The sequence below is a fragment of the Papio anubis genome, chromosome 1 (genome assembly GCF_008728515.1).
Source record: "Papio anubis isolate 15944 chromosome 1, Panubis1.0, whole genome shotgun sequence".
In the NCBI taxonomy this organism is placed as follows: Eukaryota; Metazoa; Chordata; class Mammalia; order Primates; family Cercopithecidae; genus Papio; species Papio anubis.
In genome coordinates, this window is record NC_044976.1 from 153,184,682 (window position 1) to 153,245,717 (window position 61,036).

General features: G+C 38.3%; 1 long non-coding RNA gene across 1 annotated transcript; it reads left to right on the forward strand.

Moving 5' to 3' along the window:
• The first annotated feature begins 12,036 nt into the window (after positions 1-12,036).
• On the forward strand, positions 12,037-43,435 carry LOC110741417. Its single transcript, XR_002517587.2, has 4 exons — positions 12,037-12,543; positions 38,582-38,637; positions 41,735-41,879; positions 42,382-43,435. It is a non-coding gene; the product is annotated as an uncharacterized LOC110741417 (long non-coding RNA).
• The last annotated feature ends 17,601 nt before the right edge of the window (positions 43,436-61,036 follow it).

The window sequence follows — 61,036 nt, forward strand, 5'->3', positions numbered from 1 at the left end:
TATCTTTTTTTCCCTCTACCAGCGCTGGTCATGTAGAGTTCATAAACCGTAATTAGCATCTCGGACAGGAAGAGATCGAAAGACAAAGGAGAGACACAGGAAATAAGCAGAAATGGATTGTATCCTTTTCACCCTTCAGAATTCTCACTTGCAGAGGTTCAAAACCCATTTAGGATTCTCCCTGAAAAGAATCTAAAATTTAAAATTTTACTCTAGTGTATTTCCAGTGGTATTTAAGTCATCAGTGATGTGCTAACCTTTGTAATAGATCAATGCCTTATGCATTCCTTTAGCTGGCCCTCCTCTTAATCCTTCCATGTTGTCTGATCTCAGGTCTTGAGTCCTGGACCTCACTATTTCCATCCTATCATTTAGCCCCATTTTGTATCTTTTTAGCTTCTTATTCAGTTTAGATTCCATTGTTCATCTCTTCATCCTGTCTTTTGATCCATCATTTCAGCAGCTCACTAGCAACATATTCCATATGTGCTTTTGAGTATCATGAAGAAAATCATGCAATGATACAGATGCCACTATAAATTTATGTTCTGCATCACCAGTAGGACCCTCAGGACTGCCCAGCAATCCTTCTGTTTCCCTAGCTAGAATTTGTTCCCTACTATTCTCAAATCTTTGAACACCACCTCTCCTTTCAACTCATTCTCAGATATTCTCTTTCCAATTCATGCAGAAAATAAAAGCCATCATCTTTTATGCCACAAAATTTCCCACTTGCATCTGGGTTATTGCAATAGCCTCCTAACTACTTCTAGTTTTGTCACATTCCAATCCATTTCCCACATTGCCGCTAATCTGATCATTTCACTACCCTGCCTAAAATCTTTCAAACTCATAGGATGGAACACAGACCCCCTAACAGGATATGTACTCTCTTATTAGACCAACTCCTGCCTATCTCCATCAGTCTCATTTCTTCCTGTACTCAAATGCGATGCTCCCAACATATTGAACCTCAGTTTTTAAGCTGCTGCTTGGCTCTCTCTGCCTTTCATACCCTTCTTCACATTTTAATACCCACCTAGAACAGTTTTCTACTCTCTCTTTCTCTGACCAATTATTATCTACCCTTTATGTCTCAGCTTAGACGTATGTCCTCCTTTGAAATGTTTTCTGACCACCCCAAACCTGTGTCTGATGCCCCTTCTAGAATCTTCCTAGTGCTCTGCACAGCCATATCATACTATGTAATACAGCATGTTGCAATTTCCTTGTCTGTCTTTCCTGCTCTAAGAGGGCTAAAACTGTGTCTCTGTTATTTACAAATTTATTTCCAGATCTAAACAGAGTTCCTAGAAACAGAAATCACTCAATAAATGCCTGCTGAATGAATAAATGTGAATAGTCACTCTAAAATGCTATTGTCACTTAGAAGGAAAACAAAAACATAACAAGTAACTTTATGGAACAGCTTATAATTAGGGAATCTTGGCTATGGATCCCTCAAATAAGTTATTTAGAAACATACAGGCATAATCTGAACAGTGTATGGGTATTTATACATGTGATGAAAATGTGAACTCAGACCAAAGCACCCACCAAATCAGCAGATAATTTTGCACCTTATACCATAAAGAAACCTACTACTGTAGTTGGCTGACATTCATAATTAATATCTTGTAATAACCCAAATGCCTTTATTTCTATCTGAATCTTTATGATAAAATTACTAATAAACCTCTTTCTCAACATGAATAACAATTACATTTCCTCTGGTAAAAGATATGCAAGTGCATTTCCCTTCATAAATGAGAGTTAGAGTCAATGAATGCAACAACTTTTTTTATCCCCACAACTCTGTTGCAGTAAAATGGTCATATAGAATTCTAGCAAAATGCCATACATTATCCTCCTTAAAAATTAGCATCTTTAGTGCCACAATGAATACTGATTTATAGACTTCTTAAATATCCTCTTATAACATTTTTTTAGCATAAGATAGCTAACATCTCTGAGTTAGAATGTATTAGAATAACATTACCCAAAGCAACCGCTGTAACTCAGTAGCTTCCCAGTTGAAAGACACCTTTTCCTGCTGGGCTGAAAGTGAAGGCAGTGTTAGGAAAGCCCTTGCTTTCAACTTTTATTAGGTGGTAACTACAACCTAACAGGGCTAATTGAGTAGGGGAACTGTTACACAAATCATTTTAATCCTGAGCATCTTCACATACTGTGAATACTGCCTGTTGCTTGGTTTAAAGATTTTAACCTTTAAATTAATTACAAATTGTGCTTGTTTGTGATATCAGGCTTAATAGTCAGGAAGGAAAATAGCCCACCCAAGAATGAGTAATGCTTCAGGAAGTTGGGGAGGGGACCCCTATAGTAACTGTCCACTGTGCCCCGGGGGAGAAAAACCTCCTGTAGCATTGGTGTGAGAGCTGGAGGCTGTGGGCTAGGAACAGGGAAATAGAAGAAGGCAGGGTCTCTCTTAAATACTGAGACTCTTATCTCCTCTTGAGTTCTGATATTAGAAGAGACAAAGAAAAGCCTGAATCCATGCCCTGACCCTAAGCTGGGTTATACACCAGCGAGACCCTGCTTTCTATTTCAAAAACAGCAACAACAATTCACACAGAAACTCTATAATTTAAACAGCACTGAACTAGTATATTAGTACAAAAATATGGTTAGATAGGATGAATCAAATCTAGTATTTGATAACACAACAGGGTGATTAAAATCAACAATAATTTATTATACATTTGAAAATAACTAAAAGAATATAATTTGAATGTTTGTAACACAAAGAAATGATAAATGCTTGAGGTGATGGATACCTGATTTACCTTGATGTGATTATTACACATTGTATGCCTGTAGCAAAATATCTTACATATCCCATAATGCAACACTATATACCTGTAAAAACTAAATTTTTAAAAAACATAGCACTAAACTGTTTTCCAAGCACTGCTGGGATATTATTTTTGTCTCTGAAACCACCTTGGGCATGATGTAGATCCCTTTCTTCCCATCACATGTTTTACAGGAAAGCAAACAGAGCTATTACTTTTCCTGTTTTATGGATTGGAAACTGAGACTTAGAGGGGTGTAGTGATTGGTCCAACATTATACAATTAATAATGGTGAAGTTAATGCTGGAACTCAAATATGTGACTCCTGGTTCAATTCTGATTGAAATGCTTTTTTATCTGTATTGTCCTGTATTGTTCATATATTACAGAGTCTCACAGCTTTGATAGTACATTCTTTCTGTTGCTCAGCCACAATTCTTAAAAAGTAAAAGACTTCTTCATTCTTATACTAGTCTCGGTGGAAAAAAAGAGAACTGATACACATAGCAAACAAGCTATATAAACTTACCTCTCTCTAGAATAAATGGTCATATTTAGCAAATGTTTTCTGGCATGGGTTAGGCTAAAATGATAGCAAATAACAGTATAAGATTTATACTAGATAAACTGAAAGAGAATGAAAATACCTGAATCAAGATCTGGAAGTGCAGAAAAATATTGAGATGTGCTTCAGAGAATACCAGATCTATTTGCGGTAATGAAAGGAACAATTAGAAATTAGTTATACGCATTCACTTCTACTGAGGTTTGGAATTATAAAGGCCCATCAGAGTATTAACTTTTTCCCTCATAAGGGTTGAACTCTCTCTTAGCCAGGCAGCAGTGCAGGCCTATTCACCCTTAATTTTCCTTGAACATGGTCTTCTGGTGGAGTAGGACTTGGGTTTAATAGGAGGGCACTGATGCTGGAAAGCTGTTGCAAGCAAGAAACATTGATGTAGGAAGTTGGATCTTCATTTATGTGCAAACGTTATTATTTCTGGAGTCCATTGGGTAGCAGGACCTGGCTTTGGATCATGGGCAAAAGTATGATACAGGTATTTACATAGCTTTGAAGTATCTCCACATGATACTTATAACTACAAATGGAAAAATAAGTGTAGAGAAACCTGGCAATCACCCCTTTGCATGTATGTGTATTAGTTTGCTAGGACTACCATAACAAAGTCCACAAACTGGATGACTTAAACAACATAATTTTTTTTCTAAGAATCCTTGAAGCTAGAAGTCCAAGATCAAGGTATCAGCAGGGTTGGTTTCTTCTGAGGACTCTCCTTGGCTTGTAGCTGTCTGTCTTTTTCCTGTCCCTTCACATGTTTTTTTCTCTGTTGTCTGTGTCCTAATTTGCTTTTCTCATAAGGATGCCAGTCATATTGAATTAGGGTTCACCTTTATAAAGTCCTGTGTTGACAATTTTTCTTTTTTTTTTTTCCCCAGCATTTTAAAGATATCACTTGACTTGTGTAACTTCTGTTGAAAAAAATCTAATGTGTTCTTATGTTTGTCCCCTGTATGTTATATGCCTTTTTTTCCCCTCTGGCTGCCTTCCAGATTTTCTCTTTAGTTTTCAGCAGTTTGACTATAATACATTTAGGCTTTTTGTTTGTTTTTGATAATGTTAGTATTCTCTGAACTTGAAACTGTGGTATGATGTATGTCATTAATTTTGAAAAATTACGAGCCATTGTCTTTTAAATTTTTCTTCTATTTTCAGTGGTCTCTCTCCTTTGTTTCTGGGAGCCCAATTGCATGCATATCAGACAATTTGATACTTTCTCACTGCTCCTAAATGTTCTGTCTCTCACACACTTTCTTTTCTTTTTTTTATTTTTATGTTTCAGTTTAGGTAATTCCTATTAAGCTATTTGATTTTTTTCTCCAGCCTAGTAGACATGCTGGAGAAAAAAAATCAAATGGCTTGTAAGTACTGATAAGTATAGAAGGCATTCTTTATTCTCACCATTTTTATTAATATTATTTTACTGTTTTTATTTGATTCCTTGTTATATTTTCATCTTGCTGCTGAAATTTTTCCATCTGTTTATGCATGTTGTCCTCCTTTTCCACTATTTTCTTTAACATATTAATTAGAATTATTTTAAATTATTTCTCTAATAGTTCCATTATATGAATCATATATCTCTGTGTGTGGTTCTGTTGAATTGCTGTGCCTCTTGACAGTGTTTTTGTTGTCGTTGTTTTGCTTTGTTTTGTTTTGCTCTTCTTTGTGTTGTAAATCTGGGTTAAAAGCCAGACATTGAGTACAGAACACTTGAGACTGAAGCCAGTGGTATTTGTGTCTGGAAATGCAACACTTCTGCTAGACTTTTAGTGTGCAGAGTTGAGTCAATTTAATCATGTGTTGAGCTAGTCAAGATTTCAGTTTCGTGGTAAAAGTTATCCTCAATATAACACTGGCTTCACATTCCTCTAACATTTCCTTGTACTTAGTGTGAGGTCTGGGCTGCTGGTGGATTTTTTTTTCAATATTCCTGTATGGCCTTCAGCTTTAGGTTTTCTCTATGAATCTATACCTCAAAGAGGGTCTTTTTCTATGATCTTGTCCCTTCACATAGCAAATTGTTGTTACTTGTTCTTATTTGATGCTTAATCGCCTGGGTGTGGTGGGGGCTGGAAGGGTATTCTCTATAACCTCTGTTCAGCCTCAGTTTGGGGCAAGCCCAGCATTCCTGGCTTCCAGGGGTGGACTTTCTCAGTGATCCCTTTCCCACCCTAGTAATAGATCTCCAGTGATCTGGGCCCAGGATGGTTTCCTGTCTTTCCTCTGAGGGTAGGCAGTTTTTCTGTTTTCTTCTCCTAGCCTCAATAGGTCTTTACTTGAGAATGATAGTATTTGCCAGCCATCCCCTAGTGACACAAGCTTGTTTTTCCATGGGGGAGAAGGACCTGGGCAGAGCTCTGTTGTCTTTCCTCTTTCCTGCAGCAATGGCTGCTCCCCTTCCCCAAGCCTACAATACAGTAGCTTTTTTTTGAGATCTGATGCCCTGTTCCCAATCTTTCTAATGAACCCCCCATGAGGTTAATAAAGAGACTTCATGTAATCCCAGTACTTTGGGAGGCCAAGGAGGGTGGATCATGAGGTCAGGAGTTCCAGACCAGCCTGACCAACATGGTGAAACCCTGTCTTTACTAAAAATACAAAAATTAGCCAGGCATGGTGGCACACGCCTGTAATCCCAACTACCCGGGAGGCTGAGGCAACAGAATTGCTTGAACCCGGGAGGTGGAGGTTGCAGTGAGCCGAGATCGCACTACTGAACTCCAGCCTGGGCGACAGGGCAAGACTCCATCTCAAAAAAATAAAATTAAAACAAGGAAACTTCAAATAGTTAGAAACTCCCTCATATCTATGGCTCTATGCTCTCACACTAGCTCACACTCTGATTTTAGCTATTTGTTAAAAGTTTAGCTGAAATCTTATTTGTTTCCATGGCTGTACCACATACTTTCAGTCCTCTGTCTTCTGACCCAAATAAGCCAGAGCTTGTATCCTGCACCTGCTAAAAGGTGCCTCTTTTTCTTTAGACTTCAGACTAACTGGTTTCCCTGCCACGTCAACTCTCTGATGGGTTCAAGAAAAGTTGTGATTTTATATATTGTCCATTTCTTCTTCTTGTTAGGTTGGAAGCAACTTTCTTTACAACTTTCTACATTCTGAGTGGATATTCTGATGTATTCTTCTTAACAAAATTGTGTCCATACTCAAAGCTTCTCAAGCCATAAATGTTGGGAATCATAGCAGGTATAGAAAGGGGGCAAGATATGACCTTTGAGTTTCAGAAGACCATCAGTGGGTGTGATTTTACTTGGATATGAGTTACTAAGGCTGACAGGAGAAAATAAATGCTGAAAGAACATTTGGTATAAGTCCTTTGGAATTTATTGGCATTCTTTTTAAAGTAGTGTATGACCAACTTTTGTAAATGTTGCATGAACACTTGGAAAGGGGTACTAATTTGTGATTAGTGATTAAGTTAAAGTGACTAATTTTATAGATTAAAGTCTGATTGATAGTGATTGAAGTCCTTATTAATTTTTATTCATTATATTATTTAAAATTTGTATCAATTTTTATATTCTTGAGTGGTCAAACATGTTTTTATCACTTTGTTCTCATAATTCTAATAGTTTTGATAAAAGCTAGCCTATAATAATGTGAAATAAGGAATTTAGTACAATTTTACTTCTTTCTGCTCACCGTTACAGTCTTTATAACATAATATAAAGTTATAAAACTAGATATTATTTTTGTTGTATATCACTTTCCAGATTGTTTTTACTTTAGCACTTTAAAAAAACAATAATTAAATAAATATTTCAACAGAACTATGTATGTGAACTGATATAATTGTACTTGCAATCCTTTTCTACTCCAACTTCATCTTTCTTGAGTTCCCACACTTGCTTCACATTATCTGTCAGTTAGGTTGTACCTTAGAATAACCTTTTCAGGAAGAATACATGGGTGGGATATTTTTTGGGCTCTTACCTACGTAGAAATGTACTTCACTGCTACAATTCATAAGCTCCTCTTTCAGCTATAGTAGTTTTATATTGCTGAAAGTTAGAAGTTGGAAACACAATAATTACTGATGAGAGGAGCTTCAGTGGAAGTAGTGTCTTTATGTGTCTTAAAAATCGGTTCTCTTCTAGCAGGAGGAAGAATGATCAGGCTGTCTGGTTGTAGCCTGGGCTCCATATCCCAAGTGTAGGTGTAATGCAGTTGTTTCGTTTCATGTGTCTGAATGATTGTTCTATCTTGTTCAGACACTCTCCCTCCCAGAATATTTCCTTCATGAAACTCACTTTAGTTTGAATGCTATCATTGAATGATTTCATTAGTTTCTGGTGTCATTCAGACTGTGTTTTCTGCCTTTTCATGGCTATTTCAATGGGAGACTGAAAAGGAATAAATCAGGCATGAATAGCTGACCTCTTTTACAACCTTTAGTGTTATTCCTTCATTAAAGAAATATTTATGCAGTACCTATTTAAAGGTTACATTATATTTCAAAAAGTTTACTTAACCATGCTCAAAAGTTTAATCATGTTTAGACACTTGTGTTATTTTAGATTATGTGTTAGTAAAATAGTTACTTATTATGAAACAATGTATTAAGATGCAGTCTTAAATGTAGAAGTCTTAGGCCAAAGGTTGTGATAATTTTAATAAAACTCTGTATGTAATCCCAAATTCCTTTCCGAAAAGGTCATCACCTTTTAACTTCTACCAACAAATGGTTATGAGCGAAGGTTTAGCTTTTTGCTATCAGAGATTACTCTAACCAACATATGCCTGACTACCAGGAAGGAACTAATATCAAAGAAATGGCTGAGCACAGAAGCCCCTTACCCTATGGGCAATGTGATAGAGTTGCATGGAGTGGTTGGAACTTAGTCCCTGGCCAAAAGGTGAGAAAGAAATTCAAAGCGAGTCAAGTCATAGGTGAAACTAGAATGAACAGGAGAAGCAAAGAAGAGGAAATGAATAGGTTAAATTGCTAGGAAATTTAGCAGATGGGCTAAAGAAGGAATGGGAGATGGAGAGTCCAGACCAGATGCTGAAATCATAAGGACAGGGTATAGATAATACCAGGACAATTTTCTACTGTGAACAAAAAAGTATCAGCATAGCCAGAGAAGCAGAGGCCTAAAGCCATAACTTCCCAAAAGGAACTCCGGAAGAATCCATCCAGAACCTTCAGTGAATCCTCTCTACTCTTAAAGATCCCTTATTACTTACTATGAAAGCCATGGCACCTTCTTGGGTGTCTCCACTAATGCAACAATACAGTGCTGGGGTCATAGGGGTTCTCAGTAAGTGCTTGCAGTATGGTCATTGAGCCCAGTTTCTGTATCTGATAACTAGATTTTTTCCCAATTCAGTGCAGAGGGGAGACTCTCACTAAAATCCAAACCAGCTAAACTCACCACCTTTCACCTACTAGGCTGTAAGTGTCAAAGGAAAGGAAGAAGTTTCAAAACCAGACATGGACAAAGGTCCAGTAGCTCCAGGGTGTGTGTCTAAGTCCTTGAAGAATATAAAGAACAGCTCCCAGGCTGGGTTGAAAGCTCCAATTTTATTTTAAAATGTGATTAGGAGCTGGGGAAGCTGATGCTTTTTGAAACACTCTTGACTCCAGCATCTGTAGCAGCTCTGAATTATTTGGCGGCTTAATTTGCAGCAGGCAAGTTGAACAGTGAGGATTTTTCAGTAGCAGTGGCTGAACTAACATTTCCCCCCCACATTTTTTAAAGCCCACAGAATGGTAACTGAATAGCTCATTATTTCCTTTGAAAAGGCTGGACTCTGCAGGTTGTCTCCACCTTTGCTGTTCCCTCGGTGGTGCTGGCTTTAAATAGTTCAGCCCTAAGTGCTCAGGTTGCTTTGGAAGTCAAAAAATCTCTGACTTTGATCTCTCCATTCGTATCAGAAAAGCACCAAACGCTGATCCAAACTACTCCAGGGGTTTCTAGAGCAAGCTAATATCTCAGTAATAAAGTACCTTAAAATCGTATTCTACTATCCCATTTTCAAAGAATTTTGCATACAAAATCTTATTTTAAAATGTAAAATTAATATCTCACTCTGTGTGATGGTTAATTTTATGTGTCAACTTAATGGGGACATAGGATCCCCTGATAGTTGGTTGAACATTATTTCTGGGTGTGTCTGTGAGGGTGTCTGGGAAAAAACTGGCACTTGACATTTGAATTGGCGAACTGAGTTAAGCAGATGCCCACCTCCCCTCTTCTATGTTGGTGGGCATCATCCAATCTATTCACGGCCAGAACAGAACAAAAGGGAGGCAGAGGGAAGGTTGAACTTGGACTTTGCTTGACTACTTGAGCTGGGACTTTCATCTCTTGCCCCCAGTATTCCTGGTCTCAGGTCCTCAGACTTGGCCTTGAGTCTGTCCCTCCAGCCTCTAGCTCTCAGGCCTTCAGCCCACACCACTAGCTTTCCTGCATCTCCAGCTTGCAGATGACAGCCTGTGGGACTTTACAGCCTTCATCATCTTGTGAGCCAATACAAATATACCTCTTTATATACATATATATTTATTTATAACATATTATAAATGCCAATAAGAGATTGTATATGTTCAATAGGTATATAATCTCTGTTGGTTCTACTTCTCTGGAGAACTCTGACTGATACACTCTTTGAGAAAGGCAGTCCCATTTAACAGAGGAAGCCGCTAGACACAGAGAAGTAGGTGACACCTCTTTAAGACAATAAGCTAGCTAGGGAAAAAAACCAAAAACAAAATGAAATGGGTCCTAGGAAAGCATCACTGACCAAGTGTTTCCTCTATAATCTCACACATTTTAGTCACTGAGGGTGGGAATAAATTTGATAAAAATATGCAGGCACTGGAGGGGAGACTTGCGCAACAGGGCTGCATTTCTAAAACCTTCCCATCTCTTTCAGGGCAGGCATGTCCCAGGTCCCAAAAACCTTCCTGTAGGCAGCTTCTTCACCAAGCATTCTCTCCATGAAGGATTCTGTTGTGGAAAGCCAGCCCCTCCTCGGTCTGTTCAGGTGTGCCTGTGGATTATCCTCAGATGATTTTGACATTAGCCTGCTGGCAGAAATGTTTTGTGAGAGTCTATTTCTAGTGGCAAGATTAGAGTTCCTAAAGCTAGAAATTAGATATAGCACGTGGTGCAAAATAAACCTCCACATTCAGGACCTTGCGCAGTCTCACTTTAGCTTGGGAGCCTGGGTAAAAACTGTCACCCACTTCACAAAAGCAGGGTTGGGACCAAATGGGAGAGGTCACAGGGGAACGACAGAGATGGGAATTATTCGGAGAGCATGAAAACCAACCTCCTCATGTGACAGATGCATACACGGAGGCCTTGAATTAGCAGTAGGTTCAAGAGTAGAAACGAAACCTCCTGATTGCTCATTTGATGTTTCCCTTAACCCACGCAACTACCAAAATCATTCTGCTGATCCAGGTAGGAAGAGGCACTTATGAGATCTGATCTCTTGGATGCTGTCTACATAATTGGCATCTGGAAGTTTGCTTAGCCTTTCTTGGAATGATCGTTTTCATGCCTACTGCCTCTATTCTGACTGGGGCCAACTTTTGTGCTCAAGAATCATGCCACAGTACTAGTGCCAAGGGATGCCTGTTCCTGTCCAGTGGTGATGGGAGTACTAACACTGTAGTTATCACTATGAAAATGTAAAAAAGACAGCCTTATTGACCTGGTCTGTCAAATGGGAAGTTGGCTCTTTTAGGGAGCTTTGGAGCAGGGAGAAAACGAGTTCTCTCTGCATTTTATCCTGTCTATCATCCTGATATCCAAGCTTGCATTACATTTCAGAGCATGATAAGTCCATTTCCTCATCCCTTGACAGAGGCCAGAATAACATTAATCAGATTGATTCTTATTCTCTCCTCTCTGTGTAGCCATTAGACATGTGTTCTGCTGGAGTCAGCCCAGTGTGGACTTAATTAATCCCCACCAGTTATTGTATATTGCTTAACTTCTTACTGATATTTAGTTCTTGAAAAACTGACCATGGGCAGGGAGCAGAATGCAGATGCATGCCAATGAGTCTGGATGGTGTGGAGCAAGTCACGCTGAAGGCATGGAGCCACATCCCCATCTGGTCTTCATCCATACATACACAGCTTATTTTTCGCTTCTACACTAGCAAGGGCAGGTGTTCAAATGCCCATATTTGTGGTAAAAGAGTTGTGATTCCTTGAGCCATCTCATTTAACATCCCAAGCCTGAACTATCTTTGATTGGTTCAGAGATTTGCCTGGGCCTAACTTCTTTCTTCTGTAAGGGAGATCCAGGGAAATGATATAAAGACAAAAATCAGAGGCATAATATGTACAAATAAAAAGAAATTCAAAGTAAGGAAGCTCCGTTCAGCCCAGGCGACCTGAGTATTAAAAGGTGAACAATTTTATCAAATATATACATATAGATGTTAAATATATATGATAAATATATCTTTCACTTAGCTCATCGATTCGTATGCAACTTTATTGTTCAAGGATAATCTTAATGCATCATTTCTGTAAGGAAAATGAGTTGACTTTTGTGGCAGATTTTAATTATAAAAAATGGCACATAGCTGGGAGTGGTGGCACACACCTTCAGTCCCAGCTACTCAAGAGGCTGAGGCTGAAAGATTGCTTCCACCCAGGAGTTCAAGGCTGTAGTGAGCTATATCATGCTACCGCACACCAGCCTGAGCAACAGAGCAAGACCCTGTGTCTTAAAAAAATTAAATAAATAAAGGCATAGCGATATTTCCATACAACATAATCTCCCCAAACCTCGGCACTCTCCATCAAGAGATAAAGGTTATTTCCTTTCCTTTTACCCTTACCAGGCTTGTGACTGTGTCACATAGAGAATGTGGTGGACGTGATGTCACGTGACTTCTGAAGCTGTCGTAGAACAGATGAGAGAACTTCTTCCCAGTGCACTCTCTATCTCTCTTGCTCATGTGCTTGCCCTTGGAACTAAGTTATCAAGTTGCAAGAAAGCCCAAGCCACGTGGAGAGGTTCCTGTATCTGCTCTGGTTGAAAGTCTTATTTAAGGTTTCAGCTGAGAATCAACATCGACTCCCAATTATGTGAGTGAACAAGCCTTCGGGTAACTTTGATGCTCACTCTGCAAGCTGTTAACAGATGCTATGGGGTGCAGGTGAGCTATTCCTGCTGAGCCTCACTCACCAGATTCCTGAGTATAATAAATGCTGTCATTGTTTTAAGCTACTAAAATTTAGAGTGGCTTGTTGTACAGCCCTGGTAAGTAGAACAGGTTTTATTGTGTGAAGTAGAAAACTATCATAACAAAAACCAAAATATGTGGAAGTGGCTTTGGGAGTAAGGAGAAGGCAGAAGTGAATGAACCCTGAAGAAATTGTTAGCTGAGGCCTGATTGCCCTGAGGAAGTTGTCTGTGAGGGCTTAAAAAGGTGAGGAAAATGTTATTGGGAGCTTGAGGAAAGGGTACCTTTGACATAAAGTGACAGAAAATTTAGCAACACTGTCACCTGTAATGACATAGCAGATAGAAAGTTTACCTAATGAACTGGATGATCTAGCTGAGGAGATTTCCAGGCAGTGTGTTCAAGATGTCTCCTAGCTTCTAGTTGTTCATAGTAAAATGCAAGAGAAAAGCTATAACTGAAGAAGGGATGGTTAAATAGAAAGGAACCAGGATGTACTGGGTTCAAAAATTACAACTCCCTTTTATTACCAGCCTCTCCATATAGCAAATAACGCTAAAATTAAGAAATGGCCGCCGGGTGTGGTGGCTCACACCTGTAATCCCAGCACTTTGGAAGGCTGAGGTGGGTGGATCACCTGAGGTCAGGAGTTCGAGACCAGCCTAGACAACATGACGAAACCCGTCTCTACTAAAAATACAAAAAAAAAAAATTAGCCAGGTGTGGTGGTGTGCACCTATAATCCCAGATATTCAGGAGGCTGAGGCAGGAGAATCACTTGAACCCAGGAGGCAAAGGTTGCAGTGAGCCGAGATCACACCACTGCACTCCAGCCTGGGTGACAGAGCGAGACTCCGTCTCACAAAAAAAAAAAAAAAAAAAAAGGAAATGGCTTCTCGGCAAAAGTCAGATTGAGAGCTATTATCAGGAAGGTCAAATATAGAGCTTTATCTACAGATGAAGACAAGATTGTGACCAGAAAACCCTGTGGTGAGATATCAGAAACATTTAAGACGGTATCTCAAACTGAAAAAAAAAAAAAAAAAATCTTGCTCCAATTATTGTAAGGTTATTTCTCAAGGATAATTTCTATTTTATTAAAAAAAGAGCTTCTAAGAATCTTAAAGGTGTTGTCTCACAATAGCCCTGCGGGAAGCCCAAGACGGAGGAGGCCGTACCTCAAAGGAATTTCAATGGTAATGGCTTTTGTCTGATGCAGTAAACTTTAATAAAATTTAACTAGAAGAAAAAGGATGATATAAAATGGAAAGAGCTCCACAAACTAGGAATAGAAGGGAAGCTCCAACTTGCAAAGGGCATCTACAAAAGTTTACAGCTTTGTCATTCTTAAGGAAAGGCTTTCCTCCCTAAAATCAGGAATCTGTCAAGTAGTCCATTCTCAACACTTCTACTCAACAGTATACTGATATCTCTAGCCAAGGAAAGTAGGAAAGAAGAAGAAAGTAAAGACATTGATATTGAAAATGAATAAATAAAGCTATCTCTATTTTCACAAGTGCCGTACATAGAAAATACTAATGAATACACACACATACTCACCCTCTTAGAACTAATAAATAAAAGCAAAATACAGGATCAATGTACAAAAATTCATTGTATTTCTATACACTAGCAACAAATAATCTGAAAATGAAATTAAGTATAAAATTCCATTAAAATTGCATCTAGGGGATTAACATACTTAGGAATAAATGTAACAGAAAAAGTTCAAAAATTATACTCTTAAAACTGCAAAACAACACTGATTAATTAAAGAAGATCTAAATAAATAGAAATACATCATATGTTCATGGATTTGAAGTCTTAATATTGTAAAGATGGTGATATGCTCTAATTGATCTATAGATCCAATACAATTCCTATCAAAATCATAGGTGTCTTATAGTACTTGACAATATATTTCTGAAATGTATATGCAAATCAATGGACCAAGAATAGTCAAAATAATCTTGAAAAATAAGAATAAATTTGAAAGGTTAACACTTCCCAATTTTATACTTACCACAAATATACAGTAATCAAGACAATGTTGTAGTGGCATAAGGATAGACATATAGATCAATGGAATAGCAGTGATAGCCCAGAAACAAGGCCTTTACATTTGTGATCAATTGATTTGTGACAATGGTATCAGGACAATTCAATGGGGAAATAATAGTCTTTTTGAGAAATGGTATTGGAACAACTGGATATGCATATGCAAAAATACACCATACACAAAATTATCACATAATGGATTGTTGACTTAAATTTAAGGATTGAAAGTAGAAAACTCGTGGAAGAAAACATAGAAGTAAATCTTTGTGATCTTGGTTTGGGTGATGGTTTCTTAGATATGACACCAAAAGCAAAAGTAACAAACTAAAAAATTGGTAAATTGGATTTTATCGAAATTGAATACTTTTATACTATAAACCATGTCATCAACAAAGGGGAAAGAAACCCCAAAGAATTAGAGAAAGTATTTGCAAGTCATAGATCTGTTAAGGGAATTGTATCCAGACTATATAAATAACTTTTAGTACTCAACAATAAAAAGATAACCCAATTTAAAAATGGGCAAAGGATTTGAATAGACATCTCTCCAAAAAAGATTCACAAATGGCCAATAAGGACATAAAAATATGCTCAACATCATTTGCCATTAAAAAAATGTAAATGCAAACCACAATGAGATGCCATATCACACCCATCAGGATAGCTGCAATCAAAAAGACAGATAATAAGTGTAGGAAAGAATGTGCAGAAATTGCAACCTTCATACATTGCTGATGGCATGTAAAATGGTGCAGCTGCTTTGAAGAACAGTTTGGCAGCCCCTCAAAATGTTAAACATAAAGTTACTGTACAGCCCAGCAATTCTACTCCTTGGCGTATACTCCTCCAAAACAGAAACATACTTCCACCAGAAAAAATGTCTACAAAAATGTTCATAGCAGCATTATTCATAATAGCCAAAGGGTGGAAACAGCCCAAAAGTCCATCAACTGACGAATAGATAAGTGAAATGTGATGTCCTGGCCCAATAGAATTTCATTTAGTAATAGAAAAGAAGGAACAGTAGTTCATTCAGTAGGTATCTGCTACAACATGTATAAACGATGAAAACAATACATCGAGTGAAAGAAGCCGGACACAAAAGATCACCTATGCTATCATTTTATTTATACGAAATGTCCAGAAAAACCAAGTCCCGAGAGTTAGAAAGTAGATTAGTAGTTGCCTAGAGCTGGGAGGTTTTTGGGGCAGAGAAATGAGCAGTGAATGCAATTGGGTCTGAGGTTTCTTTTTGGGGTGGCGAAAACGTCTTAAAATCAGATTGTGCAAAGATTGCAAAGCTCTTTGAAATTATTTAAAAATAATTTCATTGTACACTTTAGTGAGTAAACTGTATGGTATGCAAATTATATCTCAATAAAACTTTATTTTCAATTTTAAAAAGTGTCAAGATTGTGAAAGGCTGAAAAACTGTCACAGATTGAAGGAGACTGAAGAGATGTCTAAACGCAATGAGGTATCCTTAATTGGATCCAGAAATTTTAGGGCATTCATGGAAAATTTAGGGAAAAACTTGGAAAATATGAACAAAGTTTGTAGTTTTATGTTAAAAACAAAAAAAAAGAAAGAAAAAGAAAAAGAAAGAGGCCTTTGGACTCTAGAATGACTACAGGCAAGAACCAGCCAAACAGAGGGCACAAGCAGGAGCCCAGAGAACAGAGCCCAGAGAACGGAGCCAAGGGGAACAGTGAATCACTCCCAGGAAGTAGAACAGAGCCCTAATCAAGGATTGGCAAGTATTTCACATTTGCTATCAACCAGTAGTCACTGGGTGCTTCCAGTTTTCCCACTTCACTAATGAGACATCCGTTATGATTATCTCATACTTGTCACACAATTTGGATTATTAGGTGTGTAGGGCACAGATAACTCATCTCTTTAGTTCCCAGTTCTTCGTACTTGGAATTCTTGAAGATCAGACTCAAGGAGCCTTCCCTATTCCTGTATCTGACTTAGATGATAGGATTCTAAATCTTCTCTACATTTAAAATATAATGCTGAAATGGGATGTCTTTTTAAAAAAAATATATCTATACATCTTTTTGGGGTAGGATGAGTTTTGGAAGATTCTAAGAAGAGCGCTGAGTGTTTTGTATGTGAGAGGAAGGGGTATGATGCCAGATGACAGTCTGTGGCAGAATGTATTTTTCAGAATAGTTGCAACAATATTTCTGGTCTCATATATTCTTCTAGCACTTTGGCATTCCCCATGAGGAGCTGAAGTCTATTTCCCCATCTCTTAAACCTGGGCAGGCTTGTGACTGCTCTGACAAGTAGAATGAACTAGGAGGGAAGCAGTATGACTTCCCTGGCTAGGTTAGAAAAGATGATATAGCTTCTGTCTGGTTTCCCTTCTCTTGGATATTCACTCTTAGAACCTGGGCTCAGGTTTGTAAGAAAGCCCAGGCCACATTAAGAGGTCACATGTAAGCCCCAGTATCCACCATCAGATATTTGAGTTAGTGAGAGATGATTCTAATGTCCAGCCTTGGAACTGATGTTGCTAATGTAAGTGGAGCTTACATTAAGGAGAGATGAGTTATCCTTGCCAAACCCTGCACAAAATAAATGATATTTCATTTGATAATAACAATAAATATTTAGCCCTTGAGCAAAATAAATGATGTCATTGCTTCAAGCCATTAAATTTGGGGGTTGTTTGTTATACTGAGATATCCTGGCATGTTACAGTGTTGACCTGAAGACAATTCCAGTGGCAAGTCTTTCTTTTTACCTAGCATATGGCACTTACCACTTTTTAAAAAACTGAAACGCAACTGACATACAAAAATGCACAGATTTCAAATTTCTAATAAATATGATGACTTTTGACAATTTTATATACCCATATAACCACATCCCAGAAGAAGAATTAGAATGTTTCTATTGCCAACGAATATTTCCTCATCTCCTTTCAGTGGCATACTGGAGCCAGCTCTCCGTGACTGTGGGAGTCAACTGTTCGCATGCATTCCTAACTCCTAGTTCAGTCACATCACATTGGCAGCCAGAAATCTTGAAATTGGAAGTATTCACAGCATAAAAATCAACAAATGCTACAAATCAAAACTTTCACCCACCCACCACCCCAGCTAGTTCTAAACATTTAACAGATACTACTGATCCTTCCCCTTTTCTATCAATTCCTCCACCCTCCGGAGGCAAATCCTTTTTATTGCTCTCATTGTAGTGAGTTTTGCCTATTCTTGGATTTCTTATAATGGGATTATCCAGTGTGTATCCTTCTGGATCTGCTTTTTTTCACTTAAAATAATATTTGGAAATTGATCCATACTGTTGCATATGTCAGTATTCACTCCTTTTTAATTGATGAATAGCACTCATTGTCTAAACATACAATGCCATTGTCTTTTTTCTTGTTGATGGACATTTTGAGCTGCTTCCAATATTGAATTATTTTGAATAATGCCTTTGTGATAGTAGTGCTTGTCTTTCAGTAGACATATGTTTTCAATTCTTTTGAGTGATATGGGAGTGGGTTGCTGGGTCATAGAATAGATCTATGCTTAACATTATCAGAAAAAGAGAAAGAGTTAACCAAAGTGCTTTTACCATTTTACTCTGCCATAAGCAATATATGAAAGTTTTCATTGTTCCACATGTTTGCCAAGATTTAGTATTATTGATATTTAAAAAATTTTATTTTGACAAATTGTAGGCACATAATGGTGTTTCATTTTGGTTTTAATTTGTGTGTTCCTGATAACTAATGATGCTGAGCCTCTTTCCAGGTGATCAATCTTGTGATCAACACTGGTAAAGGGTTTTTTTTAAGTACTTTGTCTACCTTTCTCTTGGGTTGTTTTCTTGTTATTCATTCATAACAGATTGAGAATATCCATATGTTCTTTTTGCAAGTCGTTTGTCCTAGCTGTCTATGTATGTATGTATGTATCTATCTATCTATCTATCAATCAATCAATCAATCATCTACCTACCTACCTACCTATCAATATTTTTTCCAGTCTGTGGCTTGCCTTTTTTTTCTACTTAGTGGTTAAAAAACAAAATTATTTAACTATCCCTACGTTACAAAGATATTCTCTTTTGTTTTCTTTTACAAGTTTGGAGTTCTAGCTAATGTTGGAATTTATAATCTATCTTAAAATTAGTATTAGTCACTGGAGTCAGATATGGAGTGAGAATTTTTTTTTTTTTGGTCTTTTTTTGAGATGGAGTCTCACTCTGTTGCCCAGGTTAGAGTGCAGTGGCATGATCTTGGCTCACTGTAACCTCCGCCTCCAGGTTCAAGCGATTCTCATGCCTCAGCCTCCCGAGTAGCTGAGATTACAGGCATGCACCACCATGCCTGGTTAATTTTTGTATTTTTAGTACAGATAGGGTTTTGCCATGTTGGCCAGGCTAGTCTCGAACTCTTGACTTCAAGTGATCTGGCTGCCTCGGCCTCCTGAAGTGTTGGGATTACAGGCATGAGCCACCACGCCCAGCCTGTTTTGTTTTTTATTGCTGATTTTTGCAAGGGGGTTACCAATTTTTTAATTTTTCAGAAGGATAAACTTTTGAATATTTTGATTTTTCTCTATTTGACTTTTATAGAGTTTCGTATAAAGGGAATCATATTATATGTACTCTTGTCTGTATCTTAATAAGACAGAGTGCACTTAATATAATGATAAGATAGATTATAATTATGAGATGCATCCACATTGTCGCTCATATTCATTGTTCGTTTCTTTTTATTGCTTAGTAGTATTCCATTGTATGGATATACTACAGTTGGAGGACATTTGGGCTGTTTCTAGTTTTGGGCTATTATGAATATAGCCACTGTGAATATTTGAGTAGAAATTTTTGTGTAGATACGTGTTTATATTTTTCTTGAGTGTATATCTAAGAATAAGATTGCTGAGTTGTGTGGTATTTATATGTGTGATCATTTTAGAAACTCACAATTTATTTTTTAAGTGATTTTACCACTTTACAATCCCACCAATAATGCATGTGAATTCTTGTTGCTCCACAACCTCATCAACAATTAGATTTGCCAGTCTTTTAAAATTGTAGCCATTCTAACGTGCATGCAATAGTATACCATTGTGAGGGGTTTTTATGGTGTGTGTGTGTGTGACAGCGTCTCACTCCATCACCCAGGCTGGAGTGCAGTGGCGTGATCTTGGCTCACTGCAACCTCCATCTCAGTCAGGTTCAAGCGATTCTTGTGCCTCAGCCTCCGGAGTAGCAGAGACCACACATATGCACCACACCTGGCTAACTTTTGTAGTTTTAGTAGAGACAGGGTTTCCCCCATTGGCAGGATGGTCTCAAACTCCTGACCTCCAGTGATCTGCCCACCTGGCCCTCCCAAAGTGATGGGATTATAGGTGTCAGCCACTGCACCCAGCCCATGATTGTGGTTTTAACTTATATTTTTCAGGTGATGAATGATGCTGAGCATATTTTCATTTGTTAGTTGACCATTTCTTAATGGTGTCTTTGGAAGAGCAGTTAATGATTTTAATGAAGTACAATTTATCCAACTTTTATGCTTTATACTTTTTGAGTAACATGTCACAAAACTTTTTCTCTAATTAGTTTTTTTCTAGAATTTCTAAAATTTTACTTTTACTTCTAGGTCTATCCTTTATTTTGAATTTGTTTTTGGTTACAAGGAGAGGCTAAGGTTGAAATTCTTGTGTTTTCTTAGGAAGGACCAGTTGTTCCAGAATTATTTGCAGAAAAAGTTCTTATTTCTCAATTAAATTATCATGTCCTTTCTTTAAAAAGCATTTTCAGTTTCATGCTCCCTAATGATTAATGATGTGGAATATTTTCACGCCATTTTTACCTCATTTGCCATTTGAATATCTTTTTTGAAAAGTGTCTATTCAAATCTTTCCCCATTTTTAAAATTTAAAATTTTTTTGTCTTCTAATTTTTGAGTTGTAACAGTTCTTAATTCATTCTTGATATAAGCTTTTTCTCAGATGCATATTTTGGAACTATTTTCTCCCAGACTGTGGCTACTAACGGTGCCTTCAAAAGCAATGTTTAACATTTTTATGAATTCCAATTTATTGAAATTTTCTTTTCATGCTTTTTGATTCTTAAATATTTTCTAAACATAAGATAATTAAGATTTCATCCTGATTCTTCTAGAATATTTACATTTTGAGCTCCCACATTTGTTTTCTCATCTATTCTGTGTTTCTTGTTGAGGTAGATAAAGATTGAAATTCTTTTGTAGATGGCTCTCCAATTGTTCCAGCAATGTATCTTGAAGAGGTTGCTTTTACTCTACTGAATTGCTTTGGCAGCTTTGTTGAACATCAATTGACCACATATATGCGTGTCTATTACTTGATTTTCTATTTCATTGCTGAATATATCTTGTTTATCCAAACCATGCAGAATCAATTATTCTAGCTTTATAATGAGTATTAAAATTTTAAATTGGGTTTTCCTTGTTATTTTTAAAGCTGTTTTGGTTATTTTAGAAAGGTGATTTGCTAATGTAATCCCACTACATTTTCATGTAACTTACAGAATCTATTTTTTTTTTATTTGTAAGGGAAAAAAGTCTGCTGTACATTTTGATTGAGATTGTATTGAACCTATACATTAATTTGGGAGAGAATTTGTTATAGGATCAACAGGTTCATATACCTATCACACAGTAACAGACCAATTACACTGAGAGTAGGGTTTACAGCAAAGAAAAAGTCTAATGATCACAGGGCAATGAGTGAGGACATGGGAAAAGACCCTCAAATCAGCTTCCTGAGGATTTCTGGGCTGGAGTTTTTAAAAGGATCATGGAGGGCAAGGGACTAGAAAATTTGGATTATTGATTGATTGGCATAAGGGAGATGAAATACTCTGAATGTGGAAACTGCATTATTTTGTGAGTCACCTCCTGTGGGGTCTTTCAGACCAGCTGACATCAGTAGTTTCATTGGTATGTAGGACCTGAAAGAATGTCTCATATGGAAAAGGTAATGTTTTATAATGTTCACGATATTATCTATAGAGTAGATAAGGGGAACTATAATCTTATAATAGGATCTCCATGATTTTGAGGCAACAGGCACCAAACAACTCTGAGGAAGCAGGTCAGAGAGCACCTGATTTACTTAGTGATTAATGCTAAATGTGCTGAAACTTGTAATAAATCTTACATATTTCCTGTCATATTTACCCTAAGTATTTTTTATATGGGCTTGGTATTCTCCAACGTGGTATATCAATTTATTTCAATCTAAAGGCACTTATTAGTTCTACTAGCATTTTTGTTGATTCTGTAGGATTTTCTACATAGGTGAATGCTGGCTGAGGATAATGTTAGTCTCTTCATTTCTAATTTGCATAAATTTTGTTTCTTTTTTTCATCTTATTCACTGATTAGAACTTTGGTACAATATTGAAAAATATTGATGAGTATGGATATATTTGTCTTTCTCCTGCCATTGAAAGGAATAATTAAGTCTTTCATAATTATGTGATGTTAGCTATGGCTTTTTTCAGGGATGTCTTATACCAGGTTAGGCAAGTTCTTTTATTTTCCAAGTTTTCCAAGAGCTCTTTTGTTTTTTGTTTTCAGAAATAAATGATGGATTATGTCAAATGGTGCTACGGTTTGAATGATCCCTCTAAAATGCATGTTGAAATTTAATCCCCAATACAGTAGTATTGAGAGTTATGGCCTTTAAGAGGTGATTCAATTATGAGAGCTCTGCCCTCATGAAAGTATTAATTTATTTGTGGATTAATGGATTAAAGGGTTTGTGAATTAATGGGTTATCGTGAGAGTGAAACTAGTGATTTTCTTTTTTTTTTCTTTTTTTTTTTTTCTTTTGAGACGGAGTCTCGCTCTGTCGCCCAGGCTGGAGTGCGGTGGCCGGATCTCGGCTCACTGCAAGCTCTGCCTTCCGGGTTTACGCCATTCTCCTGCCTCAGCCTCCTGAGTAGCTGGGACTACAGGTGCCCACCACCTTGCCCGGCTAGTTTTTTTTTGTATTTTTTAGTAGAGACGGGGTTTCACTGTGTTAGCCAGGATGGTCTCGATCTCCTGACCTCGTGATCTGCCCGTCTCGGCCTCCCAAAGTGCTGGGATTATATGCTTGAGCCACCACGCCTGGCCGAAACTAGTGATTTTCTAAGAAGAGAAACAGAAATCTGAGCATAATACATTAGAATGCTCAGCCTCCTTGCCATGTGATGCCCTGCATCAACCTGGGATACTACAGAAAGTTTAACTACAGGAACAAGAAGGCCCTCACCAGATACGGTGCTTTACCTTTGGAAATTTCAACCTGTATACCTGTAAGAAACAAATTTCCTTTTTAAAACAAATTACCCAGTTTTAGGTATTCTGTTATAAGCAAAGTAAGACAAATGGTCTCTTCAACTGCAGAGATGATCATTTGTTTCTACTTTGTTAATATGGTGAATAATATTAATCATATTTTAAAAATTCAACAAATATTTCCTAATAAGATAAAAAGGTAGGCCCCGCCTGGCAATAGTTTATTTTTAAAAATATTGTTAGATTCTATTAGCTAAAAGTTGTTAATAATTTTCACATTTATCATTATTGTTAACATTGGTCTTTTGTTTTCTTACATTTTCTGATTTTTATGTCAGAGAAGTGTTAGCCTTATTCACTGTGTAGGGATGTTTTATTTTTCTTCAGTTTTCTCAAAGAATTTGTATGGAATTTATATTACTCTTTTCTTGAATGTTTGATAGAATTTACTAGTGAATTTATCTGGGCCTGAAGTTTTCTTGATGGTAAGATTTTTAACTACAAATTCAATGTCTTTAATAAGGAGTCGTTTTGTTCACCTAATTTATCTTTAGATAGCATTGTAGTTTGTGTTTTTCAAGTAATTTTTTCATTTTATCTAGGTTGCCAAATTTGTTACCATGAAGTTCTTCTTAATATTTCCCTATTTTCTTCCTAACTGTAGGATCTGTAGTGATGTTCTCTTTCTTCTGGATAATTTGTGTCTTTTTTACAAATTATTCTGACTAAAGGTTTACCAGTATTTTTGATCTCAAAGTAGTAGTCCTTGGATTTTTTTCTGTTTTTAATTTCATAGATTTCTGTTCTTTATTATTTTCTTTTCTCTGCTTGCTTTTGTTTCATTTTGCTCTGATTTTTTATTTTCTAGAAGTAAGAGCTTAGATTATTAATTTGAGACATTTTCTCCTAAAAGCTAACCGTAAGCACTTAGTGGTATAAATCTTACCCGCAGCACTGCTTTACCAGCATCCTTAAACTTGTTTAAAAATTGCATGTAATGGAAGTTTTGCTACCAACTACTTCTTACAGACTTTTTGGCTAAAAAAAAATTTTTACCTTCACATTTGTAAAATATTTACTCTGGGCAGAGGGTCCTAGGTTGACAAATTTTTCTTTTAGTATTTTAAACCTTCTGTTCACTATTTTCTGGCTTACTTTTTACTGATAGGATATGTTATTTTATCCTTACTATAATTCTTCTGTTCATATGTGTCTTTTTCCAACCTGCTTTTAAGATTTTCTTTTTATTGCTGGTTTTAAGTAATGTGATTGCCTTGTTCCTTGGTGTATTCTCTTCATATTTATTGTGCTACATTTTTGTCCAGCTTCTAATGCTGACAGGGATTGAGAGTTGTCGGTTCTTGTTTTCTTAGTTTAAACTAATTTAAATAAGAGACATACTGCAGTAGAGAAATAGTAGAAAGCAGTTTATTGCAAAAGAGAAAGAACACTCTGAAAGCTAAGTGAAAATACACTCCAAAAGATAAGTTAGAGAGGGCTGCTCAAGAGGTAAGTTAGCAAAGACTAGCTCTGAGGAGACTCCCTTTATTGGGGTCTGAAATGGTTATTCACAAGGAGGAGAGAGGAGGTTTTCTAGTAAGTATGTTTGAGGTGGTCCTCTGGGTGCATATGCTCAATTGCTGTACATGCTTGTTCATACATCACATGTCTTACTAGCATTTTAAATCTGCATCCACTGAGTATGTTTTTTACTATTATAATCAGCAAAGGATCAGTCTGAAGACAAGTCTTACTTGGATGAGCTTAACTACAAAGTGAATGCTGGGGCTCTTTGTGTTGATAATGTGGTTGCCACATTTGCCATGTCCCAAGGAAACGGTTACTTGCTTGACTAACTATCCTGCCTCATTTAGATCTGTGGGTTTATAGTTTTTGTCAAATTTGGAAAAATATTGACCATTGTTTCTTCAAATATTCTGTACATCCCTTACTCCCCTTAGGTGATTCCAGTTACACATAAATAGGCCACTTCAGGTTGTCTCCCAGATCCCTAATGCTCTATTCCCCTTTTCAGGCTTTTTTCTTTGTAATTCATTTTGTATAATTTTTATTGCTACGTCTTCAAGTTTACTAATCTTTTCTTCTGCAATTTCTAACTTGCTATTAATCCCATCCAGTGTATTTTTAATTTCAGACTTTAAAAGAATCATTTTAAACTTGTTTTGTTCCTTCTTACATCTTTCTTGTCTCTCCTAACATGTTTAAATAATTTTATATCTTTTTAAACATATAGGTAGTAGTTATAACTTTTAATGCCTTTGTTTATTGATTTTATCATCCATATCATTTCTCTTTGTTTCTATTGATTGCATTCTCTCCTCATTATGAATCACAGTTTCCTATTTCTTTGTATGGCGGGACTTTTTTAATTGGAATTTTAATTTTAACATTTTACCTTTTGAATATCTTGTTGAATTCTTTTAAATATTCTTAAATTTTTCTCTAGGGTACAGTTAAGTTTCTTATAAACTGATTATTTCAAGACTTATTTATAAGTTTGATAGTTGAGATCACAGAACCCTTTAAGCTTAATTTTGCCCTACTATATAGTAATACCCTTTTGAGTATTCTACTGGAGTCCCACAACTTATAAAGATTTTTTTCCTCTCTGGATAATAAGAGCATAATCTTGTGTTGGCTCTGTGGAAGTTCCAGAGATTGATAGCTTTGCCTCTTTCAGATGATCTCAGCCTGTTTCTCTGGCAAACCTTGACAAATACATTTAGGTAATTTTCTCACATACATGTGCTGATTATTACTTAGCTGAACACTAGAGAGGAAGCCTCTGTAGACCCATTTGGCTCTTTTCATGGTCTCTCTCTCTCTGGTGAAATTATCCATCTTTTAGAGTGTATGTCCATCTTTTCTCCTAGATTCATTAAAATATTTGTTTATGTATATATTAATGTCCCTTTCTGTGATTTCAATATCTAAGTACTCTCTGGGTTTACTTCTATTCTTGGTTTCTCTCTTGACTGGGGAATTTCATTTTCCTGCCTCTCTGTGCATTTTAAAATGGTATGCATGAATTATATGTAAAAGAACAGTAGAGACTGGAGTACATATTGTCTCCCCAGTTGGACATTCTATTTTTCTGATAGATTGCAGTTTGTGATGCTTAAGCTAATTTAATCTCTAGCTGGTCTAAGTTTGGCCTTTGTTGCAACTTAGATTTAGTTTACCACTAACTTCGAATGTTTTGAGAGCAGAATCGGGACTACAATTCTGGCAAACTTAGTATCTGACCTCTTAAGAAACTGTATTTCATTGCCAGCTTTCTGAACCTTGAGAAAATTTCCTTTTCGGGAAAGCTGCCAGACTTTTTGCATGACTAGGGAGTTATCTTTGGTTTCCAGTCTTACCCTCAGATCACTGCAACTTGAAAGATCTATTTCCACTCAGCTATCTTTACACTAGCCTTTGAAGAGAAGCTGTCTTACATACTGTATGGGGCCAGATGCCTTGGAGGCATTTTTATCAGGTCACTTTTTCCATCCACATTGTTCTGAAGGTTGCTACAGTATTCCTGAAGATGGTCTTGCGTGCCTAAAATGAAGGACCACTCTCAGCTTTCCTGCCTTGCCCTAATCTTTTAGAGTATTTCCCCTCATATGCAATGAAAGCTCAAGAGAAATTTAAATGTTTGCTAAAAGTTTGACTTATTTCTTTGTATCTCCATTTCTTGTGGATTCTCCCTCATCCTGCTGCTCTACCAGAAATGAAATCAGTTCCTTCCCTCTTAAAAAAAGAGCTTGCCACCTTCTGAAATTTTGTGGGGTTTTTTTCCCTTTTTTGTATTTTTTGCATTCTTGTTTCTCTAATGGACTGGAGAAAACCCACAAATTTTGTGGCTTATCTGGCTTGTTCTCATTATTAAGATGAGAGGAAGACACTCATGATTATCATTCCACCAGGCATGAGAGCCATTGTGGGACCTTTTTGTCACCACTTTCAGGAGGTTTCTTTGCATTCTCAGCTCTACAATGTGTTTAACCACAACCCTCCCACACACACACACAAGCTATGTTTTTGTAGCATATGTAGCTTGTTCTCCTTGTTAAAGTAGGAGTGATAGTCCTTTGTGACTTTTTACATACTAGCCAGAACCAGAACCATTTGCATTGCATATACTCAAATGTATGTTTTCCTTATACCCAAATAAACTATTAGCCCCTTGAAGACAAGCAATGTAATTTTTAATCTTTTAAATTTCCCATAATGCCTAGTAGTTACTTCATACATATTTAAAATGAATACTTCACGTGTTATCAAGTTATTGGTGCCCAAGTAAACCTAGAACTGAAAGACAAATCTCAGAGATTACTAGTAGAACAATAATCAAGGTGTAGATCCCCTGGCTCTCAATAATTTTTCTCTTGTATTGTATTTGATTTGTAATCATAATGATATTGTATGTGGTATATAGCTCCAAGCTGTTATATCATCATCAACAACATAATTATCCTCATCTTGTTGGTTATACCTTTTCAATAATTGGTCATGTGGTCAAGAACTCCAATAAAAATGTCAGATGGCACTAGAGTCATTGAGAGAATAAAGCATGTAAATACAGACATACACAAAATTTTAGCTATAGACTTAATATAGAAATATATGTACGTACATCAACTTGTATCAAATAGAGTTAAACGGTTTAAATAGCTTTAATATGCGTAATTTAAATTCTTGCCTTCATTTTTATAGCAATTTCATTTTTAATGTTTTATATTCCATTTTCCTTCTTTTAATCTTGCTTTTCTGATATGCAATCCTATCTCAAACAAGAAGGCTATAACTGAGCAGGCAAGTAGTTCTTTAATTGAAACACTTATAGGGCACACTAGAAAACTATAAAGACTTTCAAGAAATAGCAAAACTTTAATAGGTTCTTGTGTATTTGTGTTGTAACCTAATTCAGTGCTCTTTCAGTATGCTGGAGGATGCTGCTAATTTATGGCTGTGATGAGCAATAAAGCAATAATAGTAATCGAAAGGTGCAATATTCCTTGTTTAGGGGGCATTTATGGTTATGTATTAAAACTATAAATACTTCAAGAAGCTGTGAAACTGATCTATAGAAAATGAAAGATAAGATCTCACTGCCTTCTAAAAGTGCTTTTCTAGCAGAAATCTGAGCTTGACTTTATGGTTTATAAATATAAACAAAGCAGAAGTGAAATGTTCAACGTGTCTACCCATCCAAAGGGACTACTTAAATAACCACTAGCACTCAAACCTAATAAAGGCTGGAAAGTTCCTTTGTTTCTTGTTTTATTTTTTAACTTTCTTCCCCTTATACCTTTAAAAAAATTGTTTTTCCTCTCTCCTTCATATCTTTTACATACTTAATCCTCTCTCTCTATTTCTGGCTTCTTATTTCTCCCATCTTTCCTCACATTACTTTCTATATCCATATTGGATGAAAGAAGCAAACTGTATTGAGGTGGAAAAAGATCCAGAATGCAGCTCTCCTGCTGAGGGTCCCAGGACAATAGGTAGCATACTTACAGGTACGCTTGAGTCTCTTTCTGAGCCTCTCCTCCTGGCTGGACCAGCCCCCACCCAGTCTTACCTTACAAGCAATCCTCTTATTAGTGCCTGTTCTGCAAAACTATTCAATACCTTTTGTTTCTTTTTTTTTTTTTTTGAGATGGAGAGTCTCACTCTCTGTTGCCCAGGTTGGAGTGTGCAGGGTGATCTCGACTCACTGCAAGCCTCACTCCTGGGTCTACAGCATTCTCCTGCCTCAGCCTCCTAAGCATCTGACTACAGGTGCCCACCACCATGTCTGGCTAAATTTTTTTGTATTTTTTAGTAGAGATGGGGAGTTTCCACCGTTAGCCAGGATGGTCTTGATCTCCTGACCTGGATCTGCCCACTTCGGCCTCCCAAAGTGCTGGGATTACAGGCGTGAGCCACTGTGCCCGGCCTCTTTGCCTCTTTTGTTCTTACCTTCACCACTCTATGTTGTTCTTGTGCCCATCAATCTGGATTTTTGGACTTTCACCTTGTATTTAATATTTGCTTCTGGCACTTACGTTTGGTGGCCCGTCATGTGCCTTTTTAAAAATCTTTCTGGACTTCTGTTATCTAAATACATACTTTATTCTCTATACCTCTCTGGTCCCTTTACTCTCTACTTGTCTCTGTGCCCCGAATTTCTCAAAGAAGGGGTAAAATGCACATAGGTCAACTGATTTCTAACCTAACCCAGAGCTTACTTATTCTTTAAAGTTGGGGTCAGGTGATTCCTCTGGTTAGAAACCATTCTCTGTAGTCCCATGCGATTTTCTACATACACCTCGGCATTGCACTTTTCAGATTATATCTGAGCATGTGTCTGTATAGTAGCTCCTCAGATCTGTGGCCCTTTGTGTTTAGTCCTGAGGAGTCCCTGTTTGATGATGATTCCAGAAGGATTATCTTTATGCAAGACAGAGATATGACCAGAGGAGGCTGAGTAAGAAATCTGTCTGTTCCAACTTTTCCAACACTTCTTTATCATCGGAAGCGCCAGGTTATGAGCTCTGTTTTATTTCTCAGGGTCCGACTACCGTGATCAGTCCATAAATGTAAATGGAATGATTAATACAATGATCAGCTTTATTTAACTAACAAATATTTCTTGATATCTCATTGGTACCAGGCAGTATTTTCAGGTACTGGAAATCTAACAGTAAATAAGACAAGTAAAGTCCCTGCCATTATCAGACTTATATTTCAGTGGGGCATCTATATAATAAACAAATTCACATAAAATAAAATGTTGTAAAGTGATAAGTGCTATAAAGAAGAAATCAGGATAATGGATTGAGAATGACAGGGTACTGGATAATCAAATTCTAAGCATGATGAAACCTATTGGCACTCTACCAGTCTGACTCCCTGACAGAAAATAAGGGAGCCATTGTTTTCTAACTTGGGGCTTTTAATTCCATTTTCTACACCCCTGGCTCTTCCAATGATGAAGTATTAGGAAAACTGGAACAGACATATTCCCCATTCAACCTCTTCCAGTCATCTCTCTCTCTTCCATAAGATCTTCATTGTGTCTGCATCAGTCAACAGGCAGGCCCATGAGTATTTCAGAACATACATACTGGACTGTGTTATGATGAGAAAAACTGGGGGCCAAATTCTGATAATGAAGACGTTTTAACAATTTTTCTCCACCTAGAGTGGAAAAACGAGTCTTCCCCTGGGAAAATGGGGCTTGACTGTATCTCTCTGTAGTGACAGGTTGAGAAAAAAACACCAATGGCTTTATCTCCCACAAAATCATTCTTAGGTGCTTCAACTCTTTTCAAACCATCCAAACTATGAGGGCGTCACCTTACCTATTCAGCATTAACTCTGGACTGCTCAACACACATTCTTTGTATTTCTTGGTGGTTCACTTCATTGTCAAGCAACACAGCATGTTCCTTCTTGTCCCTGGGAAGGCAGCAGGGCTCAGTAAGAAGAACATGAGCCCTAGAGTCAAAGACATTTGTTTTCCTACCATCAGCATTTACCGTGTGACTTTGGTAAACATCTTAACCTCTGTGAAACTATAACAAGGGTAATAATACATCTTCTTCCCGTTCTTCTGAGTACTAAAAGAGGCATTGTATACGTGTAAATCACTGAGCGCCATGTCTAGCACATAGTCTCTTCTTGTCTTAGTGGGACCCGGTGTGCCCCCCTCCTTCATCTTTTAAGACCCAGCTCTAGGCCCAATTCCTATAACCTCCCTAATATAGGTTAATATGTAACCTATATTACATATAGGTTAATATGTACATAATATATATTAACCTATATTACATATAGGTAATAGTTATAACTTTTAATGCCTTTGTCTATTGATTTTATCACCCATATAGTTTCTTTCTGTTTCTATTGATTGCATCCTCTCCTCATTATGAATCACATTTTCCTATTTCTTTGTATGGCTGGTATTTTTAAATTGGAATTTTAATTGTAATATTTTACCTTTTGAATGTCTTATTAATTGGGTAAAGACTGATGTGCTGGACTCTAGTTTCTTCCTCCTTTAAATATCTGCAGCACGTGTGGTTTGTACCAACAAACATACACTTAGCAATTTCCTAGCTTGGGTATTTTACAAATTGTTTCTCTAAGAACAGGAACACCTTACTCTTCTATGTCATGGTAGTGTCCCTAGCACAGATCTTGAGCACAAGCTCATTGATTAAAATAGGACACAAATAATGTCTTTTTTTTTTTCTCAAGGGTGTCTACATTTATTTTGACTCAAGTGAAATGAAGCATTCCTTTGAAACTGTCTAGATAATATAAATCATTGACCCCCAGAGACTTGCTTTCTAAAATAATTAAGGCAAAATGAAACCCCCTGTTTTTTTTCTGGCACATACATTGATTCATCTGATGAACACAACATTACTCTTTCTTAGCTTTACCAAGTATATCTATTTTCTCATAGAGACTCTGAGGGTAAGTAACCAGGCCAAGATTATACAACGAATTAGGTAAAGAGAGGCCATGTTGTATAAGAGTCAAAGCTAGCAACTCTGATCCCAGACCACAAACCATGCCTTTTCCTTTATGCAGCCCTGCCTCTCTTTCAATTTATTAACTTCTTATAGTTAGACATTATCACTGTTTTCTCCCCATACCCAAATCTCCATACTCCAAATGCCTAACTTGTTAGCATTGAAGATATGGCACATTTAATGCTACCTATTGCTTCAGAGTCTTTTTAGATTCATTCTTGGCTTTCCCAGTAGAAGCAAGTACAAAACAAAACAGAAAAGGAAAAACAACCCATGTGTCTACACCAGAGGCCATTTGCATGGTGTTTCTGGACTTCCCGTTCCTGAGAATTCTCCAGATAGTCATTACTTACTCTCTCCTTCTCTCTCTATCAAGAGAAGGAAAACTAGCAGAATGACAATATTTTACTATTTTGAAAGTTCAAATCCACTGGTTTTCTGTTTGCTTTCCACTCTTTTAGATATATCCCTAGATACTGATGGGAGAAGGATTGTCAGAGGTTTAGAGATAAAGAGAAAGAAGAAGAAAGAGAGCAGTGCAAAACAGTGGTTTGAAGGATGACACAAGCTTAGGCCTATTTCAAAAGAGACAGCCACAATGTGCTAGCACTTACGGTAACAACAGAGCTGACAAGATGAGAACTTTCTTTTATCTTTTTTTGCGTTTTCTTCATCTGCAAGGCATGGTGTTCTGGAAATGTCTCCCAAATGCTGGGGAATAAACTGAAGTTGCATCAGTTAGATATTGCCGAGTAACACACACGTGCACAACTTAGCAGCTTAAAAATTAAGCATTTATTATTTCTCATCGGTCTACATGTCAGCTGGATGGTCCTGTTGATCTACTCTAGTCTTTGCTCAGCTGGGCTTGCTTATATATCTGTGGTCACCTGGTGGGGAAGCTCTGGACTAGCTTCTCACATGTCTGGCTGTCAGCTAGTGTGATGAGTGACTGGGCCATGTGTCTCTCATCATCCAGCATTCCAGTCCAGCTTGTTCTCATGGGTTAGGCAGGAGTCCCTAGAGAGAAAGGAATTTATTTGTCAAGGCCTCTTGAGGTCTAGCCTCAGAAATGGCACACCATCACATTTTTGCATTCTATTGACTACAGCAAGTCAAAGACCAGCCAAGATTCAAGGTATGGGAAAATAGGCTCCACCTATTGATTGAAATGGATACAAGATTCAGGGAGGAACGATGACTTGCAGCCAGTTTTGTAGTCTACCATAGTCTTTCTTCCAGCCACAAGTATTTCTCTCAAGTTTCAGTCCCTTTCAGGACCTCCACCAATATCTGGTGATTGACATCATGTCTGGATGCAGCTGCTTATAATCCACAGCCTGTGAATATAAAGACAGGTTACATCCCCAAAACACAAAAGATACAATGGAGAATAGGAATAAAATGACTACAACAAATACTTCCGCTCAAAAAAGGGAAATAACAGAAGGTAAACAGCCAGGAATTGGTTCAGAGCAACTCTGATATCCTCCTGAGTAAATGTTTCTAGGCCTTTCACTCTAGACATGGGGAGAGTTCCTTGATTAGATCTCACTTCTGCTCCCTGGAAGTGGCTCCTCATTTCATTCTTCTCCATGGCTCTTGGCTTTTCCCTTGGTGGCAAGAGGAGAGGTCTTTCCATTTCTGTTGCATTCCTTATGAATTTGAACAACTTTCTCAACTTGCTTACAGGCTACCATAGAAAAGATTGTGATAGACTGATTACAAAAATGTATGCCATTAAAAAATTAAGGCCAATTTTTATACCCCTTAAACATGGGCTTGGTCTCGTGATTTGTTTTGGACAATACAAGGCAGCAGAAATGATGGGTGTGTCAATTATGATGCTAAGCTTCAAGAGGGCTTCTCCTGGACACCTGTGAACATCTCCAGGCTAACCTGCTTGTGGAGCATCAGAGACCACATGGAGAAGGGTTCTCTACATTAAGCCATCCTAGACCAGCCAGCCCACAACTAACATGCCAGTTGACTATATACACATGACTAAGGCAAACCAAAATTAGCCAAACCTGGTTCATAACACAAGAACATCCATCAGACCCATACCTTCATGTGTTAAAATAAATGTTGTCATTGTGCACCCAGGGGTTTTGAGGTTATTATTTTTGTTGTTATTGTTATACAATTTTACTATGGCAATAAATACAGGAGGGGGTTTCCTTAAATCAACTACTGGCCTCCAAGCTCAGCTTGTTTCTTGGTCTGAGTAGCTGATGTCTGCCCATGACTGGTGCAACCTGAATCTTGTGTTGTCATCTTTTCTATTTTATCTCTTCCACTTTTTGTATTAAAGATATGCATTTTATTCATAGCTGTTACTTCCATCTTTTCTAATAACAACCAGTCAGGTGAGGAATACAGAACAGGCATTCATTTCACTGATGGAAAAATTTCTGCTCAGAGAGGCTAAGTGATTTGTCTGCTCACACAGTTAGAAGCCAAATAGAGTATACATTATTCTATGCTAATAATGTTTAATTTTTTTTTTTTTTTTTTTTAAGAAACGGGGTCACACTGTGTTGCCTAGGCTGATCTCAAACTCCTGGACTTAAATGATCCTCTCACCTGAGCCTCCCAAATTGCTGGGTTTGTAGGCATGAGCCACCATGTCCAGTCAATCTTTAATTTTTTAAAAAAAATTATACTATATCGTCTCATCTTATCTTTCCTGCCTCCTGTCTTTTCTGCTTAAATCAAAAGAGGAAATGTAGTTTGGATAACCGAGCTTCCATCTGGAAATCAGACCTAAATTCTGACAAGCCTACCTGGGCATGGTGCTTCATACCTGTAATCCCAGCACTTTCAGAGGCTGAGGTGGGAGGATCACTTGAGCCTAGGAGTTGGAGACCATCATGGGCAACAGAGTGAGACCCCATCTCTCCAAAAAAAAAAAGTTGCTTTTTATGCAGATTAATTATGTCTTAGAAATCTGTCGTCAACCCTATCTGCTATTCAATGATATTATAAGGTTGACTAGAGAAGAAAAATAGAAACCTCTGTTTAACTGTGATTGTAGAGGGAAGAACCATGGATACAAGTAAAAAGAGAAAGATTCCAGGTTAATATAAGATAGAGATTTATAACCTGTCATTGTGAGGGTTCTCATATTTGGTGGGTAGCTAAGCTGGATGACCTTTGAGGACCCTGTCAACTCTAGGAATTAATGACTATGATACACCAATTTTTTTAAAAAAGACAAAGATATCTATCTATCATCGTATCAGGACAGCTTAGCTACTACTTAAAAAAAAGATTCAGTCAGTAACTATTGAAATGCTCCCTTACTGAAATGTTCTCTTAATCTTTTGTGATGCCACTCTGGTTTTCCTGATACTTTTTTGACTATTTCTTCTCATCCTCTCTCTGTGACTTTATTCCCCACTCCCTCCCCCCTACCCCCACTAAGTACCTTAAATATAGACACTTTCCCAGGACTCTCATTTAGCTTCCTTCTTTTTAATCTCTATGTAGCTTTATGGGATTATCCACTGCCACAGCCTTTCTGCCGTCTACATGCTGATCATACCTAGGTCTTTATTTCTGGTCCTGTGATAGTCATTACTGCTATTTGCCAAATATTTCCAGCTCTCCTTCCTTCCAGGAGGAATGCAGTCCTGGCTCCCTGAAACTAGGCATGGCCTTTGACTAGTTCTTTGCAGAGATGTCATGTGTCACTTTCTGGTCAAACATTTAATCACCAAGACAAGCCCTTCCAGATCTCTCTTTTCCCTCTGGCCCAAGAGCCAATGACTTTCAAAATGGTGACTACTATGTCAGCTTGAGTCTGTGAGTGGCTACAGTGAGCAAAACACTCTTGCTGACCTACAGTAGACGGTAGAGTAAGGAAGAAATTAACCTTGGTTTTTTTAAGCTGCTGAGATTTTTATTTTTATTACATCATAACCTAGTTCATCCTAACTGATAAAAGCCATGACTTCTGTCTCTTGAGTTCCAAATCTCTACGTGACATCACCTCCTAACATTTCCATTTGGATGTCAAATGTGTACTTCTAACATTGAATCCCAAACCAATATCACCAATGCATGATGAATCAATAATCTTTCCCCAAGCTCTGCTTCTTTACTTTTATCAACTATATAGTGTTGTTACTATTATTTACCCAGCGAATCAAAGGATAAAAAATTATCTTGTAACCAATCAGGTACTGGGTTTGCATTTATCTCTGTAACATTTTTCACACTCAGGCTCGTCTCTGACAACTATTGCTGTTTTAGTTCAGGTCTTCAATACCTCTGGGTGAACAATTGTATCTGTCTCCAAATGTGCTCCAGTCTCACATTCTAGCTCATTCCCTTAAAAAATCAAAGTTTCCTAAATGCAAATATGACCATAACTATTCTGCTTATTCATCCTTAATATTTCCTCAGGGCCTTCAAATAAGGTTCGAATTGTCCAGCATGGTCTAAAAAGCTCTCTACTGTTTCAGGAGCACTCAAGGGAGAAGGACAGGAAATCCAGGTAGAAATTACACCATGGGAAAAGAGCAGAAACAAAAAATGATGATGCTTCATAAGGAAACTGCAAGCAGGTGGGCATGACATTAGCAAGGGACCAATGGAGGGTGGAGAGAGAGAGAGGGAACTAGAGAGGTCCTGTTTCTTTGTTCATGCTTCATTCTCTATCTAAATCATACTTTCTCCCCGTTCCAGTCCTTACATCCTCACAGGAAATACCCATTGGCTTTTCAAATTTTTATCTTGAATTCCTATCACTGTGAGGCCTTTTCTGCTCACAATAACACTTTATCAAGCTTTTTTTTTTTTCAGTATTCATCTCCTTCACCAAGCTGGGAGCCTCCTGAGGGTAAAAACAATTCATTTCTGCTATGAATTCATTCCTCAGGAGCCAGCATAATAGCTGCCACATACCAGGTACTCAATCTGGTTGTTGAATGAATAAAGGAATGAGTGAATGGGTGCCCATCTTTAGCCTCTCTTGGCAGCCCCATTCACTATTCAGAATGGGTTGCTTAAAGTTCCAGCTTTACAGATGGATAAGAAAGAGGGGCTATTTTTGCTTTCCAATCTTCCATCTCCATGTTATCAACCCACCCTCCCCACAGTGCCAATCTCTGCCTATAATCCTGTCAGCAGCCAGTTGCTTGGCACCAACAAGGCCAACTCAGCAGTTCTCCCCACACATCCCTGGGGGAAACCATTCACCTTATCACCAAAGACAGAGAGAAAACGCCCATCTGTTACAGCTCTGAGCTAGAAGTCTCCTAATTGTATCAGCACACAGGCTGCATATCAGATTTCCTTGTTTTTAGGGAGCACTTAGAAAGATTTTTCTCTCTTTTTATTGTTGTTTTCTCCCCAGCAAGTGACCATATTTCATCTCCACCGAGACACAATGAAAGAAATTTCCAAGCAAATTTGTTGCCTAATGATTCCAGAGAAGGTGCTTAGAACCATAAATGTCTTCTTGAAAATCTGTAGAGGAGCCCAGCTCTGTAAACTTTTTAAAATTAGCACATAGTAAATGCACAATTCTTGTGCTGGGTCAATATCCGAAATGAAGGTGATAATGGCATCAGAGGGGCTCCCAGAATAAGCATCATTCCAGCACAAAAGGTATCAGCCTTGGAAAATTGACTGGAAGGTTTCCAAAGACATCTGCAAGGGCAAGGTTGAAATTACATGGCCATTTCTCAAACATGAACCCATGGGACTTCTAAGTGTCTCAGGAAACTACTAAGCTGGGAAAACATGCTTGGACTTTTAATCAAACTCCTCCTGGTGACTTGTACAGTCATTGCTGGGCCTATTTCTCCATTTGTAACATAGAAAAGAAACCATCCTGGTCCCAGACATTTTTTTGTTCTCCCAAGGAAGGAAGATGACTGAATTTCATAAAAGTATTTGAACACTTGGAACTAAACAACTTGTTTGTGCAATTAACATGCAGCTGTTGAGCACCTACTGTTTGTCAGAAGTATGTGATAACTAAACATGACTGACTCCTGCTCTTAAGGCACTAAGTCTAGTATAGAAGACAGTTATTAAATAAATACTTGCACAAAAAAGTATTTAATTATAAATTAGTTAAGTGCTCTGAAGGGAGAGTGTAGAATACTATGGGACGTATGAGAAGCGATCTAATTTGAATTGGAGGATTGGGAAGCAGAAAGTGAGGAGGAGGACTTTGAAGGGAAGGAAATGGCATGTGCAAAGGCCCTGAATTGACAAGCTGAAAAACATGGACATAAAGTGAGCTGAAGTGAGTACGATGTGAGAAAACACTGGATTGACAGGTGGCTCCCAATATGTGGACCTTGGATGTCGTGCCAAGAAGTTTAGCTTCTAACTTAAGTACAGTAAGAATGCACTGAAGCGTTTTAAGCAAGGAAGTGGCATATCCTTTTAGAACCTTAGTTAGAAAGGGTTCATAGTGAAGGAGTAAGAACAGTAACAGAAAATGTTGAAAGGTCCCGGTGGTTGAGACCATGGGCTGGCAAATTACAATCATGGGCCAAACTCAGCCTATCACCCATTTTTGTAAATAGAACTCTGTTGGGATGCAGTCATGTCCATTCATTTCTGTATTATTTATGGCTGCTGTTGCTCTACACAGCAGAGTAGAGTAGTTGCTATAGAGACTCTATGGCCCACAGAGATTAAAATATGTACTATCTAACTTTTTAGAGATAGCTTGCTGATCCTTGGTTTAGACTGAAGGGTTATTGAGGTCCCTGCAAAAAAAAAAAAAAAAAAAAAAAAAAAGGACTGATTCAAGATATATCTTAAATGGACCATAAGACCATCAACTTGAACTCCCACCTTATTCTGAAAGCTCAGAAGATATAGTCTAGAGTTGTAAATGAGTTTCTGAGGCTGTCATTTTGACTGTGGTAGAGATTTGTACGAGTTTATTTACCTCATACTTGTTCACTCCAGTCTTACTAAACTGATTTCATATTATTTTCAAATTAGAGGAGAATAACAGTTATTAACTACCATTGTATTTTCATTTAGTCACAAGCACTTACTGTTTGAATTACAAATTGCTCCAATAAAGACAGTGACTGCAGGTTTATCTCTGTTTTTATTTTTGTTTGTTTTCTTTAAGGTGCTGATCAGAAACCCACAAATATCTGCCAGGCTGGCAACGGACCCTAAAGAGAGGTATGGAATGTATCTGTCAGCTGCCTAATGCCCACGGCAGTCTGAAAGCATACCAGACACTCAGGACCTTGGTGGCTGGCTTACTTTCCTTATGTTCTCATTTTTTAATGGGCAAATGGAGGCACAGAATGTTCTGGGTCATTATGCCAGGTCACACTGCTCCAGGGAGGGCCCATTGCAAAGCTTTGTGATTAAACACTCACATTCAGGAGCCAGGGTGCCTGAATTTCATCCTGGTTCTGCTACTGAATAGATGGAAGAAGGATCACTTTGCTAATAATACAGTAAGGCACTCGACACAGCCCATGGCACATGAAAACACTCCAAAAGCCTGAGCTATCTTGTTTTATCCTGTTTTGTAAGAAAATCTTCTTAGAGTTGAACAATTGCCGTGTGTCCAAAACTTTATAAGTATCATTTCCTCCTCTCAAGGAGCCTGGGAGGTAGGCAATATTATCACTATGTTACCGAAGATACCACTGAGGAGTGTCTCAAGCTCCTTATGCTAGCTCTTATTGCCTGTGAGGATCAAGTCAAAAATCAAATGCAAGTTTGCTTGATTCCAGAGCTTGGGTTTACAACAGCTATGCTGCCCATTTTCTTGATGGTCCCTCATTCTGGGGAGCTTTCCCAGGCCTTCCAAAGGGTGAGGGACACGTGGGGACCAAAAGGAGCTGTGGTCAATGTGTCAGTTCCCTGAAGTCAACACAGGAATGTAGGAAGAAGCTGGTCCTCTGCTGAAGGTACCGGTCTTCTTTCAACTTCATGGACAAAGCCAGTTTCCTTGGTTGAAAGTCGTAACCCCTCATTTTGAGGAAGGAAGCAGGGAGGAGACCCATAAAGCCATAATTCTAACCACCTCTAGAGTTAATAGGAGCCTAATTGGATTAAAATTTTAAATTTTTATGGAATGGCTCCAACACTTTTAGACACCATGCAAGGGGGCTTAATAAGTTTGGTACTTATTAAGAGGTTTGTCATCTTACCAAGTCAAAGTAGTACAATGATACCAACGTAGAATTGTTCTGAGCCACCTAATTTCTCGTTCTTTAAAAATACAATCTCCCTAATATCAGTATACCTCTAAGTAGCCCTCACTATTTTAGATTTCCTTGGGGACAAAAAGGCTATAATTGCACAAATACTCCTGGAATAACTATAGAAAGAACATAGAATATTTTATATATTTTCTGCTAATACTAGCCAAGAAAATTAAATTCTACTCCCTGTTTACACCCACTAAAACGAAGCACTTAAAGAACAAATGGCTATTATCCATACATTTTGTGATTAATCTAATTCTAGTTTCTTAGTGTAGCCACCTTCATTTGATATTCCATTTATAAATAATGCACAATGCACCACTTCAACAATGATATGAAATTAGAGGTGAAAAACATGTGACTCCTAAGGGGAAGAACAAAGGAGGTTGGAACTCAATTTATTTGTTGTTGTTTTTTAAAAAAATAGTTATTTGGGTAAATTTGCGGCAGTCAATAAAGCATTCCTGTAGGGCTCCTTCATCCCTGGGTAGCCTTTAACTTAATTTGCATATTGGAAATTCAGCACTTTCTCCTGCTCTAATCAAGCTTGCCAAAAATACAAGCTAGCTTGCTACAGCAAGGATATTTTAGACACTAGTGGAGTATTGGAAAAAACAAAAGAATGTTGTAGGTACATCCTGTCTCCCCTGTTTGTTGTGGCCTTCTAGAGATGTCAGGTCAGAGGCAGACATGCTAAGAAGAGGCACAACAGGCATGGGAGTCAGAAGACTGGGGCTCTCCATTTGCTTTGCTACTAACTAGCTACTACTCTTGGACCTGCCCTGGTTACTTTGGGTCTCAGCTTCCCCCCTGCTTTTTTTTTCTTTTTTCTTTTTTTTTTTTCAGATGGGGTCTGGCTCTGTTGCCCAGGCTAGAGTGCAGTGGTGCAATCTCGGCTCACTGCAAGCTCCGCCTCCTGGGTTTACGCCATTCTCCTGCTTCAGCCTCCTGAGTAGCTGGGACTACAGGCACCCGCAACCACTCCCGGCTAATTTTTTGTATTTTTAGTAGATCCCAGCTAATTTTTTGTATTTTTAGTAGAGACGGGGTTTCTCTGTGTTAGCCAGGATGGTCTCGATCTCCTGACCTCATTATCCACCCACCTCGGCCTCCCAAAGTGCTGGGATTACAGGCGTGAGCCACCGCGCCCGGCCAGCTTCCCCCTTTTTAAAGAGGTTGTTGGCATGTAGCTCCTCACTTGCCATTCTTTGGTATGGCTGTGTGTGTGTGTGTGTGTGTGTGTGTGTGTGTGTTTCCCCATATTCTTTCCTCTTGCGGATATGCCTTCCCACTGTTCTTCATGGTACAGTCTTTCTCTTTTTAGGACCCAGCTCAGCTATCACCTTGATGGCTACCGGGAGCTCGATGTACTGTTTATGTTCTGATAGCTCCTTATGTGCATTGCTATCATATTTTAGGAAACTTGTGAAAATCTCAAAAGAGGATATGGGAAGCAAATGGTATGAACACGTTATCTATTTTGGGAGCATTTTCAAAAACATAGGTCCTGTCTCTGTACTGAAAGAGTGAACAATTAATGTCTAGTAAATTCCTGTGTAAATGGTTTTGGTGTGAAATCCTAACAGTTTTGTTCTTCTTTATATGTTTCTATATATACACTGGAATCCTTATTCTGTATTTCCAATTAATGCAAAAATTAACTGTAATTCAACACACCACCACCAAGAACACTCAGTGCTGCCACAAGGGCCAGAATGCCTTCTCTCCTACCTAATTCCCTGATTGCAGCAGTCACCCCATTGTCCTTGAAGACACTTGACTGTGGGCTTGAGGGAATCACATGAATCCAGGGATCCACATTTGTTAACACTATTGAAGAGAACCATCAGTAATAGACAGTTTATATGTATTTCTTGCTATTGTATTTGGTGGGCAATACAATAAGAGCTCAGCTGTTTGAATGCTCTTTGTCTCTTTGTAATCAAAATATTAAGAATATAATCTGTTCTTAATCTTTTAAGAAGGGAAACTATGGCCCTAAATTTAAATGTTTTGCCTCCTGAAATGATCGTTTTTTCCTACTTCTCTTAAAGTTCTTCAAAAGCAAGAACTTGTCTTACGCCCATGTGTCTCACAGGCCTTAATCATACCTGGCATATAATATGTGTACAGTGAAATTGGCAAAGTGAAGCAGTGTAGAGCCTCAGAAAGAGCGACTGACTAGTTCTGTAACCTTGGGTGAGTAACAGTTCTTCCCTGGAGTTCTGCTGTCTGCTCCATAAAATAAGGAGATTGGGATAGACAATTTTAAAGTTCCTTTAGCACTCTAAAGTTCTCAATTCATTCCATGGTTTTTACTCCACAGAAGCTGAAAAGCTCTTAGCAGTTCCCAAGAAGAGGACATGTAGGGCTGGAAATCTGTTTGCCCTGCCCTTAGTGGAGGAGGCTTCCACAGTACTCTGAAACGATCATTGCTCTGATGAAGCTTTTTTCTAGGGTGTTGCTTTATTCCAGCCTCCGTGATTCTCCTTGCTCTTTGACTCTAACTTGCTGAAGGGAATGGAAATTGACTCTTGTAGAGTCAGGACCGAGGGAACAGGAATTGAGACGTAGCTTCCTGCATCTCAGTAGTCAGATCTTAGAAGAGGCAAAGATCCACATATTATGATCAGAGAATATTAATTAGATGATTATCCTGTGTAGAACCTCCTTTTTTCCTCACGTCTCTGTATGTACTCAGTTGACAGGTTAAACTAAGATGGATTCACCTGAAATAAGATAAATGTGAGTTCACTGGCCAGAGCTGCAGGGATGCCTCACTCTGTTTCAGAACATTTTCTCCGGAGAGTACTTCAAAAGAAACGTATCAGAGGACCTAAACCCTTGAGAAAATCTTCACACTCTCAAATACAGCCCATTGCCATTCAGCTGAGCTTTGTGGAAAAGGTTGAGTATGGATCACTAGTTAGAAAGATGGGTAGCTCCAGGGCCATGTAAAGCTGCTGCTTTCTGCATGTGCCCTTGGATATCTGGTACAAGATCAGACCTCTAGAAAGCTGAGAAGTTGTAACTAGATACTGACAGCCCTTGGGTGCCACTTCATTTTACTTATTCCTCCTGGATTCTATGCAAAGTGTAATATACGGTCCAGAAGGCAGACTCCTATTATGAATGAAGCACTGTTTTCCCTGAGGCTATGGATGGGTTAAATAATCTCTCAAGCTCACTTCCAAATTTTGCTCCAGGCTGACTACAGTTTTGCTAAACTCTAGATTGTGTTTGTGTGTGATAATATTTTTTTAAAAAAATAAGAATGTCCAGATAATATAATCTGACATATTTAATCAAGTATTTGCAGAGGTCTCAACATCCAATAACTTTAGAGGTCAAGTAAATAAAGTATGTGGATAAAGCAGCCAGGCAAAAACAATAGAGTGTAGGAAGAACTGCAGAGTGCATACCCTGCTTAACAAATGCTATTCTGCCCAAACAACATATTGACAGGTCATGTTTATAATGGTGTGCAATTCCTAGTTTAAGGTAATTGTTGAATATCATTTATAGCATATATTCATTAGTTCAACACCTAAATATGTATTGAAGGGTCATATGCCAAGTGCTGGGCTAGACACCGGATAGACAATAATGAAGTATAGAGGTCTGGAGTTTAAACTATTTATGCATATTTACCAGTTACTTCATTCAAAGCAGTATCAATTTGTTGTTGTTGTTGTTGTTGTTGTTGTTGTTTTTTGAGATAAAGTCTCGCTCTTGTTCCCCAGGCTGGAGTGCAATGGTGCGATCTCGGCTCACTGCAACCTCCGCCTCCCAGGTTCAAGCGATTATCCTGCCTCAGCCTCCCGAGTAGCTGGGATTACGGTCGCCTGCCACCCCGCCCGGCTAATTTTTGTATTTTTAGTAGAGACAGAGTTTCACCATATTGGCCAGGGTGGTCTCGAACTCCTGACCTCAGGTGATCCACCCGCCTTGGCCTCCCAAAGTGCTGGGATTACAGGCGTGAGCCAAAGTGCCCAGCTCAATTTTTTTTTAATGTAAAAGAAATAATGTAATATTTATTGTGTAAGATATTCAAACATTTCCAGTTTAAAGATGCAACACAAATGAGCATTTTCTCCTTTTCTTTTCAGAGATTATCTAAAAACAGCTGAGGAGCAAGCTAAATTCCTACAGGCAATAGTGGGACCAGAGCTCATAGGCTGGCACCAAAAGTACAGTCTGGTCCCGGGGAGAAGCAGCAAGGCCATCCAGGGAATCATATAAGGAGGCCAGATTTGTTTGAAGCAGTTTGACAGAAGAACAGACTATAAGTTGTGGAAAACTGCCCACCTTTGTTTTCTTTGACTGTGGAGAAATCAAGGATAAATAATTTGCATACCAGCTCCTGGGAATAAGGAAAATTCTGGCTAGCCTGAGACATGGTCCTGACTTCTCCCAGCAGAAACCTCCAGCAATTGCTGGTTTAGGTAAAAAACAAAAACAAACAAGCAAAAACAAACAAACAAAATCCTCCTTTAAAGATGAGTGTCTCAAAAGGAACTGATAGAGGACCTAAAAATGATGACGAAGTATTTTGCCCAAGTAATAATAATAATAAAAAAACAACTTAAAGCAATCATCTTGGTGAAATAGCACAAAAAAGTTATACAAGAACTCAAGGCAAAAGGAGGATCTGAGACATGATCTATAGAACACAACAAAAAACTAAATGGCAGAAAAAATCCATCACAGCAAGGAAGCTGAAACTGAAAGGAAGGCAGATACATTCAAAAGCTGATTTTAAAATAAAATAAAATATATAAACAGTTTGAAAAGGAAGCACAAACACACAAAGTAAGAATTGATTGATAAGAAGTAGCACCAAAGGCACAGAGGAAATTTAAATAAATTACCTAGCTCAGTTTTATACAAACTTGGAAACATAGATGAAATGGAAAGTATACTAGACAATATACTAGAAATATTAAACAGACCAGTTCCTATAAATGAAATAAGAAAGCTATTAATATCTTCCCTCTCCCACACACCAAAGGCATAAAATCCAGTTTCAGAAATTCTACTACACCTTTACAGAACAGAATTACACTCATTTAAACTCTTTCAGAGCGTGGGCAGAGTGGTGATGGTGGAAGGAAAGAAAACTACCAAACTCTTGGGATAATCTTCATATAAAACTGTACATCAAAACCTGATAAAGATTGCACAGAAACATAAAACTACAGATGAATTCCATATGATGCAAATATGATGCAAAAGTCCTAAATAAATTAAAACTATAAACCATTCTGACAAAATGGGGTTTATTCTGGAAATAAAAAGATGATCCTTAGGAAACGTACTACCATATTTCACCATATTTTAGGAGGAAAGGAGACTATCAGATAGGTTTCTCCATAGGTACTGAAGACAGGCACTTTACATTTTAGATTTGCTTTTTTAAAAAAGAAAAAAAAAGAGAAGAGTCCATAAAATAGAAATAAATTAAATTTCTTTAATATAATGTATTGCAACTGCAAAGTCAGTGTTATGCTTATTAAGAAAACACTAGAAGCATTAATAGTCAGAAAGTGTTAAAATTAGGAATAGAGCAAGAATGGCCTACATCACCAGTGCTATTCAACATCATCTGGAAGTTACTAGCAAATGGGATCATACGAAAGGTAGGAATTAGAGGCATGTAACTTAGAAGTTGTAGTTACCTATTTGCATATCATGTAACTAAAAAACTGTTACAAACTAAATTCAATGAGGTGAAAGGGAAAGGAAAAATAGCTTTCTTATGTAAAAACAATAAACAGCTAAAGCTCTACTAGAAGGACACACACCATTTACAGTTGATTTTCAAAATATAAAATATCGTCGCTTCTCAGCCTTTTGGCTAAGATCAAGTGTAAAATATAAAATATCTGGTAATAAACTTAATAAGAAATTGTGCATGTGTGCACACGCTCATAAAATACTCTACTGAGGAAATGTTACAACCTACACAAATCGCTAGACATACCATATGGTGAGATAAAAGGACTCAACAACATAAGACTATATCAATTATTCCTGAGTGGAACTTTTATATTTAACATGATTCCAATACAAATGTCAATAAGATTTGTTTCTGGAAGCATACAAGCTTATTCTGAAATTCAAATGGAAAAACAAAGAAAGTGAACAAAATTTAAAAATATGTAAAATGGAGTGAGAAATACATTATCAGATATTAAAATATCATTCTGCAATAATAAAATTTTGGTTCTGGTACATGAATAAACTGGCAGCCAATGGGACAGAATTGAAAGTCTAGAAATAGGCCAGAAGACTTATGTGACTTTAGTATATGATAAATTTTCATTTCATATTAGTGAGAAAAGATGGATTATTCAATAAATTTTGTTGGAAAACTGGGTCACCATCTGGAAAAAAATTTAAGTTGAATTCATACTTTAAGTATCATATCAGAATAAATTAAAACTGGATCAAAAGAATTAGGGGTAAAAAGTGAAACCATAGAGTTACCAGAAGAAACCAAGAGAACAAATTATAATCTCATAGTATAGAAAGAAGGCCTTTTTAACCATTTCACAAATCTCGGAGTTAAAAAAAAAAGTAATACACCAAACTACAGTAAATTAGAAAACACACATTTAAAGCAAAATAATCATAATCAATCAAAAGCTTGTGATAAACTCTGAAAAAATACTTTAACATCTTATGGACAGAAGACCAATTTCTGTAATATAAAAAGAATTCACATAAGCCTTTAACAAAAAGACAAACATCCCAAAAGAAACAAAAAAAGGGATGAAAGACGTGAACATACAGTTCACAAAAAAAGAGATACAATTGGCTATTAGTCATGTAAAAAGGTCCTTGACTTCATTCACATTAAGAAAACAAAAATCAAACTACAAGGAGAGACACTATTTTTCACCTCTCTTTGTCAAAGATACAAAAGTTTATTATAAAAAAGACATGGGGAAATAGGATCTCCTAGGGAGAATATAAATTGGAGCTATATCAAAGGAGGGCATTTTGTCAGTATTGAACATACCTTTACACTGATCAAGTTCACTCCTGGAAATGTCTTCTAAAGATATATTGCACATGAATAAGATGGTGAATACACAAGATCATTTAGCAAAGATGGTTTGCAATAGCAAATGAGTGATAACACCCTAAATGTCTGTCAGCAGGAATCTATCCAAATGTCTATCAGCAGGTATGTAAGCAGAGCATCCACACCGTGGAATACCATGCTGCCATGAATAAGACCAGGAAACTCTCTACAAGCTGATATGGAGAAATCTCAAAATGTATTAAGTGAAGAAAGCAAAGCAAATAAAAATTTGTATGGCTTGCTATCATTTGTATAGTAAAGACTAACACACACCTACACAAAAGTACACACAAACACGTAAAGATTTGTGTGTGCATAGAAGTTCTAGAAGTATACACAAAAAAACTGATAAACAATTGTCTGTGAGAAAGGGAGCTGAGCAGATGAGTGACCAAATGGGAAAACTTTGGACAGAACCTTCTTTTGTACCTTTTAAGTGTTAGAACCACATTGAATATATCATTTATTAAAAATATCAATGAAAACAAAGTTGTTAATCAAAAGAAGGAATTTTCCATGAATTTAATATTCATTTATTTCAAAGGTTCTTGCTTTTATAATATGATGGTGATAGTTAATAGTAGATATTGTTTTTCATTTTTGTTTAATGTATTTAGTTTTCAAAATGGAAAGAAAAAAATCCATTAAAAAGATAGTGCATTCTGATTTATGAGTCTGGGACACCTACCTACACATGATCTTGATATTTTAAAGCACTGGAATAAATAATCAAAGCATACACATTACAAATAGAAAAATTTGAATAAGGAACAAAAGTGACTTCTCCCATCTTCATATCATAGATAGTATTTAAAAGCATCAATATATTCCTTGGTGATGAAGATGGGGACATCCAATTATTGCAAAAAATGCATAAAATATGAGGAAAACTCAAATACCTCAGAAGAACTATGGAAACAGCTGTTGCTGAATAGTCAAGGAATGTAAAATCCTGAAAGTTAATTATATGCTTTTTATAGCAATTTGAAATGGACCCAGTGATCTGATTCCACCGTTTTAAAAACATTGGCATATTCTTTTTTTCCAGCTCTGCAGGGTTGGGCCATTAGCATTTGACAGGGGCTGTGGTAAAATTAGCTTGTAACTCTCTCACACGTTTCACTTTACAGTTTACAAATCACTTTCATTTACATGATTTTATTTGATGTTTCATTCCAATATAAAAGTTATTCAAAGCAACTATTTTTATTTCATTTTTACAGATCAGAAACTGAAGTTTGGCTTGCTTACGTGACTTGCTCAAGGTCACATAGCTACGAATTGTAGACTTAGAACTAAAAACATCCTGGTTCCTTGTCTAGTTTTTATTGCTCTATCCCAGGTTGTCTAGCTTAACTCTCTCTTGCTTCGTGGAGCTTGTAGGAAAGGCTGCCCTGCAAGTGCAGGACGTCAGCATCTGGGGAACACATCCAATAATTCTTGCACTAAACCCCAATAGATTTCTCAAACACAATCTTCCTCTAATCGTGTCATCTATGTGAGCAGTCATTTCTTTGGTGTGTGAGTGTGTGTGTGTGTGTGTAATGATGTTATCTATATGCCATCGGGGCACCTGCACATTTGCATGTGGGGAAATAACTGAATAAAACATGAAGTGTTTTATTCCAATGGGAGGCAAGATCCTCAAAGGATATTTACAAATGTACTCAAGTGCCTCAGAATCAATCAATCTCTGAATCAACAAATGTTCTTTGATTCCTTGGTATGTGCCTAGCACTATGATAAATGCTGTAGGGGAAACAATGAAGCAAAGAAAGAGGCACCCCCACCACCACCACCTTGGAAGCCTCAATTTAGATAAGAGAAAATAATTAGATACGTGGTTGTCTCTAGCCGGTGCCTACAGAGCACAACATTCCCTGAGTCTCCTCCAAAGGGCTCCAGTTGGACAGAGAAGGGGGCAGGAAAAGCTGCCGAAGTTCAGTGAACTACATCCTAGTGACCATTCATCGGGAGGTTATTTGAAGGGGAGTTTTGGACTTCCCTGATATTGGCTGAAATCTGGAACACTACCACCAGGGAGAGCTACTCATAGGACTTTTTCTACGCAGAACTCTTAATGCTATTGCCTGTTCTGCTCCTGCCTCTTTGTATACTATTCTCTATCCAGCAGATAGGATGTTTTTAAAAGTGAATGATTGTGTCTTTCTTTTGCTTATAATCCTATGTGATTCCTCTTGCTCGTAAAATAAAATTCAAACGCCACCATGAAAGACCTTTATCGGGCCCCTGCTTCTTTCAGACCTCTGCGCCACCCTCTCTTTTCACTCATGATGCTTCCAAACATCCTTCCAATTTTCCTCCTGTCCTTAGCTGCTGTTTATGCAGTCCTTTGTGTTTGCTGTGCCTTCTCCATAGAGCATCTGATCCCCAGATCTTTCCATTTCTAGTTCCTTCTCACTATTCAGTTTCACTTCAGATATTAACATTAATAAAGACCTTCCTTACCTGACCAGTCTAAAGTAGCTGCCCCACCTCTTCACTACACTCTTAGATCCTCAATGTGTTCTTTTCTTAGTTAGCACTATATGTAATTCATTACCTTATACATTTGTTTTCTTGTTCATTGTTTGTCTCTCCCAACTAGAGTATAAAAGCTTTATGAAAGCAGCAGCCTTGTCTTCCTTGTTTATTGCTGTTTATGCAGCTCCTAAGACAGCATGTAGTCAGTGTTTAACAAATATTTATTGAATGAACGAATGAGAAGCCTCAGAAATTGAGCGTTTATGGCTTTCACTATCAACTGCATCCCTTTATTGCTTGATGACTATTCTGAGATATTACCCAAGAATCTCCCCACCTCCTGTGCCTTCCTCACCTCCACAAGTTATCCTGCCATCCTTCTCCTATTAAATCAGAGGCACCCTGTGCCCCAGGGGAGATTAAGATTATTAGAGCAGTAATGAAAAGAGAGAGAAAACCCAGTAAGTTCTGGGCTTTTTGAGTTTCTAAATAGATCTTTTAAAATTATTGCTTCTGATTTGTAAGAGCCAGGCCCTTTTCAGTATCAGAGGTAAAGCCCTGAAGGAATCATGGCATAAAGTGCATGACATAAGCAAGTGACTTAAAAAAGAATAGAAGAGCCATTTTATTTAGCCCTGGAGACAAGATAAAAATGGAGCCCGTAGCAGGGGGAGGGAGAGGAGAAGCATGTAGGCAAGGATCAGAGGGGACGTGACGAGACACCAGATGATAGCTAACAAGGGGCCCAGTGTCCTGCCAGCTACCCAGTGGGGCAGGTCCTGAAGGAACAAGGGGTCTCAGATTAGAGATGATATAGGCTTCACTATGCTGGCAAAACCTGAAGAGTCAGGAGAGAATTCCCACATGCCAGCATGGGGCAGCAGTACTGAAATAGTAAAGTGGCATTGTGTGTCTAGCAAAGTTGAATTGAAACAGCCTCCTAGATTTCTTTAGGAGTAGCAAAGGGAAGCATACAGAATTTTCGGAGCTTCCAGGAGAGAAGTGGAAATGGTTGAGGGATACCTTATATATTTAAAGGGGCCTGATAGCATTAGGACACAGAGATAGCCATGAGTTCTGGTACTGAGAGGTAACTGCAGGACTATGGACAAGGGCAGTACATGCCCTAGGGATCAAAGCTAATGGTCAAAGAGTAAACGGCATCCTAGGCCAACAAAGGGCGAGAGCAGAGAATGGCAAATGCAATGTCTCTAGCCATTTTTCCCTCATCACCCCTTGGTTGCTTGTAAGACCCTCCTTCAAACATTAGATGGGACCTGGCCAGAAAGGAGACAGGAATGAACTCTTAATACGGCTGAGTTTATGCCAAAAATGTTTCATTTCAATTTTGTAAGACTATACGAAAATATGCAGATTTTTTTGTCATCAGGTGGAAATGGTATTTTTTTCACACTTGAGTTCTCGATATGAAATTATTACACATTACGCATATTTGAAAGATGTCCAGAAACGTCAGAGATAATATACAGTCAGTGGTTGTATGGTGTAGCAATGAAAGGTATAGTTACCTCACAGGGCACCTGTCTTGTACCTAACTTGGGCTGAGAGCTCACAGGCAAGTAGCAACCCTATCTGAAGCACAAGCTTCAGGTCTGGAGTCAGATAGACCCGGGCTCAAATATCTGCTTCTAGTTTTTGCAAGGTGGTTATTTGAGAAAGGGCATTTAAACTTTTAGGGTTTCAGGTACCTCATCTAGAAAAATAAAACAATCTTCAAAAAACTATTTTGGAAATTAAATGAGGTAATATATGTAATGGTTTAGAACATTTATTAATTGTTAACAGGAGGTCAAAGTGGAAATTACCATTGTTCTCATAAGTGGGAATAATTTTTATTTTGACCAAATTTGAAGTGTGCTTTTAACCACAATCATTTTATATTTTGTTTATGAATTTCCTATTGCATAAAGCAATATTTCTATTAAGTATAGCAATTCACTGAGGAGGAAATTAACAACCAATGTGGTAAATACATTGGTTTTATACTTTGAATTAGCAAAATACACACCAATTATCATAAGCTATAAATTATAACATTTGTATCCTCACATTTAATTTAATCTTATCCGTGAGGAAGAGAAAACAATAATAACAAGCAAAAATTCACTGTTTAGTTCAGTACTCCTTAGTAACCAGCAGCATCCATTTACAAGAGGTTTTCCTAGAAATTTATGCCATACATTGCAGACACTAATTTATAGAATTTGAAGAGATTTTGAAGAGGATTTAGAAATTACCTGGTTTAACTCTTGCCTTTTACAGAGGAGAAAACGGAGGCCTTGAGCAGAAATGACTTGATTAGTGTTAACTAGTTATTGACAGGGTTTAGATAAAGCCTATATTAGTCAGTCTTTGCTGTGTAACAAACCACCCCAAAAGTCAGTAGCTTCTAACCAGTATTTATTTTTCGCTCACAGACCTGCATGTCAATTGTGGCAGCTGGGCTCTGCTGGTCTTGGCTCCAGGCTTCTCCTTGGATCTAGGTCTGCTCCATGAGTCTCTTACCCTTTTGGATCAGCCATTGCCAGGGGCATGTTTGTGTTATAGTGGAGCTTAGGTGTGAAGGAGGACAGGCAGAAAAATAAGATGTCTGAGACCTCAGCTCAGAACTGAAACATTCTCTCTTCCATCTACATTCCATTGGCTAAATAAAGTTAGATGAGCTAAATCAAAGAAGCAGTGGGACAGGAAAACAAATTTCATTCATTCTCGTGGAAGTACTTCTAAGTCACTTAGGCCAAAGATATAGATATATAATTCTAATGAAGCAACTGTGGTGACTCAATTTACCATAAAATCTCATTCTTCAGATTCCCAGGTAAGCTTTTTATCCCTCTCCACCATGTTCTAAGCAGGCCTCTAACCTAGCAAGCTAACTAATCAGTTAAAACTCTTTGGCGCTGAGTCACATAGGATTAACCTAGGCAGTAAGTTATCAACATTGCATTTAGAGAAAACAACTGGAAAATCTGGGATCAGTTACACAGAGATGAAGAATAAAAGAATAATAATAATAATCAGCCAAGAATGTTTTCTACCTCCCTTCTGCAAAACTGAAACTCTTAGAAAGTTTTCTCTTTAGCAAAAGGGGATTTACAGTTTCAGTCCTATCAATTGTTTTTTAATTAAAAATGTATTGAGGTCCTCACGATGGTAGCATATAAACCAGACATGCCAATGCTTGGCACAGGCAGCCCAGTATGTGTGTATAAATTATATCCACGGTGACTTGGATCTGGCTGAGACATACTGCAGTAACTCTGAGTTATATTTTCTCTTAGTTAGAACTACTAAAACAGACATTCTTAGAATATTTAAAACACTGATCATAGGCCTGCAAATGGATGACTTCTCCACCTCATCAGGGCTTCTTCTGCCTTCAGCAATTTCAGTTGATGATCTTACCCGCGTAAATTGTGTTTGCTTCCATCAGCCCAGCAGACCCCAAGCTGGTCCAAGAAGAGATGACCCAGATGCCCTTCAGTGGCTTGTACTAAAACCCAAATTAGCAGTCAAGCTCTGGCTATAAATGCCTTCATTACCTTTGGTGATGTTAAAGACATCAAGGATAAGACCTGATTAATGGTCTTCTAAGACACACAGGTGCAGCCCAGCGACTTGTAATTCTCCATTTATCTATTCATTGACATCAACATGGACTGGGAGCTTGTGATGGACAGCAATTGTGAAGGAGCTGAAACTTGAGCCCAGCTATGAGGTTCATCTCCTAGCAAGAAGGGGAGAGTGGGCAGCCAAGGAAGACAGCTGAGAGTGAATCTGAGGAGTATGGCAGTCTATCTTCAAATACCATGAAGAAATATGTCAAATTTTTTTTGTTCCTATTTGCAAAACCTGATGAGAAAGAGGTAAATATTTACAATTTGCCTGTGCCTAGGATTGATACTGATGAATCTTGGTATACAAACTTTGTGGTCCATTGTCTAAATGTTAACAATTGTCAGTAGGTAAAGAGGGATTGCCTTTCTGGCTTCTCCAAAAGAGTGCTGGAGGTTGTTGGCTCCAATAAAGAACAGGTTATAAGACAATCTTGAATGTGAGAAAGAAGAAGCTGCAGGATCACAGAACAAGAAATGAGCTCATATAGTGAAAAATATCCTATACTGGAAGTCACAGCTCTGTGACCTTAGGCAACTTTCTTCCCTTCTCTGGGCATCTGTTTCCCAATATGCAAAATGAGGGGGCTGGATCTGATGAACTCTAAGTTGTCTTCCAAATGTAATAATCTCTGGATCTAAATTTTTTCTTGACAGCCTCCCTACAGAATGGTCCTTACAACATCGACTTATGCCATGCTATGTAGTATGCAGAAATAGCACATAATTTGGAGATATAGCCTTCAAATTTGGAACAAAGTTTATGGCAAATTTGAAGCAAACTTGGGCAAATCAAATCAAAGCAACTCTGAAGTCCACTTGGAGTCAGAGGTCATAAATTTAAAAGAAGGGAGCTGAAGATAACTTCTATTGGATCAACTCATGAGTACTCAAGAACTGATTAAATAAGAGCTAACCAGCTCAAAATTGCCATGCAATTTTGGACACTTCATTTCATGGTTATCTTTTAGGATAGCATGGTTAATCACTTGAAGCAGGAAAATGAACCAAATGCCTTTTGGACATGGTACTTGGCCCTGTTTGGGATCTTAAGTGTCCCTTCCTTCACCCCCAGCAAGAGTTTCAGGCAATAAGGAATAGATACAGGGAGCTGTAATAAGGAATAGATACAGGGAGCCGCAATGGCAACAGCTTGGATTTGGCTGTCAAATCCACGTGGTTTCAAATCTCAGCTTCACCATTACCAAGGAGTGTGATTCGGCTAAGTCCTTTTCTTCTTTTCTTCCTTTCTTTCTTTCTTTCTTTCTTTCTCTTTCTGTCTTTCCCTCTTTTTCTTCCTTTCTCTCTCTCTCTTTTTTTCTTTCTTTCCACAATTATTTACTGAGTGGCTGCTGTGCTCCAGATGCTGCTAACCAGACACTGGAGTGGCAGTGGCAAATAAAAATAGAGTTTCTATCTTCCAGCGATTACCATTGAATAGGAGAGGCAGGGGGCTTTATGCTTATATTACAATGTGATCGGTGCCAATTTTGAAGTCAGCACAAGATGCTGTGGCCTAATAGAGTGGTGTCTCTTTCTTTCAAAATAAAAAAAAGAACACCTAAAAATGAAAACAACAAAAAGAAAACCCCCAAGAATCCCTTTATTATAATGTTAGAAAGCCACTCAGCAAATAACATTTAGTGAATGCCTATTGTGCCTAGTAAGTTACACACAATGTCACTAATCCTCACAAGTTTTTAAAAAATCATTGCCCCATTTTATGCATGCAGTAACTGAGGTACAGATAGATTATATAGTTTTCTACAGGTTACACAGCCATAGTGGAAGAACTGGGGTATGAAGCCAGTTCTATGTGACTATAACACCCATACTTGCTCTTCATAAAATGTCACAATGCCTTCTCTTCTAAGTATGGGCCCTTCTCTTTGTTACCCAGCATACATGACACAGAGGTCACCAAAAGACAGTTGAGATAATGTGGTCAAACCATGTGAAAAGCCAGTCTCTTGGGTTGCCTTCTTTTCCCTGAGAGTTCACTCAGATTAGGGGTGAGAGGCATCTGTAGGGAAAGAAGGTGAGGAGACTTGGCTGCAATTTAATGTAGGTTTTGATGGCTGGGCTTCCCACTCCAGGAGGCCCCCGTTCACATTTCTCAGTGTTCTCTAGTTTGCAAGAAGTGCTTCTCCATGTTGTGTGTCCAGTGCACTCACAGTGACTGAGCTGCTGTGTTTTATCCCTTTCCTGATGCAGAAACTCTAACAAAATGAAAGAGTATGTAGAGAAAGCCAAGTACAAAACATAACTCAGAAATGGTAATGTAACAGGGCCCACCACGGCTGCTGACTAGTCGCATTCGTAATGATTTTCTCCAAATAATGCAAACACTATTTTTTCCTGAGAAAATGAAATATGCGAGCGCCACATTCCACAAATGATGGGGGAGAACTCATAAAAGATTTTAATCTTTCCTTGTCAAGCTTCAGAAATGCATACGGCCTCGTCCTCATTTTCTTTATACCCTGGGCTTCTAATTGAGGAAGCTGGCATCAATTATGCATGTGGGCACGGCTGGGGAGGGAACCAGAATAAATATTTTGGGGGTATCGTTAGGCAGAACATCACTTCATCTTTGTGTCACCATAATTTCCCATATTGTAGTAGTTTAGATTAGAACATATGGCAATAAGGTAGGTAATGAGAACAACAATTTTCTGAAACAACATTATAACTTTTCCCTCTTTATGGTCACATTTAGTTACAGTACATGCTGCCATTTAGGTATAGAGCTTTATAAAAGCAAATCTCAGAGAGAAGGGAATTCAGGAACTAGGGCCTAGGAAGTCTCAACCCCTGGGACCAGAGCAGACATTGCAGATGAGAATTCAAGGTTGTGGACTAGTGAACTTTTGCTGCAGTAACAATCCCAATTTCGAAGGGGCTTATACCAACAATATTTCTTGCGTTTTCATGTTCTGTGAGGACGGTGAGTAACATGAACTGGCTGAGCTCTTATTCAGAAACCAAGTCTGAATTCAGTGTCCACAGTCTGAGATATACTTGTCATCTATGAAAGAGTTTGAGACCAATCACCCAAGTGCTTTTACTACTTCTGTTTGAAAGTGCACATTTCATATTCACCCTCGATCCACTATCCAAAGCAAGTCATAGGAAAAGCCTGTAAATAAAACAGGAAGGTTTTGCAAAGATGGAGATGTATATTACACACTTATGGGAGGAAGCTGACAGTGTGAACAATATAATCAACCACAGGGTGATTCCATAGCTTCAACCCATCATCACTGGGGAAACTTCATTGGGGCAATTCAGTAAATCAGCAAGTGAGCAAAGAAAATCATCACCAGTGGTGCTAATGTGGATTTAGAGTTCATATAAATACAAACTTACAAGTATCTTTAAAATACCACTCTAAATGCCAGGCACTGTACAATGCATTTAGGGGAAATAATGCTAAATACGATGACCTCTGCCATTCAGGAACTCTCCATTTTGAAGGGATAATAGCCAGGCCAAGAGGTAAGCAAATGAGTGTGCAGAGTTAAAAAATACTATAGAGGAATAAAAAAGAGGGAGGATGGAGAGCAAAACTGCACTGTTAGGTGTGTTGGATATATTATCTCATTTCATCAGCATAGTAACTTGAATGAGACAAGAATTGTGCAAAGGACCTAACCTGAGTATCAGACAAGTTTAATGATGTGCCCACCTACAAGCTAGTAAGAAGAGAAGCTGGGTGTCAAATAAAACAGCACGAGTGGGAATGGAATGGTAAAGACAATCCATTCTGCCTGAGAGAGATCAGGAAAGGAACAATGCCACAAGGGTGGCATTTCAGATGGGCTTGATGAGCAAACAGCATTTCAGTAGACAGGAGAAGACAGGCAGACAGAACATGCAGCCTTAGGGAACAGCATAAGCAAAGCCCAGGAAGCATGAAAGAGCCAAGATTCTGGGGAATGGACAGAACACTGATCTTATGTGGTTGCTGCATGAGGTAAAATGAAGAATCAGATTGTGTAGGGGTGTGTAGTGTATGTCATGTTAAAGTATTTTGAACTTTACTGTGCAGATAGTGGAACCATTAAAACCGTCTAGGCAAGGATATGATCTCACCTGGATCTTTTAAAAGTTCATTCAGCACTTTTAGAGACCGAGGTGGGTGGATCGCTTGAGCCCAGCAGTTTGAGACTGCAGTGAGCTATGATGGCACCACTGCACTCCAGCTTAGACAACAGAGTGAGAACTTGCTTTAAAAAAATCATTCAGTAAAAAGTTCTCAGGGCACATTCCTAGGACAGGCTGCCTGACCCCCTATAGGATGTTAGATAACCCTTAAAGCTGCCAGCCTCTCGGTGAAGTCTTTACCCCTTCAAGGCTTCAAGGAAGAGGGAGACTTATTGCATGTGTGTTTGCTGGCGGGGGCGGGGGGGGCGGTGTACACACACTTCTGAATTTATGGCTATATTTGATATGATTTTAATCAGATATTTAAATTGTTAATATCTGAGGTGATACTGCCCACATAAGTGAGTTTAAGCTCCACTACCCAAATTTCTTAAAGTTGCATTGTCTGGGTTTTCATTCTTATTTTATTAATGATTTTCACTTTCCAGACCCAGATTAGCTGCTAAGAAGCAGGGCCCACTGTGAAAATAAAGCACAAACATGGGCATTTCCCCAACCACCCTGCAAAATGCGCATGTGCATGTGCATGCACACATGCACGCACACACGCACGCACGCACGTGCACACACACACGCGCACACACACGCATGCACACACACGCATGCACGTGCACACACACGTACGCACATGCACACACCCACACGCACACACGTGCACACACACACGCACACATGCACACACATGCACTCACACACACATGCGTGCACACACACACACGCACGTACACACACCCACACGCACGTACACACGCCCACACGCACGCATGCACACACCCACATGCACGCGCACACACATACGCACACACACGCAAACATACGCACGCACACACACACGCACACACACACATACACACATTCATCACAGGGATACAATATGAAGAGAGAAAAACTAGTGGAAAGAAGCTCCATATGAAAAGAGGCAGGATTCTAGGGGTTCCTCATTCTGATTCAGGCAACTGTCTTTATGCCAGGCACTCAGGGATCTTGCATTTATAATCAACACCCAGTCCAAAGGTAGGCAAAGCCTTTTCACTTAACTCCCTTTACTGGAAAGATAAAGCTGGCATTTGAAAGATAACTTTATTTTACACTAAGGAAGAAAAGACTTGGGGGACAGGAGGGAAGCAAAACCGCTTTTCTGATTCTGAGAATCCCATAGGATTCTGACCAGATTTCCTCTGTCCAATGCCTCTTATGCTAAGAAAACCACTAAAGCTCTTGATGATTGAATGTAATCTTCCCTAGTTCCTCCTCTCTGAGTTTTCTGCTCATGAGGGTGGGAGCCACCATTCTTCACACCGTGGTCAACCTCAACATTTTTCTTCTGCCAGGACAAATCTCAGGAACTCCAGTTCAAATTTCTAAATGAGCTACAGTCTGCCCGCCTAGTTCCAATTTTCAGAGAGGAAGTTTTCCACTTCTCTCTTTTTATGCAAAGAATGATGATTCATTGAGCTTCAAAGAGTGAATAAGCCAATGGTTTTCAAACATTAGCCTGCCTGGAGGACTCAATAAATCTGGATCTCTGATCCCCACCGGCTGGAGTTTCTGCTTCGGGTGTTCTGAGAAGGGACTCAAGAATTTGCATTTCTAGCAAGTTCCCAGGTGATGCTGATGGCTGCTTCCCCACATTTTGAGAACTACAAATGTGGCCACGTAGGCCTATGACACCAGCCCCACCCTTTTCTGGAGTATATGGGTGAACCAGGGGTGCACCGGTGGGGGAAGTTCAGAGCTTTTTAGGCCTGGCTTTTTAAATTTGACCTAGTGATCTTGTTATCATTATTATTATTCCAATAGGTTTTTAGGGAATAACCCAGTGATCTTGGACAAACTACTCGCCTCACTGGGCGTCAGTTTTCAAATTAAAAAAAAGAAAAAAGCAACAATAATCTCTCTCAAGTGTTTTGTAAGGAATAAAGAAGATAACAAATATGAAGTCCTTAGCACAGGATCTGATACATCAATAAAACTTATCTCATTCCTCACCTACTGCTGGACCTAATTCAAGTTAGAGTCTTCCACACTCTCATATAGGAACGTAGTCCTGCACTAGTTCTTCCATTAAGATGGTCAATGGGGCAGTCTAGTGACCAAGTGACCATAACATGGAATTGAAAATGGTTTACATGTAATGTTGACATGTTTTATTTGAATATAGCATCTGCCAGTCACCATTTTCTTGCTCAGTCCAAAGAAATTATACTTCCATATGGAAGATGCAAAAAAGAAAGCCATAAACCATGCTAATAGAAGTCTAAATTCTGGTTTAATGACTGCTATATCTGCAACATTAAGTACAGAATGGCAAGGAAGGGTGGCTCTGTTTTAGAGAGTGGGGATTGAAGTTTGTTTACTATTGAGTAAATCCCAGATGAGCTCTACACATTGAGGACTTGTGAGTTGGGGTTTAGCATTGAGAAGGGTCGTCAATGGCCGCAACACCAAAGGCAGCCTGGGAAAGCTGTGCAGAGCTATGACGTAAAAAGCTGTGGGTGGTTCGGAGGCTGAAGTTTCTCGACCTTAGCTTTGGAGATGGAAGAGACTAAGGTAGATATGTTAACATTAAAATTCAAGCACATACAAAAAATATATAAAATATCCAAGTGATTGCGAGTGCAGCATATGACTGAGAGGAAAAGTTTTAACTACTTATCTTCTCATTTAGGATAGAATTTCTAGAGAAAAGACTTTAAAGAAAGATTAAACCTAATTCATAGCATCTTGTAAAGGTTAATAAGATAATGCATTAAAGATGCTCACCAAAATTCCAGATGCATAGTAGCCTCTCAATACATGTAATTATTGGTTACTATCATCCTGAAAAGCATTTCTATTATAATTAATCAATGGTCAGCTGGGCACAGTGGCTCACGCCTGTAATCCCAGCACTTTGGGAGGCTGAGGTGGGCAGATCACGAGGTCAAGAGATCGAGACCATCCTGGCCAATATGGTGAAACTCTGCCTCTACTAAAAATACACACAAAAAAATAGCTGGGCCTGGTGGCATGCACCCGTAGTCCCAGCTACTCAGGAGGCTGAGGCAGGAGAATCACTTGAACCCGGGAGGTGGAGGTTGCAGTGAGCTGAGATTGTGCCACTGCACTCCAGCCTGGTGACAGAGCGAGACTCTGTCTCAAAAGACAAAAACAAAAACAAAAACTAATCAGTGGTCATACACCCACACTCACTAGATTGCAAATTTCACAAAGTCAGGGACCAGATCTATATTACTACAGTGCCCTGTGCATAGCAGAAGTGTGATAAATATTTGTTGAAGGTAGATAGGGAAGGCTAAATAGGAAATAAGAGATTTGAGTAAGGCCTCTACCATGGAGAACAAAAAGGAAAGAATTGGGAAATATGGGGAACTAAGAATACAAATGGGACAGAATATCTCCTTTGACTTTGGGCCTTAATTAGCATCCTTTTTGACTATTCCCTATCGCTGCATGCTTCTGTTTCCCCCTCCATCACCCATCCTGAAATGCCAAGTTGAGACCTTGTGTCCTCCAGTCACTGGCAATGGGTTTACCGAGGCCTCCTGAAGCTCTACCTAGGCCACTATTTGCCCAAATAGCACCTTTGTACAAATAGAAAAAGATGCCCATTTTTCCAGGTGGATGTAACCACAAGCTAAGAGGCTCGGTCTGGTCCATGGAGTGGGGGCTGGATTTCAGCTTCCCCCAACCCCTTCCTCCTGTTGGTCCTCAGCCAGGTGCAAGGCATAACCTGTACAACTATAGCTGCTGGGTCGGGGCCCCTTGAGCTTCAGCTACAGCCGCACACCTTATGAAGAGTGTGTTTACAGTGTGTGGGTCCTGGGGCTATAGTGGTATGTAAAGTGAATCTCCCATCTTCATGGAAATTATTCTCCAACAAAGGAAGAGATAGTAGCTTCTTCAGGTGGTTTAATCAGTCAAATATTTGGTTAAAAGGCCTAGAAGTGAGACATACCTGGTTTGAACAAGGTAGCATA